General features: G+C 42.8%; 2 protein-coding genes across 4 annotated transcripts; both read left to right on the forward strand.

Annotated features, from left to right (window-relative positions):
* The first annotated feature begins 10474 nt into the window (after positions 1 to 10474).
* Positions 10475 to 15780, forward strand: PET117 (PET117 cytochrome c oxidase chaperone). The gene is made up of 2 exons (XM_004061845.3): positions 10475 to 10680; positions 14810 to 15780. Exons 1-2 carry the CDS (start codon positions 10585 to 10587, stop codon positions 14957 to 14959), a joined length of 246 nt encoding a protein of 81 aa, XP_004061893.1. The 5' UTR covers positions 10475 to 10584; the 3' UTR covers positions 14960 to 15780.
* KAT14 (lysine acetyltransferase 14) lies at positions 15272 to 60334 on the forward strand. 3 transcript variants are annotated; one of them, XM_031004969.3, is made up of 10 exons: positions 15272 to 15530; positions 17847 to 17965; positions 23455 to 23576; positions 31736 to 31917; positions 34475 to 34894; positions 35032 to 35600; positions 54005 to 54141; positions 55421 to 55596; positions 56899 to 57089; positions 59584 to 60334. In XM_031004969.3, the coding sequence occupies exons 1-10, from the start codon at positions 15272 to 15274 to the stop codon at positions 59755 to 59757; spliced, it is 2349 nt and encodes a 782-aa protein (XP_030860829.1). In that variant the 3' UTR covers positions 59758 to 60334. The 3 variants fall into 3 exon arrangements, with proteins under 3 accessions (XP_030860829.1, XP_055228893.1, XP_055228894.1); XM_055372918.1 differs by having other exon boundaries at positions 34478 to 34894; XM_055372919.2 differs by lacking the exon at positions 59584 to 60334 and adding an exon at positions 55833 to 55879 and having other exon boundaries at positions 56899 to 57010.
* Positions 60335 to 69255: the final 8921 nt, after the last annotated feature.

Genomic DNA, 69255 nt, shown 5'->3' on the forward strand with positions numbered 1-69255 from the left:
AAGTTCTGACATGTGCTACAACATAAATGAACCTCAAAGGCATTATTGCTAAGTGAAATAAGTCACACACAAAAGGACAAATATTGCATAATTCCACTTATATGAGGCACCTAACATAGGCAAATTCATAGAGGCAGAAAGTAGAATAGCGCTTACCAGGGGTTAGAGGGAGGGGAAATAGGGAGTTACGTTTTAATGGACACAGTTTCTGTTTGGGTAGATGAAAAAGTTATGGAGATGAATAGTGGTGCTGGTTGCACAACAGTGCGAGTGTACTTAATGCCCCTGAGTTGTACACTTAAACATGGTTTACCTAGTAAATTTTATGCTATGTGTATTTTACACAACTTTAAAAAGATGAACTATGAGTTAAAAGCATTGGGTAAATAAGTAGAATTTCAAAAAAGCATTTAAAAAATTATTTCCAAGTGTACTTTTCCAGAGTAGACTAGATACCATTGAAGTAAGAGAGACCCATCGATTAGAATAGAGATAGGAAGGCAAATGAAACTAAAATGACCAGAGTTTAAAAAGGATTAGACAGAAAGTAATAAATGTGACAGGCAGGCACAGGAGATCCAATAGGCATATAATTCATGTCCCTGAAGGAGAAATTTGAATAGAACAGAAAATGTATTTACAGATGTAATTTTAAAAATTTTCCAGAGTTAAAAGTATGAATCTAAAAATTGAATGGGTACCTCGTGTCCAAGGAAAATAGACTCAAAAATATATTCTTGTAGAGTTATTGGACTTCAAAGATAAAGAAAGTATGCTTTAAGCAACTATGCAAAGTAATTAACTAAAAGGAGAAAATTAGACCGGCCTCCAAGTTGCCACAGCTATATTTGATATTTGAGGACAGATGGGTAAAGTCTATATAGTCTTCATGCAAAGAAAGTGTGACCCAAGAAATTTTTACTCAGCTGAACTGTACTTCAGGGACAAAGGCAACACAAACATGTTTTTTAATGTGCAAGAATTCAGGAAATATAGTTTCTACAACACTTTTTAAAAGATTCTAATAGAGGGTAGAAGGAGAAAAGACACAGAAGGGACTGGTGATGACCATCAAATCCATTTAAAGATGCAACTAAGATGAAAACACATGGCAATTATGGTTAAAGAACAAAATGTAGGCCCTGCAGGCGTGGTGGCTCACACCTGTAATCCCAGCACTTTGGGAGGGTGAGGCAGGTGGATCACATGAGGTCAGGAGTTCGAGACCAGCCTGGCCAAAATGGAGAAAGCCCATCTCTATTAAAAATACAAAAATTAGCTGGGCATGGTGACATGCCTGTAATCCCAGCTACTTGGGAGGCTGAGGCAGGAGAATCACTTGAACCTGGGAGATGGAGGTTGCAGTAAGTCGAGATTGAGCCACTGCACTCCAGCCTGGGTGACAGAGTGAGACCATGTCTCAAAAAAAAAAAAAGAGCAAAATATATATGTTATAAACTCTGACAGTGAAGGAGTGATACAACCAACAAAAGTTGAATGAGAAAGAGCAGAAGATAGGAAATAGGTCAAGTATGCTGGTGATATAGTTTGGCTCTGTGTCCCCACCCAAACATCATGTTGAATTGTAGTCCCCATTGTTGCAGGTGGAGCCTCATGAGGGGTAATTTGATCATGGGGGTGGTTTCTAATGGTTTAGCACCACCCCCCACGTGCTGCCTCATAGTAGAGTTCTCACAAGATCTGGTTGAAAGTGTGTAACACCTCCCCTTTCTCTCTCTCTCTCTCTGCTGCCAGCCACGTGAAGATGTACTTGGTTCTCCTTCACCTCCTGCCATGATTGTAAGTTTCCTGAGGCCTCTGCAACCATGCTTCCTGTACAGCCTGTGGAACTGTAAGTCAGTTAAACCTCTTTTTTTTATAAAATACCCAGGCTCAGGTAGTTCTTTATAGCAATGTCAGAACAAACTAATACAGCTGGTTTCCTGAATGTTTAGAGCTGGTGGCCAGAATATATTATTTAAAGATGGTAAATCAAGCACAGAGGTCTAAATATATTTAAAGGCATAAAGGTAAAGCTTAAAAACAATATAATCCCTAAGTTGGGTGGTATGAAGAGAGGATATATGCTGATTCCATCATGTTTATGGAAAGGAGTAAAAAAGGCCGGGCACGGTGGTTTGTACATGTAATCCGTGCACTTTGGGAGGCTGAGGCAGGTGGATCACTTGAGGTCAGGAGTTCAAGACCAGCCTGGACAACATGGTGAAACCCTGTCTCTGCTAAAAATACAAAAATTAGCCGGGCATGGTGGCATGCAACTGCACTTCCAGCTACTCGGGAGGTTGAGGTGGGATAATCACTTGAACCCAGGAGGCAGAAGTTGCAGTGAGCCAAGATCGTGCCACTGCACTCCAGCCTGGATGAGTGAGATCCTGTCTCAAAAAAGAAAGAAAAGAAAAGAAAAGAAGGAAGGAAGGAAAGGAAAGAAAGGAAAGAAAGAAAGGAGTTAAAAAAATACTCTCAGGAAGATCCTAGGAAAAAGCACAAACCATGACAAGAGCATCTAACTGTATTGCAAACATATGAAACGATATCACTGAAGGGGTGGAGGGCAAAGGTGCTGATTTGGTAACTTTGGAGTAAATGAGGTCTATAAAGCCAAAAGCAATAGGAACTGCAAAAAAGCATGGTACTCTAGTAGGTAAAGTTGTTTCCCACAAAAAAAATGACATATAATTATGAGGTAAACAATTCTGAAACTGCTATACATGTATAATGGAATCAAACAATTGCACAAGTGGATGGTGGAAAATGGGAGCCTGAATTCTCACTGATGGAGTAGGAATTTACCAATAAACAAAGGAGGTTACAATAATCCATCTGGTAATGGACTAGAGTTGGAGACATCAGCAATATCTCACATTTTAGTCAACATAGATTCAGGTGATTACATATAGAAATATTTGCAGATATGTAACATACACAGATACACACATATATTTATGTGCTTTGTCAGCTGAGAGGGCCCAAAAGAAACAAAGCCCCAGTAGCAATAAGCATGCCAGGACCTATATCTTGGATTCCAATATTATTCTACAATAAAAAGAACCTTGGATTCTTGGAGAAATGGCGGATTCTGAGACTTGGGCAGGAAATATACAAGATTAGCTCAGAATATTGTGCAGTGTCAGAAAATAGACAAGTGCTAAACAAGAAAAACACACATTGATGAGGGTCCGTCAGAGAAGCAGAGGAGCTGAAAGATCTCCCAACGGCCAAAGCTGGAGCCATCTGAGCAACAAAATAAAGTAATATTGGATTATAACCCAAAGTACAAAATAAATACCCACCAGTCCACACTGATACAAACAAATGATTGAATCTGTTACTAAATGGGAGAGAAGAGACAAACCTGTGCAGAATTTCAGATTACTTACATAGATACTGCATTGAATTCATGGTGATTAATTCCAGTACCAGAAGAAAAACTGGCTGTTTTGGAGTTCCTGAGAAAATATCTATTTTCTTCAACATGTCACCTTCCTAAAATGTTTTCAAGGGCAGTTTTAACTGTTTTTGATTTTTTCCTTATGTGCTGACTTCAGAGCCTCAGCCTGAAGAAGGTGGGATTTCGTTGCCTTGTCTGCCTATAGAGCCCACTACAGGGCCATACACAAGGCAAGCCTTCTTGCTTGCATTTAAAATAGTCATAATGGTGCTTTACGCGGTGCCATGTGGTGTGATGTTTCTGTAATCATTTAGTGCTGAGACTGATAAATTTATCAGTCACTGGTGCCAGTTCAGCTGACACCCTCCACCTTCTTCCCAAACAAACCTCCTCCTTCCCACCTCCTCCTTCTCTCTCAGCCCCAATGATGACAAGCTTCTGATCATTGCCTGAAGCCTCTGCCTTGACCTATTACATTCATGCCCACCATCAAGCCTAGTTTAAACCCGTGCCTCCTACTGATACCTCCTGCTAGGGTACTAGTGATTTACTATTCTTTAAGACAGAAGTGACCCGAAACCCAGCTCTCCCAGGATAGCTGCCAGGACCTGGCCGTGATTCAAGCCCAAATAACATAAGCCAAATTACACACTCAGTGAGGAAGGCATTTTTTTCAAGTCCCCACCCTTGTGTGAGTGAAGGTGGAACAAAGATTGTGTGACCATGTTGTTCAAACACAGGAAAATGACTGCATTCCCTCCCCTTAGTTTTCATTTGTTGATTCTTCTCCAAGCCCTGACTTCCAACTGTACTTCTTTTTTGATGCTGCCTCTTGCTTAGAGGATTCTGAAGGGAAGGACAGGGAAGTATGCTGTTCTAAAGAGTATGGGACTTTATCCTGTAGGCATGGGGAGCCACTGAGAGGTTTTTAAGGTGGTCAGCTTCATATTTTTGTCTTTGGAGGTAAGTTCACTCTGAAGGCCAGCCAATGGCAGGGCAAGACACCCACTGTCCTCTCCAGGAAAGCAGTGGCCATTCTGGGCACACCTAAGTCAATCCAAAGCTGAGAGGGGCAGGAACTGATGTGATCTTAGGATGCCGAGACACTAGAATATAGCCAGATACACAAGGTTCAGATGTTCTGGCCTTACAAGCAAATTGTATTAAATCAGCCATGCTTCCTAAGCTTCGTCCCACCTTGGTAAACATAAAAAATAAGGATATCTGTACAACTCACTGGGATCAACTTGAGTGAGCTTGGATAATTCTAAAAGGAGCTTCATGGATAATAATTATTTACATTTCCTTTATATGGTACTCTTAAAGAAAAAGAAAAACAAAAAAATAAATGACATATAATTACGAGAAGAAAAATAAAAGCAAATCTTGGGGTAGATTTAAATATCAACTTTGGGTAAAATTTCCTGATAACATTCTTCTTGGAGTCTCTTTTAAATATTAAGTTTTGTGTTAAAAATAGTTCCTGATCATTGCTCCTGCACATAGTTCTTGATCAAGATTTTTTTTTTTTTTTTTTTTGAGATGGAGTCTCACTCTGTCACCCAGGCTGGAGCGCAGTGATGCGATCTCGGCTCACTGCAACCTCCACCTCCCGGGCTCAAGTGATTCTCTTGCCTCAGTCTCCCAAGTAGCTGGGATTACAGGCACCCACGACCACACTTGGCTAATTTTTGTATTTTTAGTAGAGACGGGGTTTCATCATGTTGGCCAGGCTGGTCTCGAATCCCTGACCTCAAGTGATCCACCCTCCTTGGCCTTCCAAAGTGCTAGGATTAAAGGTGTGAGCCACCACGCCCAGCTGATCAAAATGTTTTTAAATGATCATCTCTTTAATTTTTGATAGTTACCATGGAGAAAAAACTTTTTTTTTTTTTTTTGAGTTGAAGTGTCACTCTGTCACCGAGGCTGGAGTGCAGTGGCTCACTGCAACCTCCGCCTCTCGGGTTCAAGCAATTCTCCTGCCTCAGCCTCCCAAGTAGCTGGGATTACAAGCATGTGCTGCCACATTTGGCGAATTTTTGTATTTTCAGTAGAGATGGGGTTTCACCATATTGGCCAGGCTGGTCTCGAACTCCTGATCTCAAGTGATCCACCTGCCTTGGCCTCCCAAAGTGCCTAGAATACAGGCATGAACCACCGTTCCCAGCCAAAAAGCTATTTGATACAAGAAGTGATGATAAAATGTAAAGCCATCGGCTATGAACCAATGGGAAAAAAAAGAAAAAAACACACAATAAAAAATCAAAAGGAAATAAAGACAATAAAAGAAACAAAAAAGAACCATTTTTTTCTGTTCATATAGTTATGTAAGATTTTGTATAGAAGTGTATCATGCATGTATGTGTGACCACACAGCCTTGGTGTGCCACTGGACCAATTTTCACAAACACCCAGTACCAGCACCCAGATCAAGAAACAGAATGGTACCAGCACCCCAGAAGCCCCATTCATGCCTCTCCCAGCAAATACTCCTTCTCTTCCAATAAGGTAACCAGCATGCTGACTTCTGTAAGTGGAATTTATATGAATAATTTGTTTCGTGCCTGGCTTCTTTCTTTCAATGTTAATGTTTGTAAGATTCATCCACACATCACTTAGTGTGACAACAGTTCGCTCATTCTCAAGACTGCATAGGATTTTATTGTATGAAAATATCAGAATTTACTGTCCACACTCCTGCTGATGGACCTTTGGGTAGTTTCTAGTTTTTCTGTTGTGGTTGTGTGGCTGTGAACACTCTTCCGCATGTTTCTTTGTGCGCATATGCATACGGTTCTGCTGGATATGCATATGGGGATGAAGTTGTCAGGTCATGGAGTACAGATGATTCCAGCTGACACTCCTACCAGGAGTGCAGAGCTGTTCCACATCTTTGCCAACACATGGTATTGTCAGTTAAAGCCATTAAAAAAACAAAAAAAAAAAAACAGTGATTCATACATTTGTAGCGGCTGAAATAGTATTCAAAAGATCTGATGGCTCTTTTCTTCTACTCATAATGGCAATGCAGTATTGACATTTTTTTCCTCCTGATAATGTAAGTGAATCCTGAATCTAAATAACTTAGTCACACCAAGTATTGTGAAACAATGAAACTCTAATTCACAGCTTGGGCAAGCACTGTTAGAAGTGCTGCTGTCAGCTGGGATGTCACCAGAAGGCCCACTCAGCTGCAAACAGACATTTTCCAAATATTTAAAGACAAGGATTCTGCGCCTCCCCCGTCTTCTTCCCTTCCCACCCCTCAGGGCCACTGAGAGTGTCTGAGTCTTAGGACTCACAGGGGACCACTGGAGGTCACTGGCTGGAATGCTCCAGCATGCATGATCGCCACACGGCTGACTTTGGCAAAGCCATACTATTAACTAATCCTCTCAACTAGTACACCAATGAGGTAGAAGACATGTTATTATCTCAATAGTACAGAGGAGGAAACTGAGGCCCAGCAAAGTAAGAGACTGTCCCCAAGTCAAGCAGCAAATGAGCTACTACATGAAGGCAGAGCCTTACTTCCCACCACTTTCTGCTGCAGAACTTTGCTCACAGAGGCCAGCTTCTAGTAACATCTCGCTGGAGGGTGACAGCGGCTCCTCTGCTCAAAGGGAGGAATGGAAGACTTGAAAACAGAATTTCAAATAGCTTGTCTCTTTGAAATCCTTTTTCAAGTTCAAGTGTTCACAAGGGTGAACACTACTACCTCATAACGTACCTGGCAGCTGCCTCTGTGGGTTTCTGTTTTATTTATCCCTCTGCCCTCTCTGTGTGTCTAGTCACGTGTCTTCCTTCTTGCCCGATCTCCTCCCATTTTTCTAAGTAGCTAAAATATGGAATTGGAACATTCTAGATATATACGCATTCCCCTTGTATTTATTGACTAAAGACATGTCACATGTCTTAAACTTTTATTAAACCAAGCGAATTTAATCTTTTGAAAACAAACCTAAAAGCCAGTTAGGTTGCCCAGCTCTGTAACTTTCTAGCTGTGGACACATTACAAAATGTGCTTCCATTTCCACACCTGTAAAATGGAGATAATAACAGCACCTACGTCATAGGGTCATCTCAAAGATGAAATAATTTGGTATAATAAACAGTTTAAAATGTGCCCTGCACCTCAGTGTGCTGTTTGCTAACAGGAAGTGGTGTTCTTACCCTCCCTGTGTGGGAGAGGGCCTCAATTTTGTCTTCTACCTTGGACTGGAAGTCTTACCTGTACTTACCTCTGGGATTTTTTCAGGTGTCCCTGTCACCAGGATCATCAATGGCAAAGCAAGACTTTTTCATTTACTGGGCATTAGTGATGATTCAGCACAGAGAGGAAGTGAGGGAGGAGTTCAAGACAACTAGGACTCAGTTTCTGAAGGAGAGTTGCTGGAAGTTTCTGACAGAGAACTGAGTCTGGAATCTTCTCCTTGGTTGGGGTAGGCCCACACCCACACTTAACTTTGGGAAACAGTTAATTGCTGTTTTAGTCAGTTTGGGCTGCTGTAACAAAAATACCATAGACTACATGGTTTAAACAACAATTTATTTCTCATAGTTTCGGAGGCTGGAAAGTTCAAGCTCATGGTACTGGCATGATTGGGTTCTGGTGAGGGCCCTCTTCCTGGTTTGCAGACAACCATCTTCCAGCTGTGTCCTCACACGGTGGAGAGTGAGCACGAGCCTCTTTCTCTTCTTATAGGGGCACTAATCCCATCATGGGGCCTCCACCTTCATGACCTCATCTAACCCTAATTACTTCCCAAACACCCCACCTCCTAATAGATTCCCTTGGGGGTTAGGGTTTCAACATAGGAATTTAAGGGGACACAAATGTAACATTTACTTCTTGTCAACTATCTCCCCTTTTTTGCTGTGATAATTTTGTATACCAGTCTCTTTTCCTTCCGGGCACCGACATGCTTGAGGGACGGCAGGAGGGGTACCTTGAATACATTGTTCTGACACATTCAAGATTTGTTGAAAGAATGAATGTAATCAACACCAGAAAAGAGGTGATCAGCAAATCTGAACTTTTCTTTTTCAAAATGTATTCATGGCCGGCAAGGTGGCTCACACCTGTAATGTCAGCTCTTTGGGAGGCTGAGGCAGGTGGATCACTTGAGGCCAGGAGTTCTAGATCAGCCTAGCCAACATGGTGAAACCCCATCTCTACTAAAAATACAAAAATTAGCGCAGCCTGGTGGCTCAGGCCTGTAACCCCAACTACTCCAGAGGCTGAGATACAAGAATCGCTTGAACCTGGGAGGCAAAGGTTGCAGTGAGATCACGCCACAGCACTCCAGCCTGGGCGACAGAGTGAGACCCTGTCTCAATTAAAAAGAAAAAAAGAAAAGAAAAGAAAAAGAAAAAAATAGTTGCTTCTCAGTTTGATGATATGCAGTCACTCTCACAAATCAGTAATTTATGCGACAATAATCACGGAAAATATACTGCTTAGGCTTATAAATATTTAAACAGATAAACATACTTTTTTTTTTTTGGCAAGACCTCCCTCAGTCCCCCAACCCACTTTTTTATTTGACACAGTTAATAATAAATGATTTCTTAAAAGTAGAATACTTTTTTTTTGCTTCTGGTATCCTGAAAATAAAGAAAAGAGTACATTTCAAGAAAACAAGTTGAAAAATTAGTCACAATAAAATGAAAGGCGATTGATCTAATTCCCTGATGTACACTCTAAGGACATACAGCTCTGTTGAAGGCTCACTGATTTACAGGGGAAAATATCTAGGATATACCATGAATAAAAAGAAGTCTAATATAATTTTTAAAGAGAAATATGCAAATACACCCTGAACTGAATTTCTTCTCAAAGTTCATTACAGCAAGAACTCCATTTTCCAATTCAGTGGTACATTCTCTCTAGGCTGCAAAAAATGCAGTGGACAAAATGACATTTGAAAAAGGTCTCTTTAAAGATACCTTTAAGAGCAATAGTCCCCTTATGCCATCTACGCTCACATAAGAGACTGGAATAGCAAAGCACTATGAACAGTGATGAATGTTGTAAAACTCCCTGGTGAGGCCTAATCAATACTGCCTATAGCCGTGTCCACCGGAAGAAGCTCGTTCTCTGTGAATTCTAGTGGGAAAGAATGATAGAATGATGAACACGTTTTCACTGGCTGCTCTATCAGATACTTAAAAGTTTCTGGGAGGCCTTGCCTTTTTTACCCGAGGAAGAAGTGAAAATGCGTCTTGCACAATTGCTTAACTATTCCCAACGCAAGACTTCTTTCTATCATTTATTTCCCTAGTAATGTGGGCATAAGGAATTTGTATTACTGGCGCGGAAACTTGGGTGTAAAAGTGATCACAAAGATTACATGGGGCCAGGCGCGGTGGCTCACGCCTGTAATCCTCTCGGGAGGCTGAGGCAGGAGAATCGCTTGAATCCGGTAAGGTTGCAGTGAGCCGAGATCGCGCCACTGCACTCCAGCCTGGGCGATAGACAGAGACTCTGTATCAAAATAATAATAATAATAATAATAATAATAATAATAATAATAATCCGAGCCTGACCAGTCGCCCCACAGCGTCAAGGTGAAACCAGGTGACCGCTACTACAGCGTTTAATAATGGGTCCTCAGGCAAAAACTCCACGGATGGGAACCCCGCGCCTCTGAAGCTGCCCAACGAGGCGGTCTCCTGGTGGCGCCTGCCCCGCCAAAGGAGCAATGAGGGGCTGCGTTTAGGCGAAGCCGGTATTGGGCAACGCTTCTGGATCAGTCAGGGGCTCAGAAGGGACGTCTGTGGGAAAGGGGTCAGCACGGTATCCAGACCCCGCCCGGGGTGAGGTTGGTACTGAACTGACTGAGGGGCATGGAACCCCCACCCTCCACCCTGGTAAGGTGCCGGGGCCAGTTTGGGCCGGGACTCCTAGAATTTGAATCGGGGGTGGTCTAACGCTGTCGCCTGCGGGGTGTGCAGGAGGCCCCTAGTGAAGCCAAGAGTTCTTAGAGCCTGGGCGCCGCTCTATGCTCGGCTCTCGATTGCTCGCGCCTGGCAGCGGCGGGCAGCGCGCGCGACGGCTGGGGCTCTGCGCTCGAGGGGTCGAGCCTGGGCCGTACAGGCGGCGGTGCGCACTCTGCGGCGGCCTCTGCGCCTCGGGCGGGCGGGAGAGAGAGGCCGCGGCCGCCAGCGTGGGGATGTCGAGGAGCTCGAAGGTGGTGCTGGGCCTCTCGGTGCTGCTGACGGCGGCCACAGTGGCCGGCGTACATGTGAAGCAGCAGTGGGACCAGCAGGTCGGTGTCACGTGACCGTCTCTTCCGGGCCCGCGCGCGGCGGCGACCTGGGGCCTCTCGTGGTCTCTGCCCGCTCGGTTCCTCAGCTCCTCCTCGTGTCTTTCCTCCGCGGTGGCGCGGCCCTGCACCCCACGCGTTTGCGGCTGCGGCCGGCGGCCGCCCTGCTGGGCTGCGGGCGCTGCAGCTCCCGGCGGGCGTGTGCAGCCCGCAGATTCAGTACGACCCGGCTGCCAGGCTTAGCGCCTTTGGAGCTCCGCGCTGAAGGGGCCTTGCTCCGCACAGGCACGGCACGCAAGCTTTTGGGGTGCCCAGTGGCTCTGTTTTCAAGTCACAGCCGGCCCGCAGGGTGCGGACCTTTCCACATCTCACTTGGGCCGCTAGAAAATAGAAGGTGGGGAAAGAGTTTCTTGGGGTGCATTCTGCAAGCTACCAGCCTCCCTCCTGGCCCAAGGTTGGGGTTAAAGCCTAATGTGTTTTACGTGCTATTGATTTTATCCCATGGTAAGGGAGCCCCCCTCCCCGTACTCACTCTCCATGCCTTTGACCAAGATAATTTGGTGAGATATTTGCACTTCTCGTTTAAATGAACAGTTTGCTATGGAGACTAGAATCTGGGAACGATAGAGATAACAGTCTCCAGATTTTCTTTTTGGTACTTTTATTTCAGGAAATATCCGTGACCTACTGATCGGCAGTGACTATTCTGTACTCTCAGTTCATATTTTCTTTCTTATTCAAGTTGACAGACCTTTAATGGCTGATTACTGTGTGGAAGCTACCTCACTAAGCACCTTGGGAATACAAAGATAAGGAAACTCCACTCTTCCAGAGTCTATCAGTGATTCACGACCTTGCTGAGAACAGGGTCATTGGTGAATTTTCAGAAAACAACTTGGCAGTGATTGGGGTTGAACCTAGTTCACCAAGGGTGAAAATAATGGACTGGATGAATCAAGAGTAAACAGTCTTTTCTTGATTTGCCTACCCAGAGCTTTGGACTGTGCTGTGTGCTTGATATACAGAGATGAAGTGGATGAGGTCTTTGTTCTTGGTGTTCACAGACTGTGGAAATTAGAAGAGAGGAAGCATGTGATGGTACAAGAATTTTGACAAGGGGTTGAGATGACTTAACAATGAAAGGGCACAGGAGAGATCAGAGATTTGGGATTAAAATGTGCTCCTAAGGGGCTGGCTTTTGGAATAGAGGCAGAAGACTTCCGCCTCTTAGAAGGAAAAGTAAAAGATGTTGATCCTGGGAAAACTTGAGATGGAGTAAAATTTAGTATGACAGATGTTCTGACGTCAGTGAAGTGATGTTTGAAGGGTTTGGGTAGGGATGGATTAGAGCTTGGCTTTGGACCCTAACTGAACATCAAATGTTCCCGGAAAGTTTTTACAGTGTGACTAAGGCTTGGTCCCCACCCCAGACCATTTAAACCAGAATCTCCTGGGGATGGGGACGTGGTTCAGCAATGTTTTAAAAGTAACCCAGATAATTTTAACACAGGGCTAAGCACCATTGTGTTACAGAGTGGAAAAGTGGTTATTTGGAAGTTAGAGATGAAGAAAAGGTTGACCAAAATAACGTGTGTGTGTGTGTGTGTGTGTTTCTTTTTTTTCCTTTTATGTCCGGTTCTTCATTAGGGGCTTACATTGTATTAATAGCAGTGGGAAAGACTAGGACAAATGATTAGCACAGTGGATGTGTCGGAAGGTTCAAGGAAGCAAGAAATTAAATAATGAATATTGTTTCCTGACCGTCTACCACATACCAGGCAGTGTATTAAGCACTTTATTTATATCATCTGTAATCCTCACAGTAACCTAGCAAAAATTAAGCAGTGCTACATGAGGAGCCAGAGTTCTAGGTGTTAGGGTTGGAAGAATAAAGAGGTCTTTAGTGGTTAGTAAGGAAAGTGGTTAGAAAGGTAGTTCAGTGAGGATCACAGGAAGGATGTGTGAGGCAATCAGCATAGACCTTGAAACCTAGAGGAAGATAGCAAATGATGGGATGGAGAGCCAGATCATAAGCACACATGACATCTCTGAGAAGGAAGGGTAGGATCTGGGAGGCAGGTGTGGAAGGAATGATTCTGGTGAATGGTGTGGGCTTGGGAGGGTGGGTATCGGTGTGTCATGGTGTAAGAAGCACAGGACAGGAAGACCTGCAGTTGGGGGAGTGGAATAAGCACCTCCGTTTTTGTCTCAGTGGGGATCTTGCCAAGGGTGCATGGTTCAAGACAGTTGTGTTTCAGTTGAGTTATATCAATCCCAGGACTCCTTCAAATCCCTCATAATGAAGCTGTAGGCCTGGAGGAGGTCCAGCAAGTAGGTGTTATATTAGGTGAGTTTTTAAAAATAGGTAAAATAATTTGGAAAAAACCCCACAAACATACGCAGACCCTGGGCCCCACTCCCATTAATTCTACTCTATATAGCCACTATTAAAATCCATTTATTGGCCAGGCACGGTAGCTCATGCCTGTAATCCCAGCACTTTGGGAGGCTGAGGCAGGCAGATCATTTGAGGTCAGGAGTTCGAGACCAGCCTGGCCAACGTGGTGAAACCCCATCTCTACTAAAAATACAAAAAAATTAGCCAGGCCTGGTGGCGCACGCCTGTAATCTCAGCTACTGGGGAGGCTGAGGCACAAGAATCGCTTGAACTCAGAAGGTGGAGATTGCATTGAGCTAAGATCGTGCCATGGAGCCAAGATCTCCAGCCTGGGTGACAGAACGAGACTCCTTCTCAAAAAAAAAAAAAAACAATAAAACAAAAAAACCAACCTATTTATTTATTTTGAGATGGGGCTTGTTCTGTCACCTGGGTGGGAGTGAAGTGGCACAGTCTTAGCTCACTGCAGCCTGTGCCTCCCAGGCTGAGGTGATCCTATCACCTCAGCCTCCGGAGTAGCTGGGACCACAGGCACACACCACCACTCCCTGCAAATTTTTTTTTTTTTTTTTTTTTTTGGTATTTTTGCTAGAGATGGGATTTTGCCATGTTGCCCAGGCTGGTCTAGAACTTCTGAGCTCAAGCAGTCTGCTTGCCTTGGCCTAAGATTACGGGAGTGCTGGGATTACAGGAGTGAGCCACCACGCCTGGCCTAAAACCTTTAGAGTATTTTGTGAGCAATAAACTATAAAATGTTAGTTATTAGTAATGACTGATGTTTTTAAAAGTCTCATCTTGGGTGCCAGGTCCACGTTCTGAAATGCTGTGGTTTTTTAGGGCTTACTAAGGTAACTGCCATTGATGAGCATTTATTTTTTCCGCTGGTAGTAGCATCCTTCTTATTCTTCTTTCTCTGTTATATAATTAATTAATAATTCTGCATGATTTTTACATTTTTAACTTTACATGCTAGAAGCCAAGTTCAGATTTTAGTAATCTGCATTTTTTCTCTTGGTGTTTATTGTTCAGCTAGGATAACTGCTAACAGAAGAGTAGTTTAGAGTGTTACTGTAGTAACTCGCCAAGTTTTTAAAGCATTACATATCTATTAAACTTTAAAAATTTAACATTGGCCAGGTGCAGTGGCTCACGCCTGTAATCCAGCACTTTGGGAGGCTGAGGCAGGTGGATTACTTGAGATCAGGAGTTCGAGACCAGCTTGGCTGACGTGGTGAAACCCCGTCTCTACTAAAAATACAAAAATTAGCTGGGCATGGTGATGCACGCCTGTAGTCTCAGCTACTCGGGAGGCTGAGGCCTGAGAATCACTTGAACCCAGGAGGCGGAGGTTGCGGTCAGCTGAGGTCACACCACTGCACTCCAGCCTGGGCGACAGAGCGAGACTCTTGTCTCAAAAAATAAATAAAAAAAAATTTAACATAGTGCCAGTTTTTTTTTTCTGTTATTTCCCATTAAATTTTCTGTACTAAATGTTCAGGAATTTCTTAAAATATGATAAGAAATCATTTCAGTAATAACATTTAGCACACTACCAAATTTATTTGATCGTTTATTGCATTTTACATTTGTACAGAAAATTAAAATAGTAACTGGGTATTTGGAATCTGAAAGTTTTAAGTGTATTTTGGTAACACTGTTATTTGGATTTGAATGGCACAAGGATGGGGACCACCTGTTCGGGATGTTACTGAAATCTGTTTCTTACGTTTTTAGAGGCTTCGTGACGGAGTTATCAGAGACATTGAGAGGCAAATTCGGAAAAAAGAAAACATTCGTCTTTTGGGAGAACAGATTATTTTGACTGAGCAACTTGAAGCAGAAAGAGAGAAGATGTTATTGGCAAAAGGATCTCAAAAATCATGACTTGAATGTGAAATATCTGTTGGACAGACAACACGAGTTTGTGTGTGTGTGTTGATGGAGAGTAGCTTAGTAGTATCTTCATTTTTTTGGTCACTGTCCTTTTAAACTTGATCAAATAAAGGACAGTGGGTCATATAAGTTACTGCTTTCAGGGTCCCTTATATCTGAATAAAGGAGTGTGGGCAGACACTTTTTGGAAGAGTCTGTCTGGGTGATCCTGGTAGAAGCCCCATTAGGGTCACTGTCCAGAGCTTAGGGTTGTTACTGAGAAGCACTGCCGAGCTTGTGAGAAGGAAGGGAGAGAAGGAAGGGATGGATAGTAGCATCCACCTGAGTAGTCTGATCAGTCGGCATGATGACGAAGCCACGAGAACATCGACCTCAGAAGGACTGGAGGAAGGTGAAGTGGAGGGAGAGACGCTCCTGATTGTCGAATCCGAGGATCAGGCATCAGTGGACTTATCGCACGACCAGAGTGGGGATTCCCTCAACAGCGATGAAGGAGACGTGTCTTGGATGGAGGAGCAGCTGTCCTACTTCTGTGACAAGTGCCAAAAATGGATACCAGCCAGTAAGGAGCTTCTCAATTCCTTTGATTTGTCAATTCCTGTGTGAAGGTTTGTTTTTCCAACCTGTGAAAGAAACGTGAATGTAAAAGAGACCTAAATAAAAGGATAATTATATTTATTCTCTAGTTGATCAGCTATAAATTTATATAAAACATAGGCATGTTTGTACTAATGAAACGGACTGTCAACCTCTATCACATTGTGAAATTAACACTTTTGGTGGTAACTCAATAAAATTGAGAAAATTGGAAATACTGTGTTACTTAAAGAATTAGCCATATTTTTCTAACAAGGTCACAGAGATTTAGGGCCAAATTCCAGTCCCAGTGTTGAATTCATGTTCAAGTTTATAAAAATTACTTTGTTAATATTTAACTTACGTGGAGAACTCCTGCTATTGTATACTGAAAAGAGGTTAGAATTAGCAGATTGAAGGTGTTTTTTGCCCTTTTTCTAGGACCAGTCTTTTTTTCCATTTTCCTTTTTTTCTGCTGGCAAGAGATACCTCATACACACTCCCTGATTGCCTCAATCTTGAGATTTTCTTTTCTTTCTTTTTTTTTTCTGAGATGGAGTTTTGCTTTTGTTGCCCAGGCTAGAGTGCAATGGCATGATCTCGGCTCCTGGGTTCAAGCGATTCTCCTGCTTCAGCCTCCCAAGTAGCTGGGATTATAGTGTTTGCCAGCACACCTGGCTAATTTTTTTTTTTTTTTTTTTTTTTTTTTTTTTTGAGACGGAGTTTTCCTCTTATTGCCCAGGCTGGAGTGCAATGGCATGATCTTGGCTCACTGCAACCTCCGTCTCCCAGGTTCAAGTGATTCTCCTGCCTCGGCTTCCCGAGTAGCTGGGATTACAGGCATGTGCCACCATGCCTGGCCAATTTTGTATTTTTAGTAGAGATAAGGTTTCTCCATGTTGGTCAGGCTGGTCTCAAACTCCTGACCTCAGGTGATCCGCCCGCCTCAGCCTCCCAAACTGCTGGGATTACAGGCATGTGCTACTGTGCTCGGCCCTGATCTTGAGATTTTCAATGGCCAGCTTCCTGGCACCTGAGGAGCGTGGCTTGCCAGCCATCATATGGTTTATACCGAAACAGGATTTTCCCATTAGGCAAGAGACTAGTAAAGATATAGGTACTTGAGGAATGCCTTTGTGTAATATAATTTGTAACCAAGTCAGAGAAATACATATATAATTGTGAAGAGGGTCATTTTCTGGCATGTGGAAATGTTTTTCTTAAAATGGGTTCAACTTCAAATTTAGTCACTGTTAGCAAATTAATAGTAACCTTTTCACAGGAAATGCAGAATTTACTAGTTAGCTGGTTTTTGCTTCTGAGCGGTCTCTGCTTATTAATTTCAGGTTCTGCCTGAATTCTCAGTGGCTTTCCCTTTGTCCTGTTGAGGACAAATTTTAAGCTGCCCTTTGTGGTTAGGACCCTGCTAACTGTAGTTTCTTTGATCCCCACACAACTTTGCAGTTAGGGTGAACTTATTCGTCACAAACAATTCTTATCCTTAGGGCTTTGCACAGTTTTTTTCTTCTGGAATATGCATCTCCACAGATTCCATTTTCCCTATACACAAAGACACCCCTTTTCACCTGGCCAATTTCTAATCCTAAGCCTCCCCCTAATATAGGTTGGGCCCCCCTTTTATTTACCCTCACACTGCCCTGTGGTACACAGCACATTCCATTCCTTACGTGTCACAGAGCATCAGCATCACCTGAGGGACTAAGAAATGTAACTCCTGGGCTCTGCTTCAGAAAATTGATGCATTTTATCTGGGCTAGAATCAAGCATATTTAGAAAACCAAGAACAACTTGGCTGATTCCAATGCACTGTGAGCAAGGAGAACCACTGTGCTGTTGTGATCACCTATTTTCTATGCAGCCCTCAGGGAAGTGCAAACCTGTGAGATCAGGCACCATTATCTGTCTTGGACTTTGTATTCCCAGTTCCTAGCCCAGTGCCTGGTATGCAGAGGGAGCTCATATTTTTTGAAAGAATGTGTGAAGAGACCTGCCTCTGGGAGTCAGGAATGTGACAATTGGGAAATCCAGCAACAATACCTGCTTTTCCAGTACCTTTCTCCTAAAAGTTACTGGATCCTACAGATCTTAGTGGGCGTATACTTGGTGTTAGAAGAATAGAAATCTTTCTAATTCCCTTCCTTTTCCCCATTTTGCAATTGTGAGTTGGCTGAAGAAAAGAAGACAACATGGGAAAGGAAAATCTGGGTGATAAACGGATTAAACCTTTAGGTTACCGCTGCTTTAGATAAACCCATGATGTGACTTTTTGTTTTTCTCCTAGGTCAGCTGAGGGAACAGCTCAGTTACCTTAAGGGTGATAATTTTTTTAGGTTTACTTGTTCGGATTGCTCAGCAGATGGCAAGGAGCAGTATGAAAGGCTGAAGCTGACATGGCAGCAAGTGAGTAAAAAGCCCTTCCCCAAGTCCATGAGGGTGGTTCCCCCAGGAGTTTGTTGGAACGAATATCTAGAAACTTAGGGATGAGCTTTTGAGTTGTTTGGAGGGGCACTTTTTATTTCGCAATGAAATTAGATACCGAATATGTGGAGAAGGGAGTGAAAAATACTCGCTGTAATCCCAGCACTCTGGGAGGCCAAGGTGGGCAGATCACCTGAGGTCAGGACTTCGAGACCAGCCTGGCCAACATGGTGAAACCCCATTTCCATTGAAAATACAAAAATTAGCTGGCTATGGTGGTGGGCCCCTGTAATCCCAGCTACCTGGGAGACTGAGGCAGGAGAATCGCTTGAACCTGGGAGGCGGAGGCTGCAGTGAGCCCACACCGTGCCACTGTACTCCAGCTTGGGTGACAAAGTGTGACTCCTTTTCAAAAAAAAAAAAGAAAAATATTCACTGCTGACTTGGTGAATTGGGCTTGAGAGGCTTGAGAATCTCATGATTTCTTTTATATGTGATACCAAGCTCTGATTATAATTGAAAATGAAATTCTCATTTTCCTGGCAGCCATTTTAAGAACAATAAAACTATTTTTTTAAAGTGGAAAGATGGCTATGTTGAAAATAGATTTGGAAGAAGGAAGGTGACTGATTGCAAAAACCAACATAACAGCTTTTCTGCATTTGAACTCGGAGATGTTTGAATTTTTGTTTGCTGAAATACTTGTTCATTTTTAACCGTCTCTAATATCAGCACCCTAATCTAAGTCAGCTGTATCCTAAACAATAGCTTTTTGCTGATCTCCAGGTTGTATTGTTTTAGTTGTGTTTCTATATCAATATGTTAATGTATAATATGAATAATAATAAGGCATCAGTGTATACTTCTTAGTTCAAAAACCAGATGAAACCAGACATGGTGGCTCACATCTGTAATCCCAGCACTTTGGGAGGCGGAGGCGGCCAGATCGCCTGAGCTCAGGAGACAAGCTTGGGCAACGTGGTGAAACCCCAACTCCATAAAAAACAGGCCAGGCACGGTGGCTCATGCCTGTAATCCCAGCACTTTGGGAGGCTGGGAGGGGGGCGGGGGGGTGGGGCAGATCACCTGAGGTTGGGAGTTCGAGACCAGCCTGACCAACATGGAGAAACACCGTCTCTACTAAAAATACAAAATTAGCTGGGCGCGGTGGCACATGCCTGTAATCCCAGCTACTTGGGAGGCTGAGGCAGGAGAATTGCTTGAACCCAGGAGGCGGAGGTTGCAGTGAGCCGAGATCGCGCCACTGCACTACAGCCTGGGCAACAAGAGTGAAAGTCCATCTCAAAAAAAAACAAAAAAACGAAACAATACAAAAATTAGCTGAGTGTGGTGGTGGTGCACTCCTGTGGTCCCAGCTTCTCAGGAGACTGATGTGGGAGGGTTGCTTGAGCCTGGGAGGTCGAGGCTGCAATGAGCTGTGATCGAGCCACTGTACTCCAGCCTGGGTGGTGACAGAGTGAGACCCCATCTCAAAAAAAAAAAAAAATTATATATTACTTAGTTTTTATGTTCATTCATTCATTCAACAGATACTGAGTACCTGTTATGAACCAGGTGCTGTTCTAGGCCTGAGACTACTGTGGTGAACGAGACAGCTAAGGCCTCTGCCCCAAGACAGCTGACATTCTATACTTAATTTCGATAATAAACAGATCAACAAGATAATTACCCACAGCACTTGTTACTTTGAAGGAAATAGAGTAATGAGAAAGATTTTAAATTACACCATTTTAGCCACTTATGGTGTTCCTTGTAAATTGTAGTTGCCTTAGCAGCCTTCGTCTATTATCTTAATTATCAGTGCTTTATTAGGACAGCTGATGAAATCTGTCAGTGTTGAATTAGGAAGCCTTTTCTTTGACTTGCCTGAAAAAAATGTAAGTAGAAAATGAAGAGAAGTTTGTATTGAGGATAGAGCCTTATGAATATTATAACTGGGACATTTTTCTCAAGTGTACATGGGATACTGTGTGTAGGCAAGATCTTATTAATAGATTATTGTGATATGTGCACACAGGTAGATTTGTATTTGTCCTGCAAGTTGTTTCTCATAAAAGCTGTAAAATGGAAGAAGAGCAAATATATGTAAATTTTTTTAAATGTGAGTTTTCTGTAGTGGTTCTTTTTAAAAGAAAAGCTGGCTTTTGCTTATTTTGCTCAGAATATGTAATATTGGCTCACTTTGCATATTTATTCTTTTTTTAAAAAAATTTTTAAATCTTTTTGAGGCACAGTCTCACTCTGTTGCTCAGGCTGGAGTGCAGTGGCACAATCTCGGCTCACTGCAACCTCCGCCTCCCAGGTTCAAGCAATCCTCCTGCCTCAGCCCCTCTAGTAGCTGGGATTACAGGCATGTGCCACCATGCCTGGCTAATTTTTTGTATTTTTAGTAGAGATGGGGTTTTGCCATGTTGGCCAGGCTGGTCTCGAACTCCTGACCTCAGGTGATCCACCCACCTCGGCATCCCAAAGTGCTGGGATTACAGGCGTGAGCCACTGTGCCCGGCCACTTTGCATATTTAATTAGACTAACATAACTTGCAGATTATTTTTTCACTTCCAAAATACGTATTGATGGTGGATACTAACCTGGTAGGGTGAAGTGATAACTTAGGTTGCACATATCTGGTTCTTAGCAAACAACTGACCAGTATTTCTAGTTGCATCTGAAAAAGCCCATCTCTCACTGAAGACCTGAAAGAGAATCAGTTGGTCTTGAATGGACTCCATTGATGTAGCCACATTCTTAGTATATTGAAATGTGGGTTTTCTGTCTTTAAATCTTAAACTTTGAAAGATTTACCAAAGAAATATGTAGAAATGCTTGTAACACAAATAGCATTTTGTTTGTATTATAAAATACTTACAGTAAAGAGGTCTGATCTCCTGATTAAAAAGCCCCTTCTTGCCACACTCCCTTTCTGTGTCCTTTCCTCTTCCTTGGTGACTCCTGTGAATAGCAGTTCCATACGTAGGAGAAACTTTATCAAACATTTGGGAAGGATAGAGAAGTTTTTGCATTCTTTTCCTGGAGACTCATTCTTATGGCACAAGTAAAGATACTATGATCGATCTTTGCTCGTTATTTTTCTAGTGTTCTTCAGCATATACTGAGTACCTGCCAGCTCTGAGCTAGGCCCTGTGGATACATTGGTCCACAAGATCAGCCTCATTACTGATGAGCTTGGTCTGGTAACATGAGAGCAGAAAACTAAACTGGGGTTCATTTTTTTTTGTTTTTGTTTTTTTTTTTGAGATGGAGTTTCACTCTTGTTGCCCAGGCTGGAGTGCAATGGCGCGATCTTGGCTCACTGCAACCTCTGCCTCCTGCATTCAAACGATTCTCCTGCTTCAGCGTCCCACGTAGCTGGAACTACAGGCGTGCGCCACCATGCCTGGCTAATTTTTGTATTTTTAGTAGAGATGGGGTTTCACCATGTTGGCCAGGCTGGTCTTGAACTCCTGACCTCAGGTGATTCACCCACCTCAGCCTCCCAAAGTGCTGGGATTACAGGTGTGAGCCACCATGCCCGGCCTGGGATTCATTCTTTTAGATCATAAATTCCAGGAGAGAAGGAAAAACAGGTCCTTTATATATTAGTTTATAGTTTGCCTAGTAAAGATTAAGTGATAATAGAAAAAGTTATTTTCAAGTAAATATGTAAGCTTTAACTTTTTAGGGTCATAAAATGTCTCAATTATACAAAAAAGTCATAGAAATACTTTATCACTGAGATTATCATCAAATACATATTTCTGAGATACTCTTCTGAGTGGGCAAAGCTTGTTCTATGATTTTCTTAAATTATTTATTGAGCAATAATTATTTTTTAAAATTATGATGAAATATGCATAACATATAGTTTACTATTTTTTAGTGTACAGTGCAGTGGAATTAAGTACATTCACATTGCTGTGTAATCACTACCACCATCCACCTCCAGAATTTTTTTATCTTTACAAAATGAAACTCCGTGCCCATTAAACACTAACTTCCCATGAATATTGATTGTTTAAAGAAAGATGTTTGTTGGCTGATGTAGACCAGATGCAGATATAACTGGAAGACATTTTTTAAAATCTGTTCATGGGGTTAATTGTTTTTAGACTGCCTGCAAGTATTGCAAGTTTAAGAATGGGGGAAATTGAAACTTGGTTAGTGAAGGGTCAGAATTACTGGGCCCCTTTGAGCAGTGTAGATATTGCTCTTTCCGTAAGACTGCTGGGGATTTAATGCTGTGAATACAGATGTTGGGGGCATTAACTGCAATTTACTACACTCCTTACAGCTACAGGATGCTCTTTATAGAAATAAGGATTAGGCTGGGCGCAGTGGCTCACATCTGTAATCCCAGCACTTTTGGAGGCTGAGGCGGGCAGGTCACTTGAGGTCAGGAGTTTGAAACCCTGTCTCTACTGAAAATACAAAAATTAGCCGGGAGTGGTGGTGCGCATCTGAGATCCCAGCTACTTGGGAGGCTGAGGCAGGAAAATTGCTTGAACCCAGGAATCAGAGGTTGCAGTGAGCCGAGATCGCACCATCACATTCCAGCTTGGGCATCACAGTGGGACTCTTGTCTCAAAAAAACCAAACAAACAAATACAAAAAAAAATCTATATGAGTATCTGAGTATAGATTCAAAGAAAAATGTCTGAAAGGATGGGATTATTTCTTGATGGTGGATTTCAAGTGATTTTTACTTCCTTCCCATTTGGGGCCATGAATTCCTCATCTGTAAAATAAGAGTAGATTAGATTAGGAGTTTGCATCCTGAGCTCTGGGGTTGTCTTGGAGCCCTCTGAAAATGGGCTGAGTGGCTAGGCCTTTCAGTTCCCTGTTTCTTCTCTAATGCTGATTTCATTTGAAGGAGGGGTTTGACAGGTAAAAATGGCTAAGTCACCGAGTAGATAGATGGCATGTAGCATTATTTTTAGTTCTGAAATTCTGAGTCTTGTTTTTGCCATCTAAGAGCTTAGAGAAATATATACAAGGGTAATTTTCAAGATATTTGATAAAGGGTAGTGCCGTTGGTCAGAAAATGCTGGCTGGAGTAGGCACCTGGAGGCCTCCTGCTGGCCAGAAGGTACCCCTTGATTTAGGACTACACTGTGTGGGGTGCGGGATCCTTGGGACAATGCCTGTTTATCAACTGATTCAGGGGCAACTCTGTTGTAGCCATCAGTTCAGCCACACATTAGCCCTGCATGTGTGGCACCTAAGGATTAGATGCTTAGTTCTGCACATAAATAAGTGGATTAGTGATATCTGACGAAAGTAAAAAAGGAAGTAAATTCTACCCTGGGAATATTCCAAGATACCGTCCTTCCTTTGTTCCCTCTGTTCCCCACCATTCCTACTCAGAATATAAAACAGAAGAAGCTTTTCCCCCGTCAAGATTAACATCCCTAACCGTGCTGTTCTCCCACCTCTTGTTTCAATTGTGTTTCAGGTCGTCATGTTGGCAATGTACAACTTGTCTCTGGAAGGAAGTGGACGTCAAGGTTATTTCAGGTGGAAAGAAGATATCTGTGCTTTTATTGAGAAACATTGGACTTTTTTACTAGGGAATAGGTAATGTGTTTTTAAAAAATCTTATACTTCAAGGAATATGTAAAGAATGAAGTATACAAGATTTGAGACAGCCTAATGTAGACTTGTTAGAGATTTATTTTAATTTTTTTGAGATAGAGTCTCCCAGGCTGGAGTGCAGTGGCATGACCATAGCTCACTGCATCCTCAACCTCCTGGGCTCAAGTAGTCCTCCTGCATCAGCCTCCTGAGTAGCTGGGATTACAGGTGTGCACCAACATGCCTGGCTTATTTATTTATTTATTTATTTTTTGGAGGCAGAGTCTTGCTCTGTCCCCCAGGCTAGAGTGCAGTGGCGTGATCTCGGCACACTACAACCTCCACCTCCGGGGTTCAAGCGATTCTCCTGCCTTAGCCTCCTGAGTAGCTGGGATTACAGGCACCTGCCACTATGCCCAGCTAATTTTTGTATTTTTAGTAGAGACGGGGTTTCACCATGTTGGCCGGGCTGGTCTTGAACTCCTGACCACATGTGATCTGTCTGCCTCGGCTTCCCAAAGTGCTTGGATTACAGGCGTGAGCCACTGCGCCTGGCCTTATATTTTTGTAGAGACAGGGGTCTCGTGTTGTCTCAGGCTGGTTTCGAACTCCTGGGCTCAAACAGCTCTCCTGCCTCAGCCTTCCAAAGTGCTGGGATTATGGTGGGTGTGAGCCACCGTTCCTTACCTTGTTAGAGATTTAGAGTGTTTACTTGTGGCAATTACGAAAATTTTTGAATTCCAGAGAATGTTTTTACTTTTTTAAGATTAAAAAAAAAAAAAAAAAAAAAACTTGGCTGGGCGCAGTGGCTCACGCCTGTAATCCCAGCACTTTGGGAGGCTGAGGCAGGTGGATCACCTGAGGTCAGGAGTTCAAGACCAGCCTCGCCAACATGGTGAAACCCCATCTCTACTAAAATACAAAAATTAGCTGGGCGTGGTGGCAGGCAACTATAATCCCAGCTACTGAGGAGGCTGAGGCAGGAGAATTGCTTGAACCCAGGAGGTGGAGGTTGCAGTGAGCCAAGATTGCGCCATTGCGCTCCAGCCTGGGCAACAGAGTGAGACTCCATCTCAAAAAAAAAAAAAAAAAGGTGTTTATTTCAACTGAACATGACGTTTTTTGAAGAAATTCTTAGAATGTTAAAAAATAAGAGTTGTATTACATGAGACTGTTCAAGAGTTGGATAAGTCAATATTTCACTTGAGGAGATAGGGTTATTATATTCTTTTAAGCTGTGTGTGGTGGGGCATGCCTGTTGTCCCAGCTACTCAGGAGACCAAGGTTGGAGGATCACTCGAGCCCAGGAGTTTGAAGCCAGCCTGGACAGTATAGTGAGACCCCCATCTCTTAGAAAACACCAACCAGGCTGGGCCCGGTAGCTCAGGCCTGTAATCCCAGCATTTTGGGAGGCCGAGGCGGGCGGATCACCTGAGGTCTGGAGTTCGAGACCAGCCTGGCCAACATGGTGAAACCCCATCTCTAAAAATACAGAAATTAGCTGGGCTTGGTGGCGGGTGTCCGTAATCCCAGCTACTCGGGAGGCTGAAGCAGGAGAATCGCTTGAACCTGGGAGGCGGAGGTTACAGTGAGCTGAGATGGTGCCACTTCACTCCAGCCTGGGTGACTCAGCGAGACTCCGTCTCAAACAAACAAACAACCAACCAAAAAAAGAACCAAAACAGAGCAGTGCCTTCTAGGAGGACAAGACAGGAAAAATAATGGCAGTTACTGACTGCATCTATTTAGGTTGCCCTTAGTTAATAGAGTTTTGTATTACTAGTATTTGTTTTTAACTCTGTAAAGTAGACACTCTTTTTTATTTTTAACTATTTTTCATAGTGCTTAGCAAAGTCTGGGCACATCTGCATATGGCTTGTTCATTGGTCACTGTGTTTATCATTGCGCTTTGAGTTTGCTGCTGTGTGCTCTCCCCAGTGGCTGCTTTGGTGCATTAGACTCGGGGATGCCAATGCACAGACCTTGCGACCATATATTTTCACTAAACGTCCACGTGGATCTATCAAGACTTTTATTGCTCTTGGGTACTTGTGAGTTTGCTACTACACTGGTGAATTTTTGTTTGAGATTCTGATTGTTAGTTGCTGTCTGAAGTCCTGTGTGAGATTCATGAATCTTACATAATGAGGTTAGTTTAGACATGACAAAGTCTTTGATCACTTCAGGTCAGGGCAGGGAGTTCATGCATTTCCTCACTTGGGATTCACTGCAGCCTCTGTTTCTTCAGATGCTGAGGAATCACAGCTTTGCTCATGTTACTGAGAGTGCGGGAGGGTAGTCAGAAGGAGGGTGACCTGCAGGCTGCTGTGAGAAAATGGAACAGACTCCCTACATTTTTGCAAAAGGGGTTATTTTAGTTCTTGAGCTATTTATTGGTGCTAAGAAAAGAATCGACACTATAACTGGTTCTTTCTCATAAGGAAAAGAAATCTGTTGTTTAGTTTAATGATTTAGCACTATTTATGGACCTTAATGTACCCCATTTATAAGGGATAAGAAAGGGAAAAAACTGATGAAATTGGATCTTGGAATGTTTTCATGATCTTCGAGTGCTGTTCTATTTAGTGGGTTATCTCCTGGAAGAAATTAGATTTAGATTGCCTGTTTTTAAGAATATTGCTGGATTTTAACAGAAGTTGTTTAAATGCTTCATTTGTTCATTTCTAGAGCATGTTCTGAGAGGAATCAGCTGAGCCTTATTTCTTTTTAACATGCCAATGAAAGGCATTAATTACTGTCCAGTTTCTGTGTAGTTTATTTAGTGTGTTGGCCATATTGGTATATCACCGGAATTATTATTTATTTGATCTTCCTATTTAAATCAAGTCACTTGAAAAATACATTAATTTTAAAAAGAAACTTAACATCACCATGGTAAGTGGGAAACCTATATAAATTGTCATAAATAGAATGTAACAATAAAAATAAAACAATGCTGTTAAATTGTAGCTGGATCCCATGGCATATAATGGCAAGCCATGGCTTTCCTTTCCAGTCAAAAAGGGAGGCTGCTACAAGTGTTAATGAGAATTTAAAGCAGTAAACTTTCTTTTGATCTAACCAGAAGAAGCAAAAGAGAATTAGAAATCACTTTATGATTCTTGCCACCTGGTTTCATGCTACAGTGCTGCTCTTCACTTTGGGAACTCCACTTGAAATATCAGTGATTGGAGAAGTCCCCTGAAACCACTACCCCTGGGTAGTTACCACTTGCTCAGACATTTCTGTGTATGAATGTTAACAAGATTACTATACCCCAGAGAAGCTGTCTGTAAAGAGCATTTATATTTAAGGTACACTTTTTTCATAGCTACTGAAGATTTTCATTCTGCTATCCATAGGACGTACTTTATTTATTTGCTTGCTTACTTATTTTTTTGAGACGGAGTCCTGCTCTGTCGTCCAGGCTGGAGTGCAGCGGCGTGATCTCGGCTCACTGCAACCTCCGCCTCCCAGGTTCAAGCAATTCTCCGGTCTCAGCCTCCGGAGTAGCTGCTACTGCATTAAGAACTAAAATTGACCAGTATTAACCGCAATCTACTGTCTATGCCTTCCCTTGGAAACCACAAGCCTTTATTAGACTCCAGAGTTCCAAAATAGTTCCATCAGTCAGATTCTGCCAGTGCAACTGCTGTCCAGGCAGGAAGGCAAATGCTTCCTATCTGCCACCTTCCCAGAATCCTTCTCGTAAAGTTGATTGAAGTGTAGATACTATGAATGTGTACTATCATATTTCATCAATTCTAAGATCCATTAACTTTAAGATACACCATTTTATGTACAAATAAGAGCTAACTACCAATTAAATTATGACGTATCAGTAACTATAAGATGTATCTAGCTGTCAGAGATGTCAAAATTTGCAAAATTACGTATCTTAAAATCAGCGAAATATGGTAATAGAAGAAAATATTCAAGCTATTCTTCACTAATCAAAACTATACCTTCTGGAAGAATTCAAGGCCAGGACTGTAAAAGCAGATTAAATGAACAAATACTAGGCAATTATTCAGTAATAACTAAGTTTTCATATACTTTTTAACTTGTTTCTACAATGGTACATAAAATTATTTAGGTTAGCACACCCCACCATGCACGACTAATTTTTTGTATTTTTAGTAGGGACAGGGTGAAACCTTATTGGTCAGGCTGGTCTTGAACTCCTGACCTCAGGTGATCCACCCGCCTGGCCTCCCAAAATGCTGAGATTATAGGCGTGAACCACTGCACCTGGCGAGGACATACTTTAAATTCTTAAAAATTGTAACCATTTCTCATTTGTCACAAGATCTAAGAGAATGCTATACGGTGTAATGAAGTTCTGAATTTTCTTTGAGATGTTTACAGGTTTTTCTTTTATGCCTTTAATATGTTATTAAAGTTTAAATGTAAAAAGGTGGTTTTTTTTTTTTTTTAGTGCTACCCATCCCCCTTCTCCAGCCACTAAGAAGAAAGCTGTGTGTGTGTTCCTGGAGTGGCTTACACACAGCTTGTAGCATCCAGGGTGGGCAAAAATAAGCCTGTTTTCCAAATACTGGGTATTTGTGCTCTGATCACTGATTGCTGCTTCTAATCATAGAGGTGAAAAGAGATGGCAGCCATTGTTGTTATAGCTCCCCTCATTGCAAAAATGGGTAAAGGAATTTAATAGACACTTCTTCAAAGATATTAAAATGGCCAATAAGCACATCAAAAGATGCTCAACATCACTAATCATTAGGGAAATGCAAATCAAATCTATAACACGATACCACCTCATGCCTCTTAGGATGACAATTATCAAAGAAACAAAACAACAGCTGTGGGCGAGAATATGGAGAAATGGGAACCCTTTTGCAGTGTTGGTGGGAATGTAAAATTGTACAATCATTTTGGAAAATGGTGTAGTGTTTCCTCAAATAGTTAAAAATATAATGATCATATGATCTGGCAATTTCACTTCTGGGTATATACTCAAAAGGACTGAAAGCAGGGTCTCAGAGATACTTGTATATCCATGTTTTTAGCAGTATTATTCACAATAACTGAGATGTGGAAGCAACCAAAGTGTCCATCAGTAGATGAATGGATAAGCAAAATGTGGCATGTACATACAGTGGATATCATTCAGTCTTAAAAAGGAAGGACATTCTGGCACATGCTGCAGTGTAGATGAACCTTGAGGACATTATGCTGTGTGAAACAAACCAATCACAAGAAAACAAACACTGTGTGATTCCACTTATCTGAGATACTTAGGGTAGTGAAAATCACAGATACAGAACGTAGAATGGTGGTTGTCAGCACTTGGCGGGGAGGGTGGAATTGGGAGTTAACGGATATAGAGTTTCGGTTTTGCCCTGTGAAAAGTGTTCTGAAGGTGGATGGTGGTGGTGATTGTACCATATAAATGTACTTAATACCACTGAACTATACTGTTAAAAATTGTTCAGATAGTAAATGTTATGTATATTTTACCACAATAATAATTTTGGGGGAAAACTATTGAGGCCATTCATAAATACTGTGTTTGTATATGTCCTGGCAACAAATTTATTCCATTCCATACAAATATCTCATTATGTGTTGTGCTGTGATTTAGCTGGCTATATTAGTTTGCTAATGATGCTGTAACACAAACTGGATGGCTTAAACAACAGAAATGTGTTCTAGTTCTAGAGGCTGGAAATCTGAAATCCAGGTGTTGATAGGATTGGTTCCTTTTGAAGGCTGTGAGGGAGAGAGTATTTTATGCCTCTCCCCTAGCTTCTGTTAGCCACAGGCCTTCCTTGGCTTGTAGATGACGTTCTCCCTGTGTCTTCATGCATCTTCCCTCTCTACACGTCTGTCTCTGTGTCCAAGTTTCCCCTTTGTGTAAGGACACCAGTCATATTGGATTAGTGTTCAACTTAATGACCTCGTGATCACTGTTTGCACATAAGGTCACATTCACAAATACTGGGACTTCCAACATCTTTTGGGAGGATACGATGAAATCTGTAACACTGGCCGATAATTTTATAAACATTTATGTTATTTCCAGTTTTTCTGTGTTTAAGTTAGCCTTGTGGGGCATATTCTTATATATATATCCTTTGTGTTTTTGTGATTAGAAGTAGATTTGCGAGGTCAGAGGATACACACAATTTTGCTGTACATTATGAAAGTAACCTCCAGAAAGTATATGCCCATTTATAGTCCCACTGTCAATGTACAAGTACGCACCCGTTTTCCACACACTAAATAACACATTGGGTTTTAAAATCTTTTGACTCTTTGTCAGTCTTTTTTATTGTTTTTGTTTGTTTGAGTTAGGGTTTCACCCTGTCACCCAGGTTGGAGTGCAGTGGCACAGTAATGGCTCACTGCAGCCACTACCTCCCAGGCACAAGTGATCCTCCCACCTCAGCCTCCCAAGTAGCTGGGACCACAGGCACGTGCCATCACACCCAGCTAATTTTTTTATTTTTATTTTTTTGTAAAAATGAGGTCTCACTATGTTGCCCAGACTTCTGTTTGTTTATTGCAGTAAAAACAGTGAAAATTTACCATCTTAACCAGTTCCAAGTATACAGTTCAGTGGTGTTAAGTATGTTCACATATTTGAATATAGATTCACAGATGGCCAGAACTCTTCTCAGCTTGCAGATCTGAAACTCTATCCCTATTAAATAACTCTCCATTCTCCCCTCCCCACAGCTCTAGGCAGTCACCATTCTACTTTCTGTGTCTATGAATTTGACTACTGTAAATACTTCATATATGTAGAACCATACAGTATTTGTCTTTTTGGGACTGGCTTATTTCACTTAGCATAATGTCCTCAAGGGTTATCCACATTGCAGTACATGATAGGATTTCCTTTATTTTTAAGACTGAATAATATTCTATTGTATGTGTTTATGCTACATTTTGTGTTTATTAGAGAGGATTTGGAAAGATTAGAAAAAGATAAGAATGTAGGAGAGGTACTTTGGAACCAAAAGCTGGGAGGTTTCATTCTCTCCATCTCAGATAGTGCTTTTTTTGAGACCCAGTTTCATTCTTGTTGCCTGGGCTGGAGTGCAATGGTGCAGTCTTGGCTCACTGCAGCCTCCGCCTCTCGGGTTCAAAGATTCTCCTGCCTCACCCTCCTGAGTAGCTGGGATTACAGGCGTGTGCCACCACACCCAGCTAATTTTGTATTTTTAGTAGAGACGGGGTTTCACCCTGTCAGCCAAACTGGTCTTGAACTCCTGACCTCAGGTGATCCACCCACCTCGGCCTCCCAAAGTGCTGGAATTACAGGCGTGAGCCACCACACCCAGCCTCAGATAGTGCTTATGCCTACTATAGCTTAGCTTATTTGTTTTGTTTATTTTCTGAGTTTTCTATTAATATTATGTCTCTGTTCCTCAGAGTGGTTTTCCTTTGCCTTCCCAGCAATACCTTCCAACTGTTAGACTGGTCTTCTTGTGAAAGACTGTCTTTTAGGATTTCCGGGGATTGATTTATCTTTTCAAGGTGGAAATAGAACAGTCGCCTTAAAAGAATTTCCAATAGGGAACCCAGATAGTTGACATTTTGCATGTTTTGTTATTTTGTTGTGCAGTAGGTGCTCTCTGTGTTTGTGGAGTATACCACATAGTTTTGTTACCACTCTAGTGCATCAAGGCAGATAGGATCAGATTGAGAGATGTGTGCGACTCCTCGGGTAAAATGAGGTATTTACTGGAGCCAGTTATTAACTTCTATCACAAAATGCCCAGCCTTGGAGTTATGCTTTTTGTATGCTTTATTCTTGGGAGCTGTGCTTAATTCACATAACAAAGCAACTTAATTAAAATTAGCCTGTAGAATTCCATAATCGTGATGATTGTGATGAGAAGTATTTCACGTGCTTTGTTTGAATTATTGGATTTAATCCTCACAGCAACCCTGTGAGGTAAGTTCTATTATCCTGATTTTACAGATGAACAAACCGAGGCTGCTAGAAGTTGGTAGCGCCAGGGTTTGAAGCAGGCGGACTCCAGAGCCTCTCCTGCCTCTCGTGCTCTGCTCCTTCAGTAGCTGGAGGTGCCATTGCATGTTGCAGGCCAGGAGTCACAGTATACACAGACTGTCTTTTCTATATAATGAGCAAATTGAAGTGCCAATCATTTTTAAATTCTTGGACTCTTTAGGAAAAAGACGTCTACCTGGTGGAGCACCGTGGCAGGTTGCCTCAGCGTGGGAAGTCCCATGTACTTCCGTTCAGGTGCTCAGGAATTTGGAGAGCCAGGATGGTGGAAACTTGTTCATAACAAGCCCCCAACGATGAAACCTGAAGGAGAGAAGTTGTCTGCCTCTGCTTTGAAAATAAAAGGTACTGTTGTGAGAACAGTACAAAAGATGCTAGTCAGACCAGAGCCAAGCAGGTGTGAGCCCAGGAGACGCTCCTGCTTCCACTGGGCATGGCTCGCAGGCCTCTCTGGAGCTACTCTGTTTAACACTTCTGTGATGACACTTGTGTGTGTGCTAGAAATAAATGCCACATAAAAACATTTTATCACTTCCTAATCAAGCTATCAGTTTTATAAATTTCCCAGGGTATCTGAAAGGTTCAATGTTTTCCATCTAGTTTTTGTTTTTAAACTTCTCACAAAGGTGAAGAGATGTTTTAAAATTCCCATAATAAATAACACGATGAATTCCCATGTACCTTCCACCTCACTTTGACATTAACTCCTGACAGTCTCATTTTATCTAAATCCTCAGTACTTTTCCCCAACCTTCCCCATTCATAAAATTGGATTATTTAGAAACAAATCCCAGGAATCAACATCTCATTCCTAAATATCTTAGTATGTATCTCTAAGAGATCAGGATTCTTTCCTTTTTGCAGCCTGACCATAATGCCATTTTCATATTTAAAAAGATGTTAACAGTGACTTCTTACTATCACATATTGATCTGGTTTTATAATCTAAAAAGCTTTTAATGAGCTTTTAAATTTTTATATTTATTTGTTTGCTTGTTTGTTTGTTTATTTGAGGTACAGTCTCGCTTTGTTGCCCAGGCTGGAGTGCAGTGGTGCAATCTTTGCTCACTGCAACTTCTGCCTCCTAGGTTCAAATGATTCTCGTGCCTCAGCCTCCCAAATAACATGCCACCATGCCCAGCTAATATCTTTGTATTTTTATTAGAGACGGGGTTTTGCCATGTTGGCCAGGCTGGTCTCGAACTCCTGACCTCAGGCGATCCACCTGCCTTGGCCTCACAAAGTGCTGGGATTACAGGGTGAGCCACCGGATCAGGCTGATGAGCTTTTAAAATTTTAAAAATATGATTGGGAAGAAAATCAAATAGTACTTAAGGGTGTAAAGTATGAAAGTTCCCGCACCTGCCTATTGCCTGCAATTTCACTTCCCAAAGTAACCACTGTTGTCTTTTGTGAATACTTTCAGAAATGATCTCTGCAGATTTAAGCATTTTCTTACTTTTTTAAAAAAGTAAAATGGACTCATACTATTATGAGTTTTCCATTTTTGCCACACTTACCAGTATGTCTTGGACATCTTTCCATGACAGTACATGTAGATTTACCCTATTTTATTTCATTACATCCATTATATAATTATGTGATAATTTGTTAAACCATTCTCCTGTTGATGGACATTTTGGTTGTTTCTACCTTTTTGTTGTTATTTTATTTATTTATTTTTTAATTAAAACATTTTTAAAAAGTAATAGAGATAGGGTCTCGCTATGTTTCCTGGGCTGATCTTGAACTGTTAGGCTCAAGTGATCCTCCAGCCTCTCCTTCCAAAAGTGCTGGGATTACAGGCATGAGCCATCATGCCTGACCTTTTGTTACTTTAAACAGTGCTACAATTCTACAAATTTGTGTACATGTGAAAATGTGATAAATTCCTGGAGTTTCTATATCAAAGGGCATATTCATTCAAAATTTTAATCAGGATTGCCAAATTATCCTCCAAGAAACTGTAAAGAGGCCGGGCATGGTGGCTCATGCCTGTAATCCCAGTACTTTGGGAGGCCGAGACAGGTGGATCATCTGAGGTCAGGAGTTCGAGACCAGCCTGGCCAACATGATGAAACCCCATCTGTACAAACATACAAAAATCAGCCGGGCATGATGGTGCATGCCTGTAATCCCAGCTTCTCGGGAGGCTGAGGCAGGAGAATTGCTTGAACCCGGGGGGCGGAGGTTGCAGTGAGCCGAGATCACACCACTACATTCCAGCCTGGGTGACAGAGCAAGACCCTGTCTCAAAAAAAAAAAAAAAAAGTACCCATTGAAATGCCCATGAAAATGCCCATTTCCCCATACATTTACTGAGCTTTATCAAACTTTTTTTTTGGCTCACTGCAGCCACCACCTCCCAGGCTCAAAATCCACCCACCTCAGCCTCCCAAAGTTCTGGGATTAAGAGGCGTGCACCACCACGCCTGGCTAAACTTTTAATGTTTGCCAGTTCCAGTAGGTGAAAGATAGTATTTATTTGTTTAAATTTGCAGTATAACTTCTTTTTTCTCAAGAGATATCTAAGTCTTTTTTAGTTTAGGGCATTCATTGAACATTTCTCTTTATTGAACATGATATTACTCATAATAATAAATTAGCAAAAGAAACTAAAGTTGAGTAGTTATTTTAAAATTTAGATATGGGTTGAGCAATCCAAATCTGAAAATCCAAAATCAAAAACACTCCAAAATCTGAAACTTTTTCAGCACTGACATAACGCTCAAAGGAAATGCTCATTTGCAGCATTTCAGATTTTGTATTTCTGGGTTTGGGATACTCAGCCAATAAGTAAAATGCAAATATTCCAAAAGCCGAAAACATCTGAAATCCAAAACATGCTTGTGCCCAAGCATTTCAGATGAGGGATACTCAGCCTGTATTTATTCTTTCTTAGCAGCCTCAAAACCAACTTTAGATCCCATCATTACTGTTGAGGGACTTAGAAAACGAGCAAGTCGGAATCCTGTGGAATCTGCCATGGAATTAAAAGAGAAAAGGTCTCGAACTCAGGAAGCAAAAGACATTAGAAGAGCCCAGAAGGAGGCCGCTGGCTTTCTTGACAGGAGCACATCTTCTACCCCTGTAAAATTCATAAGCCGAGGCCGCAGGCCAGATGTGATTCTGGAAAAAGGCGAAGTGATTGACTTTTCCTCCTTGAGCTCCTCTGACCGCACCCCGCTGACAAGCCCATCTCCTTCTCCTTCTCTGGATTTCTCTGCCCCTGGTACACCTGCCTCTCATTCTGCCACACCTAGCTTGCTTTCAGAAGCAGATCTGATTCCAGATGTGATGCCCCCACAAGCCTTGTTTCATGGTAAGAGTTTGTTTGCTTTGCTCTTTTATTTTGGGTATGGGCCATGGTATAAATGTACAAGTTTTCACCCCGTGGGCTGTGTGCTCTGCATTTCTTCCTTCCTATGTCTTGATGAGGCTGTTTTGTACTCTGCACAGATGACGATGAGATGGAAGGCGATGGAGTCATAGACCCAGGGATGGAGTACATCCCACCCCCTGCTGGGTCAGTAGCTTCTGGGCCAGTGGTTGGGGGCAGAAAGAAGGTCAGAGGCCCTGAACAGATAAAGCAGGAGGTAGAGAGTGAGGAGGAAAAACCCGACAGGATGGATATTGACAGTGAAGACACAGATTCAAACATATCTTTGCAAACAAGGGCTAGAGAAAAGAGGAAGCCTCAGCTGGAGAAGGACACAAAGCCGAAAGAGCCCAAGTATACTCCCGTGAGCATCTACGAGGAAAAGCTGCTGCTCAAGAGGCTGGAAGCTTGTCCCGGTGCTGTTGCCATGACTCCGGAAGCTCGGAGACTGAAACGCAAACTGATTGTCAGACAAGCGAAAAGGGATAGGGGATTACCACTTTTTGACTTGGATCAAGTTGTTAATGCTGCTCTTTTGTTAGTTGATGGGATTTATGGAGCCAAAGAAGGAGGAGTTTCCAGACTTCCAGCTGGACAAGCCACATACAGAACTACCTGTCAGGACTTCAGAATCCTTGACCGATACCAGGTGAATGCAAGCATTTGCTGTAAAGTCCTTGGGGGCAGGAGTGGAGGTGGGGCAGGCAGCACTAGGCATTGGACACGGTTATGCTGTGACCTTTTAAATCCTGAGTAATTTGGGAAGAGAAAAGTAAAGTGCAAGGGAAAAAAATACAAAAATCACTGGGCTTTATTTTTCAGAATTGTTCATTATAAGTACACCTGAATACATCTGAGTTTTTCTTTTCCTTTAGGCATTCAAACATAACCTATAAGTTTTCTTCATCTGTCTCTCTGTCTCTCTCTCTCTGAGGATAGATATACATAGTTTGTGTCGTAGCTTTGACAGATTTGTTGAGGCCATGACGGTGTCTCTGACACTGTGTTGCAGAGGATCTGAAGGTGTGTAGACATCTGTGTAGGACAACATGAAGAAATAGCAGCCAAGGGATCAGTGTGGTATCAGTGTTGCTCAAAGGATGGTCGGTGGAACCCAAATTTTGTGGATGCTTCTGGGAACAATTAATTCCACTTAGAACTACCTGCATATACTCTCCCACTGGGAGGAACAAGAGGCCTTATTCCCTTTATCTTTGCTAGCACTTGACACTAACCAGCCTTTAAGTTTTGCTAATTGGCTGGCTGTTAAGTGAAATCTTGTTTTTTATTTATATTTCTTTGGTTACAGGTGAGGTTAAATTTCCTGGTTGTTTCTTTGTGAATTGCCTGTTTGGAGTCTGCATGTTTTTCTCTCTTCTCTGGAAGCTAGTGGGATCTGCTCTTCATTGCTGGTGTTCTGGTATTATTCAGTGATGTGCCGTATGTAGGGCTTATGTCTTTCCTTGTGCTGGACATGTGGTGTGTGGGCCCTTTCAATTTGAAACTTTCTTTCCTGAGTATGGAAAAGTCTTGATTTCCTATCTTCTATTTTTTCTGTTCTCTCATTTTAGAACTCCCCATTATTTGGATATTGGACCCTGTAGATAAAAAGTTGGCAAACTTTATCTGTAAAGAAATAAGTATTTCTGCCAGATAGTAATTATTTTAGGCTTTGCCGGCCACAAAATCTCATTCGGAACTCCTCAACTCTGCTGTTGTGGTTGGAGAGCCATAGTGAATGAGTGTGGCTGTGTTCCAGTAAAACTTTATCTACTAAAATGGGCAGTGGGCTGGATTTAGCCTGGGGGCTATAGTTTACCAAGATCCCTACTCCAGATAGATCCTCTTTTCTTTTTTCTCCTAATTCCCATCTTTCCTGGGAAGCACAGTATTAACTGGCCTGCCTACCAGGAGCCAAGTCGGGAGGGCCCAGGAGCCCATCGTTTAGGAGGTAAACTGACTCTCCCTGTCTTCGGTACAGTACTCCCACCCTTGGCTTCCTGTGTCCAGAATCTCCCTCTTGAGCCTCTCCAGTCTTCTGCCTGTGGAGGGAAAGATCATTTCCTAGATGTGGGCAGTATAATTACTATAGGGGTATAATTGGAGGCTTTAACCTCTTAAAGAGCCTCTCAATCCATAGTCATACCCCCCAGGCTCTAAGCCTGATGCCTTAGGTGACTACACTTCCCTGAGGCTGTGTTTTGTAAATCACCCTGCTTAGCTTCACCACTGGCTTAGGTATTGGCTTTCTTTGGTCTGTTAAGTCATTTGCTGCTTGTTCATATGCTTTTGTTAGTCATCTATTCACTTGTTCTTTTTTTTTTTTTTTTTTTGAGACGTGGTCTCTCTCTGTCACGCAGGTTGGAATGTAGTGGCACAACCACAGCTCATTGCAGCCCCGAACTCTCAGGCTCAAGCAATTCTCCCACCTCAGCTTCCCAAGTAGCTGGTACTATAGGCACACACTACCACACTCAGCTAATTTTTTTTTTTAGTAGAGACAGGGTCCTACTATCTTGCCCAGACTGGTCTCGAACTCCTGGGCTCGAGTGATCGCCTCAGTCTCCCAAAGTGCTGGGATTACAGGCATGAGCCATTGCGCCTGGCCAATATTCACCTGTTCTTTGTTCTTATTCTTGTGGGCCTGTCTGTTTACTGCCTATACTTAATTTTTTAAATTGTAAGATGTGTCATACAGATAGAAGGCAGCATAGAAATATGGTATAGTTTAGATATTAGTAAAATAAATGCCCATGTATTCATCTCCTGGATAAAGAGTGTTGTAAACACCTTAGAAGTCTCCTGTGTACTTTATGTTCCCCTCAGAGGAAGCCACTTTGACTTACAGTGTTAATTATTCTTTTGCTTTTTAAATGTGTATGTCTCTAAACGATATACTTTTCGTTTAAAAAAATACTGAGTAGCAAGCATAAATCTAGCTGTGTAAGGAAACTGCCACTATTAGATGAAGTTTCCTGGAGAAGATAAGCTAAATAGTCATTCTGGGTCATTGTTGTGGACTGAATTGTGTCTCCCTAAAGCATATGTTGAAGTCCCAACCCTGGTACCTATGAATGCAACCTTACCTGGAAATAGGCCCTTTGCAAATATAATTAGCCAAGACCACCAAGGATTGCCGGCAGCACCAGGAGCTAAGAGAAGGGCACAGAACAAATTCTCCCCTAGTGCGTACCCCAGAGAGCATAGCCCTGCCCACACTGTGACTTCTGACATTTGGCCTCTAGAACTGAGACAATAAATTCCTGTTGTTTTAAGCCACCCAGTTTGTGGTGCTTTGTTCCTACAGCCCTGGGAAACTAATACTTACAGTGATGTTCTGGCTTCGGCTTCCATGAACCCCTTCTGGGGTAGTCACTGGCCAAGGTCACTAGGGAGTCCTGGGAAACATGAGGCTCACCATAGCGTATGCATCAGCCAGGGCTGTGATGTATACCAGAGATGCGGCAGAAATCTGGGCAGAGGAAGTGGGATCCTCTGTATTTCCTGCCTGAGCTGACAGCTTCCTTCCAGCTTGCAGAAGGTCAAAGCAGTTATTTGTGGAGTGAGCATCATCAGCTGGTCCTTGGGGTGGGCATGGGTGGTGTACAGGAGGCTCACCCGTACATGGTGAAGACAAGCTGAGCGTAGATAAGATTCTGGGCCACGACGCCATAGGTTTAAAAGATGGTCAGTGGCAGCAAGGACTTAAGGATGATAGCCTCAATATGTGTTAGAAATACCAAAATTGTTAGATATAGATAATCGGTGCTGCGAAGAAAAGTCAGCACAGAGACAAAAGGTATCTCAGCAAGGCCATCTTTACTTTCTGTAGAAAGGGTGCTCAGTTGCAGATGGAACAAAGGTGAGAGCACACTTGAACACAGGAAAAGCAGACATATTTATCCCTTACGCACTTGGGTCGTCCTTACTGCTGTGTCCTGCATCCACTGGCTGGAGCGGGACCTCACAACCTTAAACCGATACCCAATTTGCTAATAGCCTAAAACTTTCCTAAATAGGTAAGTGCAGGGAAGAACAAAGAAGTTGCTTACAAAAGGTTTAAGGAAGCAATAACATTTCCAAATAAGGAAGGGGCATAGACTGTGGGCTGGAACGTGCCTGTGAGCATGTCCAACGGTTACATAGGATAGGGCTTAACAAAGAGTTATTAGCACAAGGCAAGGAGGCTTGAAGAAAGTTAGTCTTTAAAAGAAACTATTATTTCTAACACTTATGATTTATTCTTTAACAAGAAGGAAAACTTTGAAGAGGAAACTTTTTACTTTCTACACTATGTCTGCCCCTTGGGTCACACTTGTTCACCCTTTGTTGTGAAACTCAGCAGGGGTGTTGGGATCTCCCCTCTCTGGAGATTCTTTTGCCCTCCTCTATATTTGATCTCCTGTTTCCTGTGGCCCATCTTTACCTTGTTATAGGTTTATTCCCTTGTTCTTAATGGCTTCCTGAGAAAAGCTGCATGGGAAGTAAAATTTGAGACCAACATACTGAAAAGACCCTCATTAAGTGAGGTTGAACCTGGAATTCCATACACAGTCACATTGTCTAGGTGAGACCTCTGTTGAGGACCACTGCACTTCCTTTAGGTTTTCTCTTTGAATCTAGTCAGAGTCCCTGGGGAATAATCTTCTGGGCTCAGGATGCTGGTTGCCAAGTTGGGGAAGAGGGACTTTGGTATTCAGCTTGTCAGGTACTCACACCTCAGCCCTCCAGCTGGATCCCCTGTTAGTTCTCTAGAGATCAGACCTCCTGGCTTCTGGGGGAGGGCAGCCACCCAGCAAGAGGGAGTGGAAGGATCTGGGGATCATACTGCTTTCCACATGGTGTTTGCCTGCTCCTTATTTTATTGTCCCATTTGGTCCCAGTTCCAGAGGAATCTGCTGGCTGCTGCCTGGATTTTAGCGGGTTCTGTAGTATAGATTGGGTTAGTTCTCATTTAGCTTACCCAAAGCCACTTTGGGATTTTGGTGTTAAATCAGTTACTATTTGTCCATCTGTTTACCAGTTACTGTTCTAATTAAGTCAGCTTCTGTAGTTTTAGTGGGATTTCGGGAAGTAGTAAAGCTTTATATGCTTGTGTTTTAACCCAGTCTTAACTTGGAATTTTAGTATAAATTTTAATGTATTTACACAGGGAGTGGCTGTAAATGCATTTATCCAATCCATACTCTTGTTTTATATTTATTCTTTAAATGTATTCGTAGCTATAAATTTCTCAATAAGTGCTGCTTTAGCTGTGATTCTTGACTTTTGAAATGATGTGATTTTATTTCCAATCAGTACTTGGCATTTTGTTATTTTTCTCATTATTTCCTCTTTAACCCAAAGGTTATTTAGTTCTGTTTTTTGGTTTTCAGATATATGAGAATTTTAAGCTATGTTTTGGTAATTGATGTGATTTCTAATGTTGTATTATGATCAGAGAAAATAGTTTATGTGATGTTCATTCTGTACCGTAAAGAAAGTTATACATTCTATTTTTATTCTTTTTATAGGTCCTAACTTAAGATACATTTATTTTTCCTTATTCTTTTTTTAATATCATGTGGTTGTCCCCCCAAACAAAAAAGTACATTTTCATGCACTCATCTCTTTTTTCTTTTGTATTGCTTATTTAAATGACATAAATCTTTACTAAATTATTCACTCGTCCTATTGTTTCTTTCTAGATTAATTTCTTGCTGGACTGCTTTCTCTAACAGTTCTTTAAAAATATGGGCTTTTTGAGGTTAATTTTGAAAACTTATACGACTAAGAATATCTTCATTTCACTTTTTCATTTAAATGACAGCAGTCATATAAAATTGTTATTTTAGTTTTTTCCATTGATATTTTGAAATTGTGACTTCATTATCATCTTACATACAGTGTCACTCCTGAGAACCCCGGTATTGATAAGAAATAGAAATTTTTGACTGGGCTCAGTGGCTCATGCCTGTAATCCCAGCACTTTGGGAGGTCGAGGCAGGCAGATCACTTGAGGCTAGGAATTTGAGACCAGCCTGGACAATATGGTGAAACCCCGTCTCTACTAAAAATAAAAAAATTATCCAGGCCTGGTGGCGCATGCCTATAATCCCAGCTGCTTGGGAGGCTGAGGCTTGAGAATCACTTGAACCAGGGAGGCAGAGGTTACAGTGAGCTGAGATCATGCCACTGCACTCCAGCCTGGGTGATTGGGTGAGACTCTCTCTCAAAAAAAAAAAAAATTTTTTTTGTTTCTTATCAATTAAGTGGCCTCCTTGTTTTATTCTCCCATCTCCTAAAACTTTCAGAATTTTCTCTGTTTTTTATCTTTAATTAGTGTATGTTAAGTGTCTTTTATTTTCTCTTTTTAAAGCTCTGTTTTCTTTTTTCTATTATTTTATTTTCCAGCACATCCAAAACACAGAAATTGTGTTTGTTCTCATTTGTCTTACTTGACAACTCTGTTCTTTTGGTCAGAGGTATTTTATATGCTTCTTGGCATTTATTCTGCTTGGTGTTCGCTGACCTTCCTGAATGTGTGGTTTGGTGTCTGACATTAAATTGGGGGTATTCTCAGTCATTATTGCTTCAAATTTTTCTTCTCTTCCTTTCTGTCTTCTGGTATTCCCATTGTGTGTTTATTACACCTTTTGTAGTTTTCCGCAGTTCTCGGATAGTCTGTTTTGTTCTTTTTTTTCATCTTTTTTGTCTTTGCTTTTCAGTTTTGGAAGTTTTTACTGACAGATCCTCAAGTTCAGAGATTCTTTACTCAGCCGTGTCCAGTCTACAAATAAGCCCATCATCAAAGGCAACCTTTATATTGGTTACAGTGTTTTTTATCTCCAGCATTTCTTTTTGATTCATTTTCAGAGTTTTCATCTCTTTAATTGCCCATCTGTTCTTGCATGTTGTGTATTTTGTCCATTAAGCCCTTAACATATTAAACATATTATAGGCATATCTTGTTTTATTCACATTGCTGTATTGCACTTCACAGATACTGCATTTTGTACAAATGGAAGGTTTGTGACAATCTTATGTCAAGCAAGTCTGTTGGCACCATTTTTCTAGTAGTGTGTGCTTACTTTCTGTCTCTGTGTCCCACGTTTTGGTAGTTTTTGCATTTCTTCCAACTTTTTCATTATTATTATATCTTTTATGGTGGTCTGTGATCAGTGATCTTTGATGTTAGTATTGTAATTGTTTTGGAGCACCATGAACCACACCCATATGAGACAATGAACTTAATTGGTAAATGTGTGTTTTCTGACTGTTGCACTAACCAGCTGTTCCCCATGTTTCTCCCTCTCCTTGGGGCTCCCTGTTCCCTGAGACAACAATATTGGAATTAGGTCAGTTAACCCTACAATGGCCTTTAAGTGTTCAAGTAAAAGGAAGAGTTATACTTCTCTTACTTTAAATAAAAAACTAGAAATGATTAAGTTTAGTGAGGAAAGCATTTCAAAGGCAGAGATAGGCTGAAAGCGAGGCCTCTTGTGCCAGACAATTAGCCAAGGTGTGAATGCAAAGGAAAAGTTCTTGAAGGTCATTAAAGGTGCTACTCCAGTGAGTGCACAACTGATAAAAAATCGAAGTAGCCTTATTGCTGATATGGAGAAAGTTTGAGTGGTCTGGATAGATCAAACCAGCCACAGTATTCCCATAAGCCAAAGCCTAATCCAGAGTAAGGTCTTAACTCTTGAATTCTGTAGAGGCTTGGAGAAGGGAGGAAGCTACAGAAGAAAAGTTGGAAGCTATCAGAGGTTGGTTCATGAGGTTTAGGAAAGAAGTCAGCTCTATAACACAAAAGAGTGCAAGTTAAAGCAGCATTTGCTAATGTAGAAGCAGCAACACGTTATCTAGAAGACCTAGCTAAGATCATTGATGGAAGTGGCTACGCTAAGCAAGATGTTCACTGTAGATGGAACAGCCTTCTATTTGAAGAAGATGCCACCTAGGACTTTCATAGTTAGAGAGAAGTCAGTGCCTAGCTTCAGAGCTTCAAAGGACAAGCCAACTGTCTTGTTAGGGATTAATGCAACTGGTGACTTTCATTTGGAGCCAGTGATCATTTACTCTTCCAAAAATCTTAGGGCCCTTATAAATTATCCTGAATCTACCCTGGCTGTGCTCTATAAATATAGCAGCAAAGCTTGGATGACAGCATATCTGTTTACAGCATGGTTTACTGAATATTCTAAGCCCACTATTGAAAGCCACTACTCAGAGAAAAAGATTATTTTCTTTTTTGAGATGGAGTCTCGCTCTGTCGCCCAGGCTGGAGTGCAGTGGCGCAGTCTCGGCTCACTGCAAGCTCCACCTTCCGGGTTCATGCCATTCTCCTGCCTCAGCCTCCTGAGTAGCTGGGACTACAGGCGTCCGCCACCATGCCCAGCTTATTTTTTGTATTTTTTTTAGTAGAGACGTGGTTTCACCGTGTTAGCCAGGAGGGCCTCGATCTCCTGACCTCGTGGTCCGCCCGCCTCAGCCTCCCAAACTGCTGGGATTACAGGCGTGAGCCACCGCACCCGGCCTGAAAAAGATTATTTTCAAACAATTACTGCTCATTGACAATGTACCTGGTCACCCAAGAGTTCTGATTGAGAGGTTTAAGATTAGTATTATTTTCATGCCTGCTAAAACAACATCTATTCTGTAACCCATGGATCAAGGAGTAATTTTGACTTTCAAGTCTTACCATTTAAGACTCTTTTTAAGGCTATTGCTATCATAGATAGTGATTCCTCTGATGGATCTGGGCAAAGACATTGAAAACCTTCTGGAAAGGAGTCACCATTCTAGATGCCATTAAGAACATTTGTGATTCATGGGAGGAATCAAAATTTCAACATTTACAGGAGTTTGGAAGAAGTTGATTCCAAGCCTCATGGATGACTTTTGAGGGGTTCAAGACTTCAGTGGAAGAAGTCACTGTGGATGCGGAAAGAGCAGGAGAACTAGAATTAGAAGTGGAGCCTGAAGATGTGACCGATAAATGTCATGATAAAACTTGAATGGATAAGTGTTGCTTCTTATGGATGAGCAAAGAAAGTGGTTTTTTGAGATGCTATCTACTCCTGCTAAAGATGCTATGAACATTGTTGAAATCTCACAACAAAAGATTTAGAATATTGCATAAACTTAGTTGATAAGTTAGTGGCACAGTTTGACTCAGATTTTGAAAGAAGTTATCTTGTGGGTGAAATGCTGTCAAACAGCATCACATGGCCAGGCACAGTGGCTCACGCCTGTAATCCCAGCACTTTGGGAGGCCGAGGCAGGCGGATCACGTGAGGTCAGGAGTTTGAGACCAGCCTGGCCAACATAGTGAAACCCTGTCTTTACTGAAAATACAAAAATTAGCCAGGCGTGGTGGTGTACACCTGTAGTCCCAGCTACTTGGGAGACTGAGGCAGGAGAATCGCTTGAACCTGGGAGGTGGAGGTTTCAGTTAGCTGAGATCATACCCCTGCACTCCAGCCCAGGCAACAGGGCAAGACTCTGTCTCAAAAAAACCAATATCTTTTGTGAAAGGAAGAGCAGGTCAATGTGGCATGCTTCGTTGTTGTCTTATTTTAAGAAATTACCCCAGCCATCCCAACCTTCAGCAGCCACCACCACCCTGATCAGTTGCAGCCATCAATATTGAGGCAAGAGCCTCTACCAATAAAATGATTGACTCACTGAAGGCTCAGATGATCATTGGCATTTTTTAACAATAAAGTGTTTAAAATTAAGTCACACATATTTTTCTTAGACATAATGCTGTTATTGCACACAACAACAATATAGTGTCAACTTTTTTTTTTTTATTTGAGACAGAGTCTCACTCTGTCACCCAGGCTGGAGTGCAGTGGTGCGATCTCGGCTCACTGCAGCCTCCGCCTCCTGGGTTCAAGCGATTCTTCTGCCTCAGCCTCCCGAGTAGCTGGGACTAAAGGTGCGCACCTTCACGCCCAGCTAATTTTTGTATTTTTAGTAGAGATGGGATTTCACCATATTGGCCAGGCTGGTCTTGAACTCCTGACCTCGTGATCTGCCCGCCTCGGCCTCCCAAAGTGCTGGAATTACAGGTGTGAGCCACTACGCCTGGCCACTTTTTTTTTTTTTGAGACAGTGTCTCGCTGTCACCCAGGCTGGAGTGTAGTGGCACAATCATGGCTCACTGTAGCTGTCAGTTGACTTCCTGGGCTCATGCAGTCCTCCCAGTTCAGCCTCCCAATGTGCTGGTATTACAGGCATGAGCCACCACACCCAGCCTTAAACATAATTTTTATATGCACTGGGACACCAAAAACTTGTGCAGCTTGCTTTATTATGACATTCACTTTATTGCAGTGGTCTGGCACTGATCCTGCAATGTCTCTGAGGTGTGCCTATATTTTAAATTCCCAGTCCAGTAGTTGTAACATCTTTGCCATATCTCAGTCTGGTTCTGATGTTTGTTCTGTGTCTTCAAGCTGTGTTTTTTTGCCTTTATACCTTGTAATTTTTTGTTGAAAGCCAAAGATGATGTTCTGGATAAGAGGAGCCGTGATAAGTAGGCTGTTGGAAATGGGGGAGGTGTGGGCAGGGAAAGCCCTCTATAGCTCTGTGAGTAGTTCTCAGTCTTTTTTGAGCCTGTGCTCTGGGCTGTGGACTAAAAGTGCTTCTCAGTTTTCTCTCCGGTCAGCTGGGACAGGATGGCTAGAGGGTGTGAAGTTAGGTATTTCTCTTCCCCCAGGTGAGTTAGGCTCTGATTAAATCCCAATAGGTTAGGCTCTGATAAAAATAACTTCTCCTGAGGGCAGGTGTTACTAAGAACACAATGCTGTGTTTTATTTTAAGATGGTTCCTTTTCCCCTCCTCCATCTGGAATCAAGAGAGGAGTTTTCTTTGATATTCACTGTGAGAACCTGGTCCAACTTCTGGAGGTGAACCTTGTGGAGTGGAGTTTTTATCCTTAGACTTGTCCGCATTGAGCCTTCAGCAATTTTCAGTTCTTCAGGGCTTTCCCGCCTTGATGCTGGTTCCCACAGAGGCTCTGCTCCCATGTGCTGTGATTCTCTTTCTCTCCAAATTTGAGGGCAGTGGTTTGCCTTGTTATCTCATGTCTTTTACGGATCTACAAGAGTTCTTGATTTTTCACTTTGTTAAGTGGTTTACTTGTTAGACTGGAGGAATGACTTCTAAGCTTCTTGCCTGCCAGAGTGGAAACCAGAAGTCCTTGGATATGCTGCTGTGATCTAGGAAATTCCCCATTACTGCTTCTTTAAATATGTTCCTCCTTTATCTTTTCCTCTTCTGCACTCTGAATATGGATGTTAACACCATTACTTCTTTTTTTTTTGTCTTTTCTTTTGCTTTTTAAACAAAATCCTTAACCAGTCCCTGACATCATTTGTTGAGTGCTTTATTTCAGTGATCATGTGTTTAATATCTGGTAACGAATAAGAGATGCTTCATAACTACTCATTCCTGCTTCCAGGCTCCTCCATTACCTTGGAGGCTATTTCTTATGCTTTTTCTTCCTTAACAGCTTTATTAACATACAGTTCATATACCTTACAATTCACCTATTTAAAGTGTACAGTTGACGGGTTCCTAATATATTCACAAAGTTGAACCATAATCAATTTTAGAACATTTTGTTAACCCGGAAAGAATCCCTGAACCCTTTAGCTGTTACTACCCAAAACTCCCTATTCCTACTGTCCATGTATTGACTTTCTGCCTCTGTAGATTTATGTACTCTGGACATTTCACATAAATGGAGTCATATACTATGTGGCCTTTGGTGAACACTTTCTTTCACTTAGCATAATGTTTTCAAGATTCATCAATATTGTAACATATATTAGTATTCCTAAATATGGCTTAATATTCCATTGTATGGATAGACCACATTTGGTTTATCCATTCATCAGTTGATGGACTTTTGGGTTGTTTCTACCTTTTGACTATGACCATAAATACTGCTTTGAACATATGTATACAAGTTTTTGTGTGGACACACGTTTTTATTTCTCTGAGTGTAGATCTAGGAGTGGAATTGCTGGGTCAAATGTAACTCTATGTTTAACTTTTTGAAGAATTGCTAGACTGTCTTCCAAAGTGGCTGTGCCGTTTTACATTCCCACCAAGCAGGATATGAAGATTCTGATTTCTCCACACATCCTTGCCATATTGTCGTTGTCTGTCTTTTTTATTATAGCCATCCTACTGAGTATGAAGTGTAGTGTCTCATTGCAGTTTTGATTTGCATTTCTTTGATGAATATTATACTTTAAAATTCTTGTCTGTTTCATAAATTAAGTGTGCCTTTTCCTGTAATAGCTTGTTTAGTTTGTTATCCTTTTGTTTTCTTGCTTTTTTTTTTTTTTTTTTTTTGAGGTGGATTTTTACTGTTGTTGCCCAGGCTGGAGTATAGTGATGCGATCTCGGCTCACTGCAACCTCTGCCTCCTGGGTTCAAGCAGTTCTCCTGCCTCAGCCACCGAAGTAGCTGGGATTACAGGTGCCCGCCACCACACCCAGCTAATTTTTGTATTTTTATTAGAGATGTGGGTTTCATCATGTTGGCCAGGCTGGTCTCGAACTCCTGACCTCAGGTGATCCACCCACCTTGGCCTCCCAGAGTGTTGGGATTACAGGCATGAGCCACCGCGCCCGGCGATTTTCTTGCACTTTTTATTTACGGGTCTTGATTTATTTTTTCCCGGTGAGCTCATACCCCCTTAGTGTTTTCAGCTACCTTTGCTGGCAGTTTACACCTAGGGAAGAGAGCAAAAGCCTGGTTCCTAGCTTTTGACCCTGTCAGCAAGTTTAGCAAAATGGGAGGTTCTGGGCAAAACCATTTCTCATCCTCTCTTTTTCCCACAGTCAGCCACCTTCTTCTCTCAGGGAACCTCCCAGGACCTCTCACCCAGGTGCTGCTTTTGATCTCCCTCTGGTGTTGCTTCCTAGGACTGTGGGATGCTCAGGGGCTGCCCAGAGTGGTGTCCACCCTCACCCAGGAAGGCTCTAGTGCCGCTCTGGCGTTACCTTCCAGCCAATACGTGGCTGGCAAAGTTGATTGGCAGCGATCTACCTCTCCCAGAGAAGTGCTCGGGGGAGGAGATGGCTTAACCAAGCAGCCCCTGACCCATCTGCAGGGCAGAGCCTTTTTCTGCCCTCTCTACTCTGCTGCCTCACTTGTACCCAGCCACCTGTCGCCTCCCCGGGCTTTCTCCCAGCCTTGTGTTTTGCCTTCCCTCTCATGTCTGTAGCATCTCTCAGATGGGCTTGGAAAGGGACCAAGCAGCCCACCTAGCTCTCCATTTTGTTTAGAACTAGAAGTATAAAGAAACTCATTTAACATTTTTTCTCACTTATTTGACCGTGGGATGCTTTTTTCCCCACACTTTACCATTCAGCAAATGCAAGTCAAGTACATAACATACACCGAGAGCCGAAACATGGCTCAAACCTGTAATCCCAGCACTTTGGGAGGCCAAGGCAGGCAGATCACTTGAGCTCAGGAGTTTGCGACCAGCCTGGGCAACATGAGGAAACCTCATCTCTACCAAAAAAAATACAAAAATTAGCCAGATGTGGTGACATGTGCTACTCAGGAGGCTGAGGTGAGAGGATCACTTGAGCTAGGAGGTCAAGGCTGTAGTGAGCCATGATCATGCCACTGCACTCCAGCGTGGGCAACTGAGTGAGACTGTCTCAAAAAAAAAAAAAAAAAGCCAGGTATGGTGGCTCACCCCTGTAATCCCCACACTTTGGGAGGCTGAGGTGGGCAGATCATGATGTCAGGAGTTCAAGACCAGCCTGGCCAACATAATGAAACCCCGTCTCTACTAAAAATACAAAAATTAGCCAGGCATGGTGGCGCGTGCCTGTAGTCCCACTACTCAGGAGGCTGAGGCAGGAGAATCGCTTGAATCTGGGAGGTGGAGGTTGCAGTGAGCTGAGATGACACCTCTGCATTCCAGCTTGGGCAACAGAGTGAGACTTCGTCTCAAAAAAAAAAAAAAAAAGTGCCAAGCGCTATTCTAGCAGGGGATCTGCTGTGAACTAAGACAGAGTAGGTCCCTGTCCTTAGGCAGGGGGCATCCTTGAGCAGGGAGCTGACATTAACTAGCTCACCAGGCAAATAAGATTACATCATGCAGAGTGAACGCGGGGACAGTGATGTTACATCATGCAGAGTGAACGTGGGGAGGAGTAGCGGGCAGGAGCACTGCTCTATGGGGGTTCAGGACGGCCTCTCTGAGGAGGCAGCACTTGAACTAAGTCCACAAGGAGGAGCCAGGGTGATGAAGGGTCAGGGTGGAAGGCCCAGGCGCAGACCCTGAGGCAGGAGTTGGGTTGGTGTATGTGGCTGGAACCTAGTGATGGCAGAGGGAACGGGTTGGTGGCTAATGAGGCTACTGGGGTGACAGGGGCCAGATCCTGCAGGATCCTACAGGTCATAAGTAAGGAGTTTGAACTGCATTCTGAACATATGGTAGGAAGCCATGTCAGAGTTTTGATCAAGGGAAGTGAATTTATGTTTTTAGAAGACTCTGGCTTCTGTGTCGAGAGTGGATAGTATGGGTGTAAGAGTGGGAGCAGAGAGACCAATGGGAGGCAGTGGATCCAGGCAGCATTGGGAGTGGTTTACACTAGAGTGGGAAGAAGTTAGGGAGCTGTATAACTTTGATGGAGCTTCCCAGAACTTACCTTGAGACATTAACCAGATAATGAGAGTATTCTGTGCAGTAAGTAGTTCAGTGGCTGGTGTTATAGTTACCTGTTGCTGCATTATAAACCACTCCAAAACTTAGTGGCTTTTGATCCCTGTATCTTTTTTCTGATTCTGTGGATTGACTGGGCACTGTTGGGTGGTTCTTTACTTAGTGGGCTGAAGGCTGGGGTCACTCATGTGCTGCATTAACCTGAGAGCTAGTTTGGGATTGGAATGACCAGGAGAGCCTCTCTTCCTCCAGAGTCCATCTCCCTGTGGCCTCTAGTTATTAACTGGTCTAGCTGGACTCCAAGAGGGAGAAAGTGGAAGCAAGCCACCAGTTGTCTTAAGACCTAGACTCAAAAGTCCCAGAAAGTTATTTCTGCTACTTTCTGATTGGTCAGAGCTATTCACAAGGTCCACCCAGCTTCAGGGGGTGGGGAAATTTATCCTGCCTTTTGATACGAGGAGCCGCTTAGTAGGGATGGAGGAATTGTTAGTGGCTGTATTTAGAAATTACATACCACACTTTTCAGTTTTACCTTGAAACTGACTTTAAGCCTTGGAAGAATTCAAAGTTGGCCTTTGAAAATTTTGGTGTCCAGTTTGGGAAGGTATGAAAGCAAATTATAATGGAAGGAATCTTGTTCTTTCCTTTTAACAAAGTTATTTTCTAGGTTAAGAGCAAACTGATTCTACAAAAACAAGTTTTTAAACATCATCCAACCCTTCGCAAACAACTTTATAAATGTGCCTTTTAATCTTCCATCTGATTTCTTTGCTATAAAGCCCTAATTGTACATGTTCTGTTAGTACATGACTGAGAGCCCTGGAGCGGCAGTCATTGAAGAACAACATATTTCCAGTCCAGCTCTTGGGGTTTGAAATGAAACACATAAAATCTACCAAGTCTGTTAGGATACCTTCCTAGGGAACAGAGGCCTCTTCCTCATTGAACCCCTGATAAGACCTCTCTGCTACTGAGATTTATTTTAGGGATGATATTCTACATCACTCCCATTTTTGTCAAATTTATTCACTGGAAAAGAGATTGTATTAGTTTGTTTTCATGCTGCTGATAAAGACATACCTGAGATTGGGAAGAAAAAGAGGTTTAATTGGACTTAGAGTCCCACCTGGCTAGGGAGACCTCAGAATCATGGTGGGAGGCAAAAGCCACTTCTTACATGGTGGTGGCAAGAGAAAAATGAGAAAGATGCAAAAGTGGAAACCCCTGATAAAACCATCGGATCTCGTGAGATTTATTCACTACCATGAGAACAGTATGGTGGAAACCGCCCCCATGATTCAAATTATCTCCCACTGGGTCTCTCCCACACCATGTGGGAATTATGGGAATACAATTCAAGATGAGATTTGAGTGGAGACACAGAGCCAAACCATATCATTCCACCCCTGGCCTCTCCAAATCTCATGCCCTCACACTAAAAAATCAATCATGCCTTCCCAACAGTCCCCCAAAGTCTTAACTCATTTCAGCATTAACCCGAAAGTCCATAGTCCCAAGTCTCATCTGAGACAAGGCAAGTCCCTTCCATCTGTGAGCCTGTAAAATCAAAAGCAAGCTAGTTACTTCCTAGATACAATGAGGGCACAGGTATTGGGTAAATACAGCAGTTCTACATGGGAGAAATAGGCCAAAACAAAGGGGTTACAGGGCCCATGCAAGCTTGAATTCCAGCAGGGCAAATTCTAAATGATCTAAAATGATCTCCTTTGACTCCTTATCTTACATCCAGATCACACTGATGCAAAAGGTAGGTTCCCAGAGTCTTAGGCAGCTCCACCCCTGTGGCTTTGCAGGGTATAGCCCCCCTCCTGGCTGCTTTCATGGGCTGGCATTAAGTGTCCAACTTTTCCAGTTGCACAGTGCAAGCTATCGGTGGATCTGCCATTCTGGGGTCTGGAGGACGGTGGCCCTCTTCTCACAGCTAGGCAGTACCCCAATAGGGACTCTGTGTGGGGGCTCTGACCCCACATTTCCCCTCTGCACTGCCCTAGCAGAGATTTTCCATGAGGGCCCTGCCCTGACAGCAAACTTTTGCCTGGGCATCCAGGTGTTTCCATACATCTTCTGAAATCTAGGTAGAGGTTCCCAAACCTCAATTCTGGACTTCTGTGCACCCTCAAGCTCAACACAAAGTGGAAGCTGCCAAGGTTTGAGGCTTGCACCCTGTGAAACCATGGGCCGAGCTGTACCTTGGCCCCTTTTAGCAATGACTGGAGCGGCTGGGGCACAGGACAGCAAGTCCCCAGGCTGCCTTCTAGGCTTCCAGGTCTGTGATGGGAGGGGCTGCCATGAATACCTATGGCATGCCGTGGAGATTGTCTTGGGGATTAACATTCGGCTCCTTGTTACTTATGTAAATTTCTGCAGCCAGCTTGACTTTCTCCTCAAAAAATAGGTTTTTCTTTTCTACTGCATTGTCAGGCTGCAAATTTTCTGAATTTTTATGTTCTGTTTCCCTTTTAAAATGGAATGCTTTTAATAGCACCCAAGTCACTTTTGTTTTTTGTTGTTTGTTTTTTTTTTGAGATAGAGTCTTGCTCTGTTGTCCAGGCTGGAGTGCAGTGGTGCGATCTTGGCTCACTACAACCTCTGCCTCCCAGGTTCAAGTGATTCTCCTGCCTCAGCCTCCCAAGTAGCTGGGATTACAGGTGTGTGCCACTATGCCTGGCTAATTTTTGCATTTTTAGTAGAGACAGGGTTTCACCATGTTGGCCAGGCTGGTCTTGAACTCCTAACCTCAGGTGATCTGCCCACCTCCGTCTCCCATAGTGCTAGGATTACAGGCATGAGCCACCATGCCTGGCCTTCAAGTCACGTCTTGAATGCTCTGCTGCTTAGAAATTTCTTCCACCAGATACCCTAAATCATCTCAAATTCAGAGTTCCACAGATCTCTAGGGCAGGGCAAAATGCCGCCAGTCTCTTTGCTAAAACATAGTAAGAGTCACCTTTGCTCCAATTCCCAAGAAATTCCTCATCTCCATCTGAGACCACCTCAGCCTGGACCTTATTGTTCATATCACTATCAGCATTTTTGTCAAAGCCATTCAACAAATCTCTAGGAAGTTCCAAACTTTCCCACATTTTCCTGTCTTCTTATGAGCCCTCCAAACTGTTTCAGCCTCTGCCTAATACCCAGTTCCAAAGTCATTTCCACATTTTCAGATATCTTTTCAGCAACACCCCACTCCTGGTACCAATTTATTATATTAGTCTGTCTTCATGCTGCTGATAAAGACATACCCAAGACTGGGAAGAAAAGGAGGTTTAATTGGACTTACAGTTCCACATGGCTGGGTAGGCCTCAGAATCATGGCAGGAGGTGAAAGACACTTCTTAGTGGGCAGTGGCAAGAAACAAATGAGGAAGATGCAAAAGCAGAAACCCCTGATTAAAAAAAACAAAACATCGGATCTTGTGAGACTTATTCACTGCTATGAGAACAGCATGGTGGAAACCGCCCCCATGATTCAAATTATCTCCCACCAGGTCCCTCCCACAACACAAAGGAATTAAGGGAGTACAATTCAAGATGAGGTTTGTCTGGGAACACAGAGCCAAACCATATCAGAGATGTATTTCAAAAATTCTGTATACAGTAGTAGTTGGCCCCAGTGGCTGTTTGGATAACAGAGCGATCATATAATATGACTCATGTGTGTGTTACCTACTTGTTACTAGTTAATATTTAGTGAATGGGTTGAAGGCATAATATAGACAAAGTGAAGCCTAGAGAAGCTGCAAATCCAGCGTTCAATCCTGCATCTCACTCACTCTAATGAGTTAAAAAAAATTTTTAAATGACTTCAAAATTTTAAAATTATTACTTTTATTTTAAACAGCTGGGGTTTTTTGTGTCTAGTTTTATGCAAAGGTGTCTATAAACTTTGTATTGAAGTTTGAGCTTTCCAAATAAGTAATACAAAAAGACCTACTTTTTGACACATAAAAATATGATACTAATTATATATGGAAATTAACCAATCCTCAGAGTAATTTTGTTTCTTTTTTTTTTTTTTTTGAGACGGAGTCTCGCTCTATCGCCCAGGCTGGAGTGCAGTGGTGCAATCTCGGCTCACTGCAAGCTCCGCCTCCTGGGTTCACGCCATTCTCCTGCCTCAGCCTCCCAAGTAGCTGGGACTACAGGCGCACCTGCCACCACGGCTGGCTAATTTTTGTATTTTTAGTAGAGACGGGGTTTTACCGCGTTAGCCAGGATGATCTCGATCTTGTGACCTTGTGATCCGCCTGCCTCAGCCTCCCAAAGTGTTGGGATTACCGGCATGAGCCACTGTGCCCAGCCTGAGTAATTATTTCTATATAACCAGTGTTTCTTTCTCATAGACTTCCTTGCCGTCCAGGAAGGGATTTCGACACCAGACCACCAAGTTTTTGTATCGCTTGGTGGGATCAGAAGATATGGCTGTGGACCAGAGTATTGTCAGCCCTTATACCTCTCGGATCTTGAAACCTTATATCAGGTATATGGAGAACTAGAGGTGTGATGTCAGGTGTGTCATGAGGGATAATGATTGTGGTTTCTGTGCCCTGTTCTCCTGTTGGAGAGAATAAAGATCACAAACTGTGAGCAACATTGGCAAGGACTGAGTTCTGTGCTTCACCTCCAGTTTTGTCCTTTGCTTGTTTCAACTCTACTTTTTTGCAGAGAACATGGTCCTTTGAAAGAAACTTAAAAAGCAAAAATAAATTAACTGAAAGATTGCTTTGTGATGATCATAATCATTATTTTATTTATTTATTTATTTATTTTTTTGAGACAGACTCTTGCCCTGTCACCCAGGCTGGGGTGCAGTGGTGCAATCTTGGCTCACTGTAACCTCTGCCTCCGGGGTTCAGGGAATTCTCTTGCCTCAGCCTCCCAAGTAGCTGGGATTATAGGCATGCACCACCAAGCCCAGCTAATTTTTGTATTTTTAGCAGAGACAGGGTTTCACCGTGTTGGCCAAGCTGGTCTTGAACTCCTGACCTCAAGTGATCCGCCCAGCTTGGCCTCCCAAAGTGCTGGGATTACAGGCGTGAGCCACTGGGCCCGGCCCTCATTATGTTATTTTAAATACTAAAGTTGTATATTTTTAGTAGTCTGAAATGAAAAAATGTGAAAGACATCTCAGTTGAGCCTCCATCTGGACTGGATGTATATGAAGCAGTTTCCAATAATGAATGTCATTGTCCAGGCAATGAAATGGAAGCTGAGCTTGCTAGAGAGGACCCAGCAGTGTCTGGCACTGTAAATGAGAGCACATTATTGCACTCATTGCACTACAGTTGCCCTGCAGCTCCATGATCACCCTGACCCTCCATGCCAGCACCACATTCCTGGGCAGGCACAGTGAGAAGCAGTTTGTGAGCCTGCTCCAAGCTCACTCTGTCTCTGGTGTTCCCCAAATGCCCCACAAAGTTGAGTGTTCCCTCTTCTGGCCTCCAAGGCACTGGAGATGCATCCTCATGTCTGACTCCTTGGGGTGAATCTGATGCTGTATCTGTTTCCTCACTTTGTTCATGAAGGGCACCTAGCACAGTCCCTGGTAGGTACAGAGGGCTTTGGCCTGATGAATGTTCAGAGTGAATTTTAGATTTCATACATAAAAGTATAGCTATAATCAAGCCAGCTTCGTGTAAAACAGTGCAGGTTACTTTAAAGTTTCAAGCAGATCAAAGAGTTTATATGAGTCAAAAAGCTAGGAATAATACCAGGTATTTTTCTTGACTTAAATTTGTTTATCTTCTGTGGTACCGGAGGCGTGATTATGAAACAAAGCCACCCAAACTGCAGCTCCTGTCACAGATTCGTTCCCACCTGCACAGGAGCGACCCTCACTGGACGCCGGAGCCCGACGCACCTCTCGATTACTGTTATGTGCGGCCAAATCACATCCCAACAATCAACTCCATGTGTCAGGAGTTTTTTTGGCCTGGTATGTTCCCCCTCCCAAACCAGGCAGGTCATTTTTCTGTACGGTCCATTCTAGCAATTTTTAAAATTATTTTATGTGATATCCTTAAGATTTTTATTTATGATTTCGTTTAGTTTGTCTCTGCTAACATGGAAATATTAAAATACAAATACCTCTTGCTTTCCTAAAATCTAGAAGAAGCCAGCAATAAACAGTGTTTTTGTTTGTTTCTCTTCCCTGTTTGTCTCTGTTTCCAGAGTAAAAGATTCATCCTGTTTTGCTTCTGCATATGTTTAGATACCAGGTAATGTCTATCAAAGATACACAGACTGGTAGCTTGGGCGTGTTTGGACACTTTTGTTTTTGGCTTAATAATTCTTTATGTTTTGTTTATTTAGCTGTTCCTTAGAGAGTATTAGTACAGCCAGAAGGTGTTTTTTAAAAGCCAAATGCCCTGATCACAGACTGTGAGAATAAGGGTAAACCCAATATAATTTGTCATTTTATCAGCCTTAACAAAATTGCCTCTGAAGACCAAAGTCATTAATTAAAGGAACACATTTGCATTGCTAAATATAAACTGTTCTTTGTGGATCTGCTTTCCCACGCTGCCTTGAAACCTAAAGGAAATAATACATGTCTTTCAGATGTTAGATACGATTTCATCAAGATAGAGCTGTGTCGTCTTTATTGTCACATAATCACATAATTGTGAATGTGGTGGCAGAGCTGCACTCATTCTTTTGGGAGTCATATTGAGCCAAAAGTAACATTCTGGGAGCATCTCCTGCTTCCTGCCCTTATGTTAGGTGCCTTCCATACATTATGCACAGAAGCATATTTTACTTATTTATTGTGAAAGGTAGCATTTGTACAAAAGAACTTATAAATTATATGTTTGGGGTTAAAGGATGTGATAGAACACGCTCGGGGGATCTTTACTTAACCCTGTCAGGTCTAGGTATGCTCTTCATCTTACATATTGCAGAAACGGAGTCTCTGAGACATTTTGAAATGTGCCAAGCCACACATGGTAGAGGAGGCTGAGTTCAAAGCCAGCTGTGTCCAATTCTGAACCCGTGCACTGCTACCTACCCTATTCTGCCACTCTTCTTTTAGAAAATACTATGTAATTTCAATATTTTCTAAAATTCACTCTTATTTTTATGATCTGGATGTGTGGTCTCTATGTTACCTCCAGTTTTGGTGTTTTGTTTTTTTTTTTAGCGTGCAGGTGTAGCTATATGTACATGCTGAACAGCTTGGTGTTCCTTAATTCTCAAAGGCATGTGGTTTGAGTCTCCGATGGTTTCTTTTCTTTAGGCATTGACCTGTCTGAGTGTCTGCAGTACCCAGACTTCAGTGTTGTTGTTCTTTATAAAAAAGTCATCATTGCCTTTGGCTTCATGGTTCCTGACGTGAAATACAATGAAGCTTACATTTCATTTCTGTTCGTCCACCCTGAATGGAGAAGAGCAGGGATTGCAACTTTCATGATCTATCATCTGATTCAGGTAAGTTGTCTATGTTTATGATTTATCACCTGTGTCTGGGCTCCCCTGAACAACCTGGAGGAGGAATGAAGCTGAGCTAGCCCTTCCCAGCATGGCCCAATGGAATGGTTTCCTTGGAAACCAAGTGAAGAAAGCCAGTCATCAGCATTCATGAGGTTATCAAAGCACACAGACAAAAATCTCCGACCCTCTAAAATAAGATTATTATTCAGACTCAGGTTTCATAGAAACCAGTTTGTGAACATGTGTATAAATAAAATGAGAAAATACCAAAAGCAAGAGCTTTAGGGTAGACTATTCATATTAGTAGTGGCTACTGCTCTTAAGATCATCACCTTCGCAACTCAGAGAAGTGAGGGTAGGACTATTATTTTTATTTTTTTAAATATTTGTAAACATTTTAGCACAACTGTATCAATAAGAATATATATATATTTTTTGAGACAGGGTCTCATTGTGTCACCCAGACTGGAGTTGCACAATCATAGCTCACTGCAGCCTCAACCTCCTGGGCTCGAGTGATTTTCCCGCCTCAGCCTTCTGGGTAGCCAGGACCACAGGTGCACACTGCCATGCCCGGCTGATTTTTTGTAGGGACAGGGTCTCACTGTGTTGCCTGGTCTGTGCTTGAACTCCTTGGTTCAAGCAGTCCTTCCACCTCAGCCTCCCGAGTGCTGGGATTATGGGCAAGAGCCACCGTGCCTAGCTACATATTTTATTTTTGCTGATACTTTTTAATTTTACTATCACTGTATAAGGCTGATATGAACCTTCTAAGATTTGATTCTAGTACTGAATTATAATTCATCCTTTAATATATTTGTATCACCTTTGAAGAAAATACACCATATATCACCATCAAAAAACATGCAAGGATTTTTTTTCCCCTAGAATTTTTTTTAGTCAACTTTTACTTAGAAACCATTTGGTATGGAGGATTATATGTTTATGCAGGCAAGATTCCTTTTAAAGAGGAGATGAAGATGATAAAAGTTGTTTCTCCAATTTTTAATGAAACTTGCTTAATAATTCCCAAATGTTGGCAGGAACCTTGGAACCATTTTCCTAGAAATTGCTTTCCTTCTCTCCTTAGGCAGTGACTATGTAAATCACTCACTGAGTAATTAATATGTGCTACTTTGGGTGGTGGTTTTCTCTTGAGAGCTTCTCAGTTATTTCTACAACACTCCCTTTCTCTGCCCCATCCCAACCAAGAGTTGATCTCTCAGTATGCGTCTTTTTAACCTAGGAGAGCACTTAGAGGATTTGCTGCCGTATCTGTCACTGGTAAGGGCCTGAAGACAGGGCAGGAATAGTACTCTGTCCTTGTGTGTGTGTGTCCTTGGTGCCCAACATGAGGGCTGGTACAGAGTCAGTCCCTGCTGAGTGTTTGCGAGGCCACTGGAGGAGTGGTTCATCTTTGCAGGTGGGCACCTTCCCCTCCAGCCAGACCATACACCTGAGGGCCCAAACATAGGTGGCGCACAGTCGCTGGCACTCAATGATGGCCACGGTGAGATCACGTATATTTGCAATCTAGCAAACACTAATATGACCCCACAAAATTTGCTTTAAAAACTCACAAAGTGCTCTTGTCCCTGGCATACTGGTAAGTGCTCTCTTGTCCTAAAAATGCCTATGGATACACATGGAAGTTAAGCAGAGAAAGCAGGTAGCTATCAGATGACTGTCAACAGAGGAGTTCTTAGAGGCCTGAGAGAACCATGGGTTATAAATCTCAAGGACTCTATCAACTTCAGTATTTCAGTGCCTTCTTTATTAAAAAGTAAGTTCTTAAATGATATGACTTTTGGGACACCTTACTCTGTGTAGCTGATTAAAGAATCTAAGGACTTGCCTTGTGTTGATAGAATGATTGTTACTCTTTTCCCCTAAGATTAGGTCAAAGCTGAATGTAGAAATCTCAGTTCTAAGAAGCTAATTCTGTCAGTTTTAGAGAGACAGAAGGTGGACTTTGGGATTCAGAAGGTCTATACAAGGGCCTCAGGTTTTATAATTACATTCTTAATATTTCATGTTTGTGCATGTAATTTAGCAGGCCTAGTAAAGGAATTTTTACAGGTTTTGGGGAGGTACAAGATAACATCTAGTTTTGAAAAGCAAAACTTATTTTGTTCTGTATTTGTTCAGGGTTATCATAGTGTTAGGTATTGAAATGTTTGACATATTTAAAGGTAATTGAGTTGTAAATAATAAAGCTGACAATAACAATATCCCCATTGACCCTTTGCTTCAAAGAAAAATAAAAAACACCCAGAATACTATCAGTTTCCTTGGTCTTGTGAATGTTTTGATCAGCAGCAAAATGTCATTCTGTTTCCAGCTGTTGCTAGGTGTTGCAATGTCTCAGCCTCAGTCTCTGATTTCTCCGGTTTCCATAACTAACTGCCTACACTTAAAAGCGTTTCTTTACCTACTCATTTTCCCTCAGGCCTTTCCATTTTTATCTTGTATTTTTCCACTCTTTTGGCAGACCTGCATGGGCAAGGACGTAACCCTTCACGTCTCAGCAAGCAACCCCGCTATGCTACTGTACCAGAAGTTTGGATTCAAGACTGAAGAATATGTATTAGATTTCTATGATAAATATTACCCATTGGAGAGTACAGAGTGTAAACACGCATTCTTTCTGAGGCTCCGGCGCTGATGCGAATACAGCTCACAGAGAAACGCATGTGCTATTGGAGAACAGGTCTTTGTGGAGATCTAAAGGCAGTGATTGATTTCACAGGGAGCTCTAATCTTCTCTGTGATTACATGGTCCTTCAAACTCCCAACCAAAGTGAGAAAAGCGGCATGCAGTGAAATGAGCAGTGAGCAGCCCTTTAGCAAAATCACCCTCCAGTCCTTCCTGGAGATGCCTTCGGCCAGCATCCCAGACTCCACAGTTAAATGAACGATGTCGTGATTCTCCCTCCACCTGACAGTTTGTAAGAGTGAAAGAGCATCTAACCTGATGCTCTTGGAGAGAGATAACCTGTCTGTCATAACTTAAAGGATGAGAAAATGTGGTGTAGCTATTAAAGATTCATGCAGTCCCAAAAGGCACTGTCCTGGGATGATGAGAGATTATGAGGTGATTTCGTAAAAGGAATCCAACCCTGTGCCCGGCCATTGATGTGTTGTCATTGAATCCAGGAGGATTTCTACGGCACTGAAGTTTTGTTGTTTCTTTTGCTGACTTTGGTTACAGTCAGAAAAAATAAACTAGATGTTTGTGTCTACATGTTCTACATGTTCTACCTGTTGTACCTATTAGCATCTTCCTGCAGGGACTTGGGCCCATGGCCTGGGAGGTTGGTTTGGGATTGGGGTTGTTGGGCAGCCTGCCATTCACCTGGCCTATCCTGGCCCTTCTCATGCCCAAGACAGTTGTTTCACAGGAGTGGAAGTGTGGGTGATGCAAGTAGAACCCTCTAGATGTACCCTGTGTGGTCTGCAGGACTGGACTGTTTGCTGTGTTTGTGGATGTTGGCGATAGACTGTCAATCAGGTTGTTTGTGATCCAACAAGAACATTTCCAAAAGTATCTAGGTGTTCTCAAATAAAAAGCTTTCTTTGCACAACCCATGGCCAGAGCGTCAATCTAGTCAGTTTGCTTTCAAACCCTCTTTAATTAAGATCAGTGGTTCTTAACTTTTTGGGACATGGATCACTTTGAGAATACAAAGAAAGCTGAATACTCTCTAGAAAACTGTCATGCACATTTAAAATTTTGCATCAGGGATCTGTCCACCACAAGTTAAGAACATCTGTTCTAGAAGCTGTACTTGCAGCCAGCTCGAATTCCTTTGTGTGAGAGAGAATGTGTTGAGCTCCCACATTAAGCCAATCTGGAAGCTGTTCAGTCATCTGGGGAAACAGTTGAGGCTCCATTTCATTTGTGAGAGGAACTGTAGCAGCACTGTCTTATCTATTTCTTTCCTTTTCTTTACCTCCCACCCTTCCAAGAGTTTTCTGCCTCTTTGGAAGGTTTTTGTTGACAGAATGGATTGTAACACCACGAAGTAAAATTGAGGAGACAACATTTCCACATCTGTAAACCAGCTTGTGATTGTTGTATGTGAATGTCAGGCATTTGTTGTTGCAAAGTGGGGGCTCAAATAATTGTCTCTGTAACTTCAAGGAGCTGAGGAAAGCTGTGATTGCTTTTACTGACTCTGTTTCACTTTTTTTTTTTTTAATTTTGAGAAATTTTAAAAACCCTTTTCATTTCTTTTTTTCTTTTTTAAATTTTGAGACAGGGTCTCACTTTGTCGCCCAGGCTGCAGTGAAGTGGCACTGGCGCGATCTCAGCTCACTGCAACTTCCGCCTCCCAGGTTCAAGTGATTCTCCTGCCTCAGCCTCCTGAATAGCTGGGACCACAGGAACACGCCACCACACCTCGCTAATTTTTTGTGCTTTTGGTAGAGATGGGGTTTCACCATGTTTTCCAGGCTGGTCTCGAACTCCTGAGCTCAAGTGATCTTGGCCTCCCAAATTGCTGGGATTATAGGCATGAGCCACCACACCCGGCCTTTGAGAAATTTTAATCACACACAAAGAGAATGATGCCACAAACCCCATCACCCATATTCAACAATTGTTGAAATTCTATCTCATTTGCTTCATTTATCCTTTTTTTTTTTGCTAAACTATCTGAAGGTAAATTCTAGATATCATATAATTTTACCACTACTTACTCAAATAGGTATTTCTAAAAAATAAGGATATTTTCTTATATAATCTCAGTGTTCATTATCAGTCCTCTAACAAGATGAACACGTTTGGAATTATCTAGTAGTCAACCTGTAGTCACACCTTTTGAATTGTTTCAGAAGTTCCTTTTACAGTTGGTTTGTTGGATCAGCGGCCAAGCAGGGTCCACATAAGTGACTTACTGTCCTGTCTCCACCGCCTGTTCATCCAGAGTGCCTCCGCCCTATTACTGCGCTGCCACTGACAACATCAGTTGTCCCATGGCATGTCCCACATGTGGGTTGTCTGTTGTGTCCTTCATGGGGCAGGACTGACTGGACAAGGTGAGGAGTGGACCTGTGCTTGTCTCTTTAGCGGAGGGTGGGGACAGCTGACTCCCTGCCCCACTCCATTCCCTGCTTGGGTGTTGGGGCAGGGCCATTTCCCAGGGGTGGGCTTGATGGCCCCTGTGTGGGGGGCAGCTGTCGGTTTTGATCTGCCTTTCTCTCTGGCCCTTCTGAGCTAGCCCTGTAGTAAACCCTTAGCTAGTCCTCTAGAAGTGAATCTCCACAGTGCCAGGCTTGGGGCTGGGTTGTGGAAGAGCCATGTTTTGGTGGATTAAAGTCAAAATTTACTGTGAAGTTTCAGAATATCAAGTAAGGAGGAAGGCTTGTTTTTTCATGCCACAAAAGTGAGAATGAGTTCTGAATGAGTTCTGACAAGCTGAAGAACTCTGCCTTCAGTTGTGTGTTCGTGAGAGAGTCTGGATTGTCCCCTTGGGAGGTGGCCTGGGGTAGCCAGGTGGGCCTTTGGGATCCCTAGGGGGCTGCAGTAATTCTGATTAATTATTGTCCATATTTACCCAGTCTTGTTCTAGGGAGGTTGAGCTCTATTTACAGCAGGATGGTTAAGAACCAGAAACATAATTTTAAATTTTCTAAAGGCAGTTAACGTATTTTACATAAAGTTTTCATCACCTAAAAGCCACATTGCCTTGGGACCTTTCCTGGAACTGTCTCCTGCAAGTGGCTTGGTGTATTCACTACAGCCCTGGGGAGAAGCATCCAGGTTGACCCCACAATGTGGGGTTGCATTACACAGTGTGGTTAAGGATATCCGCCAGGTATCTAACAGCAGGAAGTTGCAGTACAAACATAATGTACCTCAGAACTGGGAATGGCCATGGGGTCATGAGACTCTTCATTAGTACACACCTAACTCACATACTTGTGAGTTTGTTAGTACATACTTGACTCTGAGAAATGTATTACAGTTATTTATGAGAAACAAGTTCACAGTCTTAGTGAATGTCATGCTTAAGCTTCCTCATCTGTAAAACAGGGTTGATGAGACCCACCTCACACATTTGTAGTGATAGGTACAACAAGGTCAAGAAAATCACAAATGGAGGACCCTGAATTCAAAGCCAGACAGTCTGGCACCACAGCCTTCAGCCTTCACCGCTCTGGCTAAGCCTTGGGGAGGGGGCTGGGAGGTGTGGGGGGTAGTTTAGGGGTCTGTGTGTGTCTGGCTCGGTACTGCCCCCAGTGCCTGGAGTGGTGTCCAGCACAGAGCCAGTACTCCACACATTGGATGAAGGAGGGAGAAAATGAGCTGTGTGTACCAGGAGTTCAATGTGATGAGAGACCTCAGTAATGCCTCTTGTTTTTTTCACTTTTTAAATATAGGCATGGAATCTTTCTGTTTATCAGAAATCATAAGTGTTTCTCATTGCACCCAGCCCCTTCTCTTTGCCTGGATAGGTAAAGGCAACTCTTAGCCTCTTAGAACCTTACAACATTATATACAGGTTACCCCATGCCAGAAGAATCTCTACAAAAGTAACCAAAGACTGTAGTAAAATTTCAGTTTTATGAGCTAAAGGAAAAGACTGATGGCTGCTCAGGTTAAGAGGCTGGAAGGTGGACAGTTTGTGCTGTCACAGATGGAATGGCTCCAGGCAAGCCCACGTGTGTGAAGGGCAGCTCAGCCTTCCTCTGTAGCCTTGCTGCTCATATAAGGTGAAATTTTATTGCAGGTGACCTCAGAGCATAGGTCTGGAAGGCCACTGGCCCAAGCATGGTGACGAAGTCCACCTGGAAACTCAGAAGACCCAACATTCTGTCCAGCAGAGCAGGTTCCAGGTGCATCACATGTGAATCCCCTGAGCCCTTGGGACAGCCAGAGCTCCTAGGAGTTTGTCCCCATTGGGTGCAGTCAGTAATGTGCTGATAAATGACCACAGACTGGGGGTGAGGCAGGGAGAGGGGGAGCAGTAAACCAAGCCCCTGATTTGTAGTGTTTGCTGATTTCCATGGTGAAATACTGTTACTATGGCCAATTTTCTTTTTCTTTTCTTTTTTTTTTTTTTGAGACAGAGTTTCCTTCTTGTCACCCAGGGTGGAGTGCAATGGCACAATCTCGGCTCACTGCAACCTCCGCCTCCTGGGTTCAAGTGATTCTCCTGCCTCAGCCTCCCAAGTAGCTGGGATTACAGGCGTGTGCCACCACAACCACCACGCCCAGCTAATTTTTGTTTTTGTTTTTTTTTTTTTTGAGACAGAGTCTCGTAGTGCCGCCCAGGCTGGAGTGCAGTGGCGCAATCTTGGTTCACCGCAAGCTCCGCTTCCCAGGTTCATGCCATTCCCCTGCCTCAACCTCCTGAGTAACTGGGACTACAGGCGCCCGCCCCATTCCCGGCTAATTTTTTGTATTTTTAGTAGAGACGGGGTTTCACCGTGTTAGCCAGGATGGCCTTGATCTCCTGACCTCATGATCCACCCGCCTCGGCCTCCCAAAGTGCTGGGATTACAGGTGTGAGCCACCACGCCCGGCCTAATTTTTGTATTTTTAGTAGAGATGGGATTTCACCATGTTGGCCAGACTGGTCTGGATCTCCCGAACTCAGGTAATCCGCCCACCTTGGCCTTCCCAAGTGCTGGGATTACAGGCGTGAGCCACCACACCCGGCTCCATGGCCAATTTTCAAGCTACCAATGTGATGTCACTAAACCCAGAGGTAGAAAGATGTGTACAGTAGCCACCATTATATTGTATTTCTGTCACACAGAAACAGTAGATGGAAGTTACCTCAGAAGCACAGGTAATAGTAACAAGCAGTCAGATAATTTTCATGTAGTAAGTTGTTTTGTTTGTTTGTATCTCATAGAGATAGGGTCTTGCTATGTTGGCCAGGGTGGTCTTGAACTCCTGGCCTCAAGCAATACTCCCACCTCAGCCTTACAAAGTGCTAGGATTACAGGCATGAGCCACTACACCTGGCTGACATTTAGTATGTTTTGAATATTGATTTTAAATATGATTGATTTAATTAATATATATAATTTAACTTTTAGTAATGACTTTGGAAATCTAACCAGCAGCTCCTGCATGCAGCCACCTCAGGGCTGGGCACAATGGGGTCTGATAGCTTGCCTGGTGGTCCCACAAGCAGCAGACGTGAGCAGCTCCTGGAGCTCACCACGTGCGGCCCACAGTGTGAGCCTGGGCAAGGACGGAGCTGCCTCCCGAGGAGTCCCTGTGCTGCCAGGAGTAGCTGGTGGGGGCGGACTAGGAAGGTCAGGGAGGCTTTCTGGAGGCCCTGGGAGGCCCAGGTTGCAGCCTCACACACATTGGATTGTCTGTGGCTTTTGTAGCTTCCAAGCTGGCTGCAGGGAGACCACTCTACTGAACACATTCTATGGCTTAAAGTAGTGGTCCCCAACCTTTTTGGCACCAGAGACCAGTTTTGTGGAAGACAATTTTTCCATGGACTGGGGTTGAGGGGGGAATGGTTTCAGGATGATTCAAGCACATTACATTTATTGTGCACTTTATTTCTATTATTATTACATTGAAATATCTAATGAAATAATTACAAAAGTCACCATAATGTAGAATCAGTGGGAGCCCTAAGCTTGTTTTGCAGCTAGATGGTCCCATCTTGGGGTGATGGGAGACAGTGACAGATCATAGGGCATTAAATTCTCATAAGGAGTGCACAGCCTAGATCCCTTAAATATGCAGTCCACAATAGGGTTCACATTCCTTTGAGAATCTAATGCCACTGCTGATCTGACTGGAGGTGGAGCTCAGGTGATAATGCGAGTGATGGGGAGCGGCTATAAATACAGATGAAGCTTTGCTCACTTGCCCTCTGCTCACCTCCTGCTGTGCAGCCCCGTTCCTAACAGGCCACAGACCAGTACTGGTTCATGGTCTGGGGGTTTCAGACCCCTAGTTTAGAGCTTTCCTGCCACTTAAAAACACATGACTTGAAAAAATGTCTTTTGGATTCATGTTTCATTCACATTTTCACAATTATCAACGTTACATTTGTCCATTAGAAAAAAGATGGACTGCTAAGACTCTTCTAATTTCAACTCTTAGAAATTTTCAGATTTTAAAGAAAGGAAGGTTAAATCTAAAAAAATTTTTTAATTTACTTATTTATTTATTTTTGAGACAGCATCTCACTCTGTCGCCCAGTCTGGAGTTCAGTGGTGCCATCTCTCACTGCAGCCTCCTTCTCCAGGTGCAAGTGATTTTCGTACCTCAGCCTCCTGAGTAGCTGGGATTACAGGCGCATGCCACCACACCCAGCTAATCTTTTTGTATTTTTAGTAGAGACAGGGTTCACCATGTTGGCCAGGCTGGTCTCGAACTCCCGACCTCAGGTAATCCACCCACCTCGGCCTCCCAAAATGCTAGATTACAGGCGTGAGCCTCCGCACCCAGCCAGGAAGATTAAATATTTTATCACCTACTTTTGTCAATGTTTCTCATTGGTTACAGTCAAGAACTAGAAGAGAGAATTGTTAAAAACTCGTGATTAGGAATTGTATGCAACCATTTCAAGGGTAATATCTGATATTTTTAAAATGTCCATGAAAACCAGATCAAGTTTCTCATTAAAATATGTGAAGAGATTTTATTTGAAAATGATATATAAATTCAATATTTAGTACATTATTTTACTTTTTCTCTCCTAAGAATGTAAAAATGATTTTCTTCACTAAGCTCCAAGTGGATGCGTTCATCCCTCTGGAGTGCCCAGTATGTGGCACAGATACTCTTTTATTTGTGCTCCATGACTCAGGGAGAATGCTGACGGGCCACCTCTGCCATCCAGTCACAGCCAAAGGACGTTCTCAGAGCCACTGTCTCAGCAACTCCATGAGGTGGTCCCGTAATTGCCTCTATTTTATGAGGAGAAAAGGGAGGCTTGAGAGGTAAAGAAACTCCCCAAGGATGCGCAGATAGTAAAGTAGGCTAGTGGTTAGAGAGTAATGCCACGGCTAGGCCACAGATGGAAGGGATTGCAATGGAATATAAGGGAATATTCTGTGTTCTTTTTTTTTTTTTTTTTTTTGAGAGAGAGTGTCTCGATCTGTCACCCAGGCTGGAGTGCAATGGCGCCATCTCAGCTCACTGCAACCCCTGCCTCCGAGGTTCAAGCAATTCTGCCTCAGCCTCCCAAGTAGCTAGGATTACAAGCGCCTGCCACTACACCCGGCTAATTTTTTATTTTATTTTATTTTATTTTTGAGACTGAGTCTCACACTGTTGTCCGGGCTGGAGTGCAGTGGCACGATCTCGGCTCACTGCAACTTCCACCTCCCGGGTTCAAGCAATTCTCCTGCCTCAGCCTCCCAAGTAGCTGGGATTACAGGCGCCCGCCACCATGCTTAGCTAATTTTTTTTGTATTTTTAGTAGAGATGGGGTTTCACTATGCTGGTCAGGCTGGTCTCGAACTCCCGACCTCGTTATCCACCCACCTTGGCCTCCCAAAGTTCTGGGATTATAGGCGACAGCCACCGCTCCCGGCCTAATTTTTTGTATTTTTAGTAAAGATGGGGTTTTGCCATGTTGGCCGTGGCTGGTCTCAAACTTCTGACCTCAGGTGATCAGCCCACCTCAGCCTCCCAAAGTGCTGGGATTACAGCCATAAGCCACCGTGCCCAGCCTACTGTGTGTTTGTTTGTTTGTTTGGTTGGTTTTTTTTGTTTTTGTTTTTTTTTTTGAGACGGAATCTCACTCTGTCGCCCAGGCTGGAGTGCAGTGGTGCAATCTCGGCTCACTGCAAGCTCTGCCTCCCAGGTTCACTCCATTCTCCTGCCTCAGCCTCCCAAGTAGCTGGGACTACAGGTGCCCGCCACCACACCCGGCTAATTTTTTTGTATTTTTAGTAGAGACAGGGTTTCACCGTATTAGCCAGGATGGTCTCGATCTCCTGACCTCATGATCCTCCGTCCTCGGCCTCCCAAAGTGCTGGGATTACAGGCGTGAGCCATCGCGCCCGGCAGCTATTTGTTTTTAAAGACACATCTAGCTTTAAAAATGGAAGCAACTTGATCAAAATTCTGTTACAAAATTTTTGAAACCATTGAAATTTAATGTTAGATAAAAAATTAAATTTAGAGAACTATGTGAGAGGCCACGTGCTGATGCCTCCCCACATTATATTTTGCTCGGCAAATAATAATGCCTTTATTTGCTAAAATGCTAGCTTGTGTCAGTGTCTGCAATGGCTCTTCTGTGCAGGAGTAGGTGCTGTTGTCTGCATTAACCAGGTTTTGGGCTCCCTGGGAGCTGAGGCTGCTCTTGTCCTCCCCAGCACTTGGCTGAGGCCTGGGCACATAGAGACGCTCAGTTGCCAAGATCCCCAAAGCAGTGACGGCTTGCCTCCGGAGAACAAGTCCTCTGGACAGCTTACCGCTTTCCTCCCCTTCCCAGAGAGCTAAACCAGTGCTTCCCAGCCTTGCCCTGCAAAAACCCCAACACAGAAGGAGGCACCAGCTATGACCTGGCAAGAACTCACGTCCTTTGAGGTTTCATTGTTAAAAATTGCAGCTATGGGCCGGGCGCTGTGACTCACACCCGTAATCCCAGCACTTTGGGATGCCAAGGAGGGAGGATCACCTGACGTCAGGAGTCAGACCAGTCTGACCAACATGGTGAAACCCTGTCCCTACTAAAAATGCAAAAATTAGCTGGGCGTGGTGGTGCACGCCTGTAATTGCAGCTACTCGGGAGGCTGAGATAAGAGAATTGCTTGAACCTGGCAGGTGGAGGTTGCAGTGAGCCGAGATTGTGCCACTGCACTCCAGCCTGGGCAGCAGAGTGAGATTCCGTCTCAAAAAAACAAAAAAAAATTACAGGTATGTTATATTCTGCTCTTTAAGTATATCTGATTGTTTTAATATTAAAATGGATTTTTTCACTCCAAAGCTTTGGGTAGAATTGAAACCCTAAGAAGATGGGCAGTTTTAGCTTATGGTTTGGGACACTCTACGAGCCTCCAGAGAGAGAGAGAGAGAGTGTGTGCACAAGCACACACACAAATGTGCACTATCAATCTGAAATTTCATTCTTTTCCTCTTAATGAATAATCAAGGAGTTCAAGACAGACTTGTTTTCACTTTGACACTTTATAATTCGTTTCATTTTGAGAAAGAGAATTTTGA

The sequence above is a fragment of the Gorilla gorilla genome, chromosome 21, assembly GCF_029281585.2.
Source record: "Gorilla gorilla gorilla isolate KB3781 chromosome 21, NHGRI_mGorGor1-v2.1_pri, whole genome shotgun sequence".
NCBI lineage: Eukaryota > Metazoa > Chordata > Mammalia > Primates > Hominidae > Gorilla > Gorilla gorilla.

What these genes read in the sequence shown, in the direction of transcription:
- KAT14 (XM_031004969.3), top strand. Translation starts at nt 15,272, where the DNA reads ATGGATAGTAGCATCCACCTGAGTAGTCTGATCAGTCGGCATGATGAC. An exon ending in CTCTGCTTTGAAAATAAAAG is followed by an intron (nt 31,918 to 34,474) that starts GTACTGTTGTGA and finishes ATTCTTTCTTAG; the next exon opens with CAGCCTCAAAACCAACTTTA. An exon ending in CCCACAAGCCTTGTTTCATG is followed by an intron (nt 34,895 to 35,031) that starts GTAAGAGTTTGT and finishes TACTCTGCACAG; the next exon opens with ATGACGATGAGATGGAAGGC.
- PET117 (XM_004061845.3), top strand. Translation starts at nt 10,585, where the DNA reads ATGTCGAGGAGCTCGAAGGTGGTGCTGGGCCTCTCGGTGCTGCTGACG. An exon ending in AGCAGCAGTGGGACCAGCAG is followed by an intron (nt 10,681 to 14,809) that starts GTCGGTGTCACG and finishes TTACGTTTTTAG; the next exon opens with AGGCTTCGTGACGGAGTTAT.